This window comes from Trichoplusia ni, chromosome 3 (assembly GCF_003590095.1).
Source record: "Trichoplusia ni isolate ovarian cell line Hi5 chromosome 3, tn1, whole genome shotgun sequence".
Taxonomy (NCBI): Eukaryota; Metazoa; Arthropoda; class Insecta; order Lepidoptera; family Noctuidae; genus Trichoplusia; species Trichoplusia ni.
The window spans coordinates 14642598-14714686 of NC_039480.1; the positions used below are offsets into that span (position 1 = coordinate 14642598).

Sequence of the window (72089 nt, forward strand, 5' to 3'; positions counted from 1 at the left end):
TTTGCCGGAGAGGCCTTGCATATTTTGATGAACAACATTCAATCCATGCAGCCTCCCCGTTGTCCCGCCTTGCTGTTTAAACAGCTAGATGTATATAAATTGTTAGTACAATTACTAACATTATCAAAACCCTTGGGTACATTAGTACCTGAATCTGGTATATTATATGCTAATAATTTAGCAATTCGTCGCTTACATGCACTTGACAAATACATACTGTATTGTGTCAGTTTAAATGACCTAGAAAATTTATTTATATCAAAGTACATAATTGAATTTTTGTTATAACAAGTAATATTATAGATTAATAAGTTTAAATTGTATATATGCATATTCTGCTCATAAGTTAATGAATTAGAGTAGGGCAGAGCACAGAAAATGAATTTACATTTCTTTTTTTCACAAAGTTGTAACATTAGATCAATACAATCAATAATATCTGCTCTACTGACAGCCAGACCATCCCCAAATAATAAAATACCTGTGGAACCTGCATTAAACTCAGACAAAGCAATTTGTCTTGAAACTTTGTAAAAGCTGGCACCGGGTAAACAAGTATTTAATACACTCTGCTGGGAACAGGAACAAATGATACTACCTAATCCTTGACCTAATTTATCTGAAAAGATATGTGTCCTTATAATATTATTATTTTTTTTTATTTTCAAGTTAACCTTTTTTAAAGCTGGTGTAGTGAACACCGGTAAAGGTTCAGCACTCTGAGATTTTACAGAGGCCGTGGGTGGAGAGCAGGAGCAGGCACAACACAGATTATTGGTCAGGGACTCATATCTTTCCGCATTGTACCTGACCAAGTCAACCAACTCACCGGCCTCAACCATGCGTTCACTCAGTTCTTTTTGTGACGCTTCATATTTATGGAATATATCTTGCAGGCCTCGTCACATGAAGGGAAGGTGCGAGCTAAGTCACTGCAAGTTGGGTTATCAGATACCGATGTATGGAATCAAAGTTTCCTAACCAGAATTTTTTTATACAAAGTACATAATTAAAACATTGAAAAAATCTCATGAGAGCACTGGTCAATCAAATCCATGCAAGGCCATGGATAAAGTCGTAATAAAGCATTATACCTTCTTTTTCGATGTCAACCCTATTTTGATCTTCATTTTTTTAAGTCTGTCCGTACCGTTAAAGGAATTCGAAGTTCGTTTTCAACGTTCGATGATGACTGACGCACGTATTCAGTCATTAATATTCCATTTTAGTAGTGTAACGAATTTTCGTGCATATCTCAAAAATGACATCACTTTTACATCTGTTGCGAAATACAAAAAGAAATCTTTTTAATCGGATATCATCAATTATGGTCAACGTCGCATACGGCACTGCTGTTCGTCCATAAAAACGTTACAGAATGTCGTCACAGATTTTATATGTATAATTTTACTGAAGATAACTTTTAAATGACAAAATATTTTTCTCGTTAATTTCTCTAAGTATACATTTATTATTTTTGTTGAGTGCACAACAAAACTAGGGTATTTATGGAATACGAGGATTTAAAGTACCTCAGAATTTTCGTTTGACCCAGCCAAAGTTTTAATCTCCAGGCCAGTTTGTGCCAAAACCGGCTAACGCCTAACGAAATAGCTCGTTGTTAGTGCATGAAAAAATATTCTGCCTTTTTACAGCGTTTGACTGTCAAAGAATCGGAAAACTGGTTACGTCAGGTTCATTACTTTGGTTTCAGTCTCTTTAGCTTTCGAATATTTCTAGGGATAGTTAACTATTTTTGGGCAAATAGCAATTTTATATTTTCTTTTGAGATTTTGAAAGATAAATTGGATCTGATCGCGCGAATATTATAAAAACGTCTCACAGTGAAATTACAAATGTTTCTTGTTTAATTAGGTTTAATTAAAATCTGAATTCAATAACTAAGGCTACTCTGTCCATCCGTTTACCACCAGGTAAACGGACGGACAGAGTATTTTCTTTGATAAAGACATTTAACATTTGCATGAATGATGTATTTTTGTTGTAAGCTATAATAAAACATAATGATAAAATCAAAGCTAAACAGCGGTTGGAACGGTTTTATATACCTTTCAAAACATTTTTCCTTTTATAATCGTTTTCCACTTAAAAAGCTGTGTAAACTGTCAGGTACATGCACGCAATCAAAGACAAAAATCTTTTACCATACTTCCCTTTAACCTAATAAAATAAAATCGCACTTTAATCAAATACCGATCAAGTTTGAACATCAAAAAACAATTAATAAAAAAATTCGAACACAATAGCCAAGTTACAAGGTGCGATAAAAAACCATTGTGACATGAAATTGCTTCTACTAAGAGTGACCCGTTGGCTGTCAGCTCATTCATTTGTCAATGGTGACGCGGCGAAATAAATATGTTGTGTTGCGTGTGGCTTGGAAACAAGAGGAGTTTTTGGAGCAAAACATTAGAATTGTGACTCAAAGGAAATTCTGTTTTTTTTAGCGAGGCTGTTGTGCAGTCTAGTGTCAGAGTGTTTTGGACTTCTTTCAGACCTCGGACTTGGCTTAACACACCATTGAAATATTCTCAGTTCATTTTGCTTTGATTATTTAAATTGTTTTGAATGCAAGGAAACCTCAGACGAAGATTTATTTCTGGATACCAAAAAAAAGACGTAATAGAGTGAATACAGGTTTAGGTATGATAAAGGTTAGTGTCAAGTTCATCATTTTTTTGTCTATCCTTATTTAAAGAATCATACAATGTTATAATAAATCCAAAACATTATGTTCCGGTTTTAAACCTAACATTTATTTTTTGGAAAACCTTTTGGCAAAAATATTCAGCATGTTCTTTAGCTACATTATCAAAATCAAGGTCTATTATTATAACATCGCTGTTTAACCTAATCCTCCCCGGATTAATTAACTTTAACAAAAGTGCTAATTAAAACTATCACGCTTGGAAATAGTAGTTAGCCCTCGCGAAATAGAGCCCGGTGAAATAAAACAAGATAAAGTTGTGGTAATTGTGTGGGGTGTTTGTCAAATGACGTTCCCGACGGAACAAAGGACGGACACCAATTCCGGGGAAGAGAGAATTATATATGATGATGAATGTTGCGACGGCTAACTATAGGAATCTAAAAATAAACTCACTGTACTCACTATGGAATTCATGAGAGTATATTAATTCATTATATTATTATATGTGGTATTTTGATTGAATTTTACGTCACTCGCAACGAATTTCGCTAGGTAAAGTTTAAGGGTACCACGCGAATAGTAAACAAACAGTGGCCTTTGCCCAATGCTGGGCCAAAAAGTTTCCCTGTTACGGAAAAGTATGTGCATGTTAACTTTACTAGCTCTCTGTAGGATGGTGATTTCAGATTCCAGTATTGAGAATTGAGGTCATCCTCAGGATATTTTGCTTTTTTTACTATTTGTTAATAGAATATATTTTTTTGTCATGGATTACATAGAAAGTACGCACAACTTTGAGAAATACAATACTTTAGAACTTTGCCTGCATTGAGATCGAACCAGTGCATCGGGAACACAAATATACATAGATCTGCAAGACAAGACAAGTGTTCAATTAAACATGCCATAAGATCCTGAAGTGGGGACCACGACAATTCTATTCAATATTATTAACGATAGAGAAGATTTTGGGATTAAAACCTTCTTTTAAACACAAGTATGATAATATTCAACAAAATAACAAATAGGTACGTGTATATTTGATTATACAGTAACCAGACAACCGTATCATTTAAATTATTATAGACAGCATGTTGATACACAGAAAGATAATACATTTGTACATTGATAATGATGTTATAATTTATTGGGTCGTAAAGCAATTGGAAAATGGTTGTCATTGGCGAGTAATTTATTGCTAGTTAGTATCTAGAACAAGTTTTAATGAGAAAATATATTTAGTGTTAAAGTTTAAATGTTGAAAAGAATAACCAATCATCATTGTACAGCAGGTGCGTGATCGATCCCCGCTTATGTCGATTTTTTCTCCTAAACAAAAATAAAACAAAACCAGCCTATAAATGTTTTTCTGTTCTATCCCCATTTCAGAAGTTTAGAGCACTAATCACCAAGCCTTTTTTTAAAGCGGGGAATCCTCATGGACAACCACTCCCTCGGGAAGGAAATGGGTAGTGTCAGACTCTTACTGACTAAACCTGAACCGCCGTGCTACGTCCTCCGCGTTTTTGTCCCCGACTGTGGGCTTCCACCGGCGAGTAGTGAATGTCGGTAGGTCACTTTCTCGTGTTGTGTGGAGGCCGATCACTGCAGCGACTACAGCCAGCAACTCGGCGACGTCTGCACTAGAAATCCATGGGGTAATTTCGCACTCAGTATAACGTTTCCGTAGTGTAGCGGTTATCACGTGTGCTTCACACAAACAAGGTCCCCGGTTCGATCCCGGGCGGAAACAGTTTTTATTAACATGCAATAAAACATTGTTTTTACACAAATTTCTTTGGGGATTTTGTGAAAAACATTCTGTAATTGTGGAGTTATAATTTAGCGTGTAACTTTATGCCTTTTTTGTATTTCATTATTTCTATGGGACCTGCAATTCAGATTTATTTAATCAAATAAATAATTCTACCTAATGATTTTACAAACATTTACCTACACAGATCAGCTACAGAACTTGTTCATGAGTTTTATTGATTTTATAAAATTATCTACAGGTCAAACCATTTTATAAGAAAGGAAATTAGTTAGAGCTAATAGGCGCCAACTAAAAACAGAAATTGAAAAAAAATGTTTCCGCCCGGGATCGAACCGGGGACCTTGTGCGTGTGAAGCACACGTGATAACCGCTACACTACGGAAACTTAATATTATTTGTTCAATTCACATACCAAAAGCAAAATGTGTGTCACTTACACGTACATGAACTAGATCAACTTTCACTTTAATCATTTCTTGATAGAATTATTGCTTGGTTCAATCTATATTATACTTAAGTCTAATATACTTAAACTTCACATTTCGGTGGCTGTTGTATACAATAAAATGTTTAAGAGAGTGCTTATAAATACACAGGTAAATGTTTACTCAAAGTGCGCTAAAGTAGTAACCTCTCTAGTTGTATTTAATAGGCTTTATTAAAAATGTATTATTCTTAACTGTATTTGCCTGTATACATATGTCTATTAACTCTCCTTTAAATCATTCTGAAGCTTTTTTTATAGATTTTTTCTCCAATTTTTTGACTTCTAAGTAACTCAGAAAACTATACCATTTACTTGGCGTTGCGCTTAATTATATTCCTGTATTTCTATAACTAGGTATGGTGTGAAACTAGATAAGCTATTGACATTAAGTATTGACACTAAGTGTTCCATCCAAAAATGCTTAGAATAACACGAAGAATTCCAATTTAATCCAATTTCCGTTCATTAATCGGTCATAGTAAACAGCAGAATTGGGGCCCTAACGTCCCCCATGGCAACCCGCTGAGCGCTAATGATATTTAAGTATTCAAATTATATATAAACCATTTTAGCAATATACGTATATTTTAAACCTAAAAAACTAATCAGTATTACAGTTAAAACAAAAACCAATTGGTACTACATCCAACCAATTATTTAACGTAATTATTTATACATTTTCCAGTTTGTGCTAGCAAAAACTAGTTTTGAGTAGAATGTTAATAAATTCCGTTTAACGGAAAATACTGGAGGTTCATGCATTTTGTTATATATTGAATTGAAACTGAGGCTTTCAGCTGTTTACTGGGTTTTCAGTCAATTCCAAGAGTTAGGAGGAATTTATGATGAATTGGGACTTTATTTTATAATTTTAAAATGTCAAAGTGAGTTCAATGCCATAATTTCACAAACAATAAATTTCAAAAAGCGAAGTAACTTTCCATTAATAATTTTAACAACATTATATTATAAATGATTAATTTCTAACCTTTTCACGAGTACACCAACGCTTTTCCTAAGCGTTTCTATTGTATCAAGTAAGGCATTACGACCTGAGAACGTTGGATCATTAACCTTTGGAAAATTGCGTCTTGGAAAGTTCCAGATACCTAGTAGACACTAACACGAGTTGAATTAATAAATTTCTGTTGTAAATATCCTTTTTGGGTTTTTATTGGAGGTTGGTCTACTAATATAGGAATTTTTCAATTCTAAAATTATTCTCAGATGGTTGCAAGAGTAGTTTTTTGACCGTCTGTCTATCTGTCTGTTTGACGATTCGGCCGTAAAAGCCCGTTTCCTCATATCGTGAAGTATAAAGTTTAAATAAATTCTGCATATATAAGTTGCTTTATACTCAACTAGCTGTTACTGACGTTACCCTCATAGTTATAAGGATATTATGAGTATTAGGCAGTTATAACCAAAAATTTCATTTGGTTAATAATATTCAAAACTAAAAGTTTATATAGTAACATTACAACCTCCTTTTAATCTATTAAGGCCGTTATTTTTTTTTAATATTTCATAACTCTCAATGAAGGTCCTTCATACTAAAAAAGAATCAAATAACTTCAAACGCCTTCAAAGTTTTACCCCTTAGGGATTAGGGAGTAAATTCTCAAAAATCCTCTCTTAATACCCCTTTAAGTTAAAAAAGGAACACCTGTTCAAATGTCAAGGCAATAACTGCTACATCTAATGTCGTGGGATCGATTCTCACCCAGGACAAATGTTTGTGTCATGAGCACGATAATTTCTTATGTATTTGGGTGTAGTTTATCTATACCATTTATGTATTTACTGATATAAAAGTATTTTCATTGGGTGTCTAGTATTTACAATACAAGCATTGCTAAGTCTGAGACTAGATGGCTTTGTCTGAAAGTTGTGATATGAAAACCTTGGAAATATACATAAAATCAACAACATATTTAAGACTCAATTGATAACATGAAATATTTGTACTAAAACATCTAAATATCTTAGGAAAATACAGAAATACTATCAACTGTACTCATGCACAATCTAAGATCGTTAAGAAAAGTAAACAAATTTAAAATGCGAATCTCATAATTAGGGTTTCTCATCACAAAAAAAGGAATACAAAAAACCAAATTCTTGCTTCATCATTTGGTAATCTAACCTCCTTTTAGAAGTAAAATCAGTAGCTACCGTTAATCAGAGTTCAGTGTTCTCCATTTAAATTCTATGGCCACCTGGCCTGCCATTAACCTAGTTTATCTTAACTGTGGTTCGTTCACCGTTCATTCGATCCAGCCTCCCTCAAGAGGACTCAACGTTTTTTATTTCACGCATTTTCCCAATTCCTTCATTTTCTTTTCGCATTCGTCTGTCGTAATGTTTGATTAGTTTGTATAAAGGTTCTTTTTTATTTTGGGATTGATATAAATGCTTGTTTTTTCGATTTGGATTTGTTTATTCGAAAATACCAAAATACTTGCAAGAAGATAAATCTTATGTTGGATAAACTTTTTGAGTTAAAAACCACAATATTGTATGTTTTGTAGTAAAAACATAGAATATTCATAGACTGACAAGAATCTCACTAATTTATCAAAACCTTTAATTTTAGTCATATAACATGAAGAGTAAAAATCAACTCAACTGTAATGAAATTAGAAAGCGATTTTCAAGCACGAATAATGATCTGAACGTGACTAATCAAAATAAAGATTATCATAAAGAAGAATAACCAAGCAAACATCAAATATAATTAACTACTAATACTAATTATAAAGCCATTGACCCCAGCCATCCTAACTAATCCATATAACGCCAACCATCTTATCTGGGCAACTTTGGCCCAATCAAACAAAGAGAAATCTCCCTTGTACATGTATATTAAAGGTCTACCACCACCTCCTTGTGAAAGACAGTCGTCACTCTAGAAGCAAGACGACGCTATAAAGTTCGTATATCACCGTCTCTTTCCCACAAGTAACCCTGTCTTACTTTGAGAAGTTTGGTAGGTCTCCATCATATTTAGCCAAAGATATTAATCACAAGCGTACTTCAACAATGGAACGTTCATAAAACCACTAGATGTTTCATTAATTTTGTTTTGTAAGTCCATTCTATTTGTTTAGGTTAATTATTTGAGAATTTTGGGTAGTATGCTCTATACTCAGTTGGAGGGTTCAACCGCATGATTGTGATTGATTCTTGTTTGAGATTTTAACTGTATTCTATAGAGTTTATTATTACTAAATTTGTAATATGACCAAGAAGCCTCCTACCACGTCTTAAAGAACTATTTTTGCGGTATGGAAGAGATGTGAAGCTTAAACACATTTTACTTTTTTAAATTATGATCATTATGGTCCAAACATGTTATTTCCAGAATATTCCAAACGACTAAATTCGTGTCCAAATCTCAAAAACACATTAGAAATAATAGTTAGTTTGCGACCTTGAGTTAGTTCTAGACAAACAGTTAAAGGATAAACTATAGTTGTTAGTTGTTACGACTAACAGATTTATTTTACGGCTTGTAATAAAAAGTTCAATCGTTAAAATAAAGCTTACGGTTCGAGATTATGGTCTTCAAAAATGCAGATGTTTTTAGAATTGTTTACCAGTATTAATATGTTTAACCTAGAAACTAGTAAAATGATAATTTAATTCTCACGGTCCTGTTAGTCTCGTGGCTAGAGCTATAGACTGGTATACCGCAGGTTGGGTTTTGATTCCCACCCAGGACAGACTTTTGTTGTTTCTTGGTGATATTTGGCTATAATATTGTGTATGTATTTTGTACTCATAATATAAGCTTTGCTAAGCCTCAGACTAGGTCTGATGGTGGATGCACGGAGCATTTTTCAACCGAAAAATATGTTACATAAGTTACAAAATGGGCTAATTTCGATATAGTCATCAATTATAATATTTTTGTCGGTATCTTACACAGGCTAAAATATACACGGTGATTTTTTAGTCGTCTTACAAAAGGAGCCCAGTTCATGTATCCGACGTAAAATACCCCTAGGCGTGATTATTATTTTTTTATCATCGACTAAGATTATAAGTACCAAAAAAAATTAAACAAGAGAAATCTGAAAAATAGTCTTAAACATGATAAAAACGCCGCCGCCCGCGCCCCTCACCATTGTTACAAGGCTCGGACGAACAGAGCTGTGTTTCTAAAAAACTACAAATTGCATCATAATATTGAATAAAAATTGCATTTTAAATTTATTCAAATCCCATAAATACCTATTTTTTTATCATGAACGTGTTCTAGTCATTGGATACATGAACTGGGCTGCACTAAAAATTCACGGTGTATAGCTAAAAATGATTATATATTTACTAGCAAAATTCATAAGAAAAAAAGAGATTAAAAGTTGAGACCTTTCTTTCAGCAGTCACGTTAGCGACCGCTGGACTAAAGAGATAGTTTTAATTTAATTACAAGTCTTATATGTAAGTCCCGAGCGAGGAAAACCGATCCGTAATTTGGTTTAGGGGTTGTGGTTTATGTGTGTTCCTTTGTTTATATGCTAAATGTACTGTTTGTATTTGTCGGTAAACTAATCTAAAGACGATCCGTGTATTGTTTAGCATACATTTGATGGGAAAGTGTGTATACAAATACTGTCCTGTGTGTGTGTGTGTGTGTGTGTGTGTGTGTACTTATGTTTCGAAGTATGAAAATGGATTAAAACCTAGTTCAAAAACCTCTTCCGTAAAAAGGTTGAAAATCTTGTAATCAAAACCTCTGTGATGACATGCCAGTGAACTGTCAAGTTTGAATAAAAGTTGAGTTGAGGAGTAGTTTTCAAAGATAATTGGCGGAAACCACGTTACCTTTAAATTTCTCTAAAAAAAATCTTCCTTTCGCCAATTCGCGGAAGTTGGTTATGCTCTTGGCTGTGTTTCTAGTATCTGATAAATCGGTGGACAAAAAAAGGCCACGCCTACGACTCTGGAACTTAGTATGATACAGAAAACATAACTAGAAAAAGATAATTATAATCATAATTTTTCTCAGAAATTATTTCTAGCATAACAACTCCAGCTCAGGATGAAAGACTCCTATGTGTCTAAAGCTAGTCAGATGACAAAAAATGTCGTGCACCTACTTTTGTTGTTCTTTTTATATGTAAGCGTACTTCTTCTTTTTTATAAACGACTCCCAAATTCAGTAATTAATTCCTTGTGCCGTTCCGTTAGCAGCAACAAAAATACACTATCTGTGGTTTTATACTGCTTACCTATCACACAGCACACAGCAGTGCCTTAGTAATAAGGTTTCGTTTTACAAAAATAACCACACCGCTCAAACTGCACATAAACCTGAGCTCTATTTATTCCAAGAATCCTCTTTTTAAACGGGCTACGGACTAGAAACAGAATTTTCGAAGCCTTCCCAATAACGGGCTTTGAACAAACTAAATTCAAAGGGTTCCAAATATTCTATTGAAATAGCAAACAAGAAATCCGGGACAATTAAGAAGGAACAAGCTTTTCTAGTTAGTGAAGCAACGTTCCTACAATACCAACTGATTCATGAAGACTCTTCGCGACAACCGAGGGATTAGACATTTAATTTATTACCTAAGAAGTTGGTGAAGTAGGAAACTCGGGTTCTATTGTGTTCAAATTACACTGACATGAAATCTTTAGTCTTACGAGCTTGAACCGTTGAGGGAGTTTTACAGAAACGTTTTATGTAAAAACGGTGTTTGTAGAGTTACGAACCCAAATGGTAAAAAGGAACGATACAAGACTGTTTCTCACAAACACTTATAGTTAGACTGTTGAAATTTCGACCGATGATGTACTTTTTTTTTCTTATGCAACAAAGAATACTAAAAGTAAAGGTCGAAGTTAAGGAACATCATCTTAATGCTTTAGCAGTAGAGGAATATGAATCAATGATTTATTTTTGTTTTGTCAAGAATACAGGCGAATTTTTTTTTTAAACAAAGTACCGGCTGATGTGAGAACTTTTTGAAGTCGGTTAGAAAAGGACAGCTGCCACATTACACACTATTGATACAAACAGAAACCAGACAGTACTCACCCAAAGAAGAACTAAAAGTTGAAAAATAAATCAAGCAATCTACAGTATCATTTATTTTGAAGGGAACCCTAAATTTATTCAAAGCTAAGATAAAAAAAGGTTCGTGGGCAGCTCTAGGTGTCAAGATGCGGTCGTAATTGAATACCCTACATCAAATTTACATTCATTATTTACCACTGGAGAGGTCAAGAGAGCTAAGTACCAACCCTAGAATAAAATAGTAAAATGTTAAAATTTTAGTTAAACTGGTTTTTGGAAGAACCGCCTTAATCAAGAACTGCACTTAGTAAATTTTATCCACATATCTTGGCGTCTTTTTCTTTTTCAAGTGGAATGTAGAGACAGATTCTGACAGTCGTTGCGAAATGAGCATAGAATTAACGAAGTGTTGTTCTTAAATCTGCATTAATATTATAAAGCCGAAGAGTTTGTTTTTGTGTTTATTGGAATAAATTAATCTCAGAAACTAGGAGTCCTGTTGTTGGTTATTATTGTTTATCCTGGTTTAAATTAGAGCCTAACTAATAGGATCCTGTTTTTATCTTAAAAGCACGAAATCCTGAAAACACTCAAAATAAAGTAAGAAATAGCATAGCTTAGTACTAAAAAGATTATCAGGTGATAAATAGGTAGTTTTCTTGTTCCCATTCGCAAAATAATGTGGGATACTACAAGCTTGGCACTTATCTTGCAAATCCAGGCTGCCAGCAACAAATATTTTAACGAAATTTTCAGACAATTTCAATCTGAAATCTGCCTCAGTTCAGAGATTAGTACGTTAAGTTACAACGATAACAACGTTTATGCAATTCAGTCTATTTTTATTTGCATTACTTATTTTGGTTTTGGTCTTTATTGAGACTTTAGTACTAACAAAAACAGAATTAGTCGGTAATCTTTTTGGAGGATAAGATTTACGTTTCAGCTAAGGGATTGTCTGTTTAATATGTATTTTTGAGTTATTTTAGTATAACTATGGATTAATTTGCCTTTATTTTATGACTGACCAGTGACATTGTTCGCTATAGTATTTTTTTGTCTACAGTCATAAATGTATTACTCATTATTGTATACATACAACTTCGGTAATGATTTAGAAATGACGTGTTTATTGCTAGTTGGTCTAAAAAGGCGCTTCGAAAGCGGTAACCTACAGACCTAGTAGCTCTAGATGCGCTTGACATGATATAAGGTATATTTTTTATCACGAACCTAGGTAAACTCTTTGGCATTTCTAGGAACAATTCGACACGGACTTATTTATTGTCGAATATCATCATAATCGTAACAAACCAATGTGTTCACTTATCATAATATCACAGACTCAGTTCGTCATTCATATCAAATTGTTGTGAATACCTTTCTCCAACCCGTATTCCTGTTATTGTAATGAGTCAATGAACTCAAACGCGTACATTGTTGTATAAGGCTGTAGAAGCGCTCAAGAGGAAACATTGTTCAAATAAACAAGAGCAGAGGAGCCTGCTACCATCTCTTTCAATAATATTATTGTGGCTGTGGGAGCGGGATGGCTCTACAAGGCGTAGAGCGGTGGCTTCCTCACACACCAACAAAAATATGACTTTCAGTTAGGGTAATACACCCCCTGATCTTCAAACGTTTAGTTTTCAATGAAGGTTTAAAATGGCTTAGACAACCACCGCCTTCTGTGTACCAACGATTTTAATTTTTCAGTATTGCACCGACTTAGCAAGGAAATATTGTTCAAGATTTCCAACGTCTAGACTTTGTGAAACAGATTTATTTTTCACGCTTGCCTTGAGAAATAAATAAAAATAATGAAAGTTTTCTTTCGTGATATGATTCTGTAGTTTGGTATAATTTGATGGTTTGATTATGAATTGTGAGAACATTTTAAGGTAAAATTTGGTATAAAGCCTTCGAGACTAAAAACAAAAATCATGAAAACGCGAATTACTCAAAACATCATCATCTCTTGAACGGACGGACACGAATACCAATATTACGTACGTAACTCAGTAAAAAAGTATTACTATTTGTTGAGTTTAATGGCGAGTTACTTAACCAATTGGGTTGAACCAAGGTGCAGTCTTCGTTGAGAAGTGTTATGGGTCATGCAGGGGCTTAGTAGGTTCTATCCCCAACCCTTCATTGGGGAGATGATTGCCAACGACTAACTCTTATTAAACCTATACCCAGTGCCTTTTCATGGCGTGGTAGCTGGAATCATTAAAATCAACCTTAATAGCAAGAACAGCAAATAACATTTATAAGGTAGATTCACGGGCCATACTAGTTAGCAATCTTATATTATAAATTTAAGAGCTCCAAAATAGACGAGTAAAAGGCGGCTTCTGTTAAAGGAAAAGGGAATATTGCTTTAGTGTTTCAAAATTACGTCGAATATTCTTTTCATGTATAAGAATGGGTTTAGATAAAGTACTGTATAATAAATTATGTATTATCTACTTAACTCACTTGATTTAAGATGTTCGTTTTACATTTTTTATCAATACCTTTTTATATAACTTTTTTGGTAGGCACAGAGAGGTACTTTGATTTATTTATTTAAGTAGTTAGTCAGTAGTTATTTTAGGTGTATGGTGATTTCCTTTTAGTTGTCAAATGACAAGTTAGACTGACTGATTCAAACCAAGTATCAAAATTTCAAAAAAAATCATAAGAATACGGTGTGCAAAAGCTGTGAGTCTGTCCATCCCCTGACAAGACAGCATGAGATTATACACAAGATAACATGTTTCTTCCCATCCAGATTTCATAATAAGTTACGTATATTTGCATACATATTTACTTACTTTCATATAAGTTTCCCTGTAGGCCCATATGATAAAGGAAGCCCAAAAATACTGAGATTTTTTGTACTCGCCTCGTAACATTACATTGGTAATTTAATACATTCTGAATTAAAACTTTTCGCGAACCGATACCGTTTCGAAAGTTGAAGTAGTTAAGGAGAAAATTGATATTAATAATGCATAAATGAATCCGCTTAAATAATATTATCATATGGATGACGTAGGACGTATGGAACTCATGTTTGTTTAATTTTTATTTTAAGCGATATGAACACGCCAGATGAAGCCAATGAGGTAAGTAAATTTTAAATATTTTATTTAATAATAATCGTAACGCAACGAATGCATTACAAAAGTCATTTCAAGATATCGAAAGAGCAAATAGTTTCAGAGCACAATAGGTCTTTTATCATAGGAAAATAAAAACCGTGTTTTTAACAATTAAAAGTTGTCGATATTAATTTTGTTAGTTACTACTTATCCGATACCGACAAGCATATCACTGCCATCGCCTAACCTCAAATGTAGAAAACTTTACCAAAAAAACCCTACAGCAGTTCTTTTTTGATTCTAAGAAAACAAAATCTATAAAGGGACAATTAAAAACAAAAAAATCCAGACAACAAAGCAAACACACTTTCCACATTTTTCCACGTACCTTCAATATTTTTCCTCGTTTATGAGCGGAATAATAATAAAAATATTCCTCCTGAACATTCACCGTTAATCCCTCGAATATTCCAGTCAAATTTAATCTCGGTGATTATATGAATAAGCTCCATCCTTTAACTGGGGTTAAGGTCCTTACCCTAATTTATTCTGGATGCCTTTTTTGGTAGCGGCATCAAACATATTTTCATTGGGAAATTTTAGACAAAATAATAACTTATGGGAACAATGACAAATATTGATGAACGGACATTAGTTTCGTGAAATCTTGGAACCGGTTTGACGGTGCCTGTTTGCGACTGACAAGGGTGAGGACGACACATCAGAGGGTATGGGATACTACCAGCCACTTATATTAAAGAACATTTAACTTTTTACTTGGTTTAGTAATTTACTAGCTGTTGCCCGCGACTTTGTCTGCGTGTTTTTCAAGATGTGAACAACTATGAAGTTTTGTAATATAGGTGTCATCATCATCATCTCTCCACCGTGCTTGAGGACGTCCTACACTACGTTTGCCGAGACGCGGGCAAGAGCTGGATGTGAGCAGCCGAAGATAGATATCGATGGCGTGCAATTGGGGAAGCCAATGTCCATCATTAGACGGATATGGATTGGTGACGATGAGGATGATGATGAAATAGTAAAAATAAATTAGAATAATTAAAAAAAACCTGTAAATCCATCTTAGTTAAATTCCAGAAAGTAAACCAATTGCGACGAAACCTATTCAATAAATAAAGAAAATGAATGTTTAACCCAATCCGACATCAGAGTTAAACAAAAAGGTCAAAACCCCTTATTAATCCGTCGAACGGTCTCAGGTAATACCGATCGTATGACTAACGACACAACATAACACAAACAAGCTAACACTGCATTAGCAACAGAGTATAGGATATAAAGGATAATTACCCAAAATCAATCGTACAGATTGTCAATTTGGGGGCACTAAACCGTTGGGTGGAAACTATGGTTTCGGAAAAGCAATAAACTATGGAGAAAGGGAAGTATTAATCATTTTGGGGTTGCGCACCACTGATGCTTTGATAGGTGTACGTTGGGAATAAATAATATTTCCATATATATATTTTGTGAAAGGAATTGCTCAAGCGTGACTGTATAGACGTTCGGATAACGTTGTTTTGTTAATGCTTTATTGTTGATATCAGTTTTAGTACCTTCAGATATTCTATCAGTGAATCGGATACTAGTTTCTGTTTTTCTTTCCACTGTTTTTTGTGTTCTATTCTCAAGCAATCGATTTTTTAAAGGGATGAAAAATTATATTTTTCTCGTTATTTAAAAACGTATGTGCTTTGTGATCGGTTTTGAGATATGAAATATGTACTTTGAAAATATTAAGAGTTGTTATTATTAAATTATATTAAAAGCCGTTCAAGCCAAGAGCCAGATTTGCAACAGAAACCATTGTGTACAAATCGGACAAAAAAAAATACTAACTTGAAAACACGATTGGTCACTCATCGAAATTCTGACCGTAACAAGCCTAGTTTTACCTTAATCCATCATCAACGAAAATTTAACATGACTGGCAGTTCTGTGTCTTGCTCCTTCTCTGCCTGATGACAGACGGTCGGACAGAGGGATAGACAACGATGATTTATAATTGGGTTCCGTTTATACTCCTTAGGTGCGGAACCCATAAAATTACCTTATCTACCTTTTGAAACAGACCTGCAACATTAATTGGAAGATCTAAAATAATCTATTTAATTTTTAATGTATCCTGCCCATCACTTAGAACAATGCTTAAACCTATTACAAAAACAATTGTTCGCACTAAACGCCGGAAATAAACTATTAAATAATTGTTCGTTCGATACATGAACTGTATTATAATTATTACTAGATCATACTAATTGGTTGTTTTTAATCAATCTTAAATACTTTAAGTGAGTAATTTATCAAAGGCCTACTTTATTTGTGCCTTACATAGTAAAGCCAATTAACACTTTATTTATTGGTAATACAACGCATTTGGATATTTTTTAATACTTTTGAAAGCGTGGAAACACCTCCTGTTTACCGGTAGGAAGAGTGACAAATGAGCAAATCATTTTCGGAGTCACTATTGTATTTTTCTCTGTCTATAAGGTACTTGTTTCTCTTGATGAAAATATACGTAAAATTTCGTGAATAATTGTTTGTTAAGTATTAGTACGGTTTCTCCGAAATTCAACTGAAGGGTAAAAGGTTATTACAAATATCAACTAATTTATAAGCGAACCCAATTGCCGGTACCTGTGTTCTGCGTAGCTACTAACATTTCATATGTTGTTGTGTAAACATGAAAATTAATATTCAAACTCATTTAAAATTACTCTCGACGGCTTTTGTTTGGCTTGATTTCATCAGTTTGTAACACTGGATGTTAATTGGTAGTTTTATGTAGGCTCAAGTACAGAAGGAGGTTTGATTATAATTAATCTATTTTATTTATTAATTACTGACTACATGGATCGCCGACTAGAGTCGCTACGCTAAGCCCGGTGGGCGCAATTTGATTTGATTTATGTGATCAACGAATGTTTGTGCATGTGACTTCAATGGATGCGAAACTCCCACTGTATAAGGATTAAATTCCTTAGTGCAGGGAACCCTTTTTTAATAACAAAAGCGTCTTAGCTGTTGTGTCACCTCCTACTAATTTGTGTATTCTGCCTAGGGCATGTTAACAAGAAGGCTTAGATAATTTCGCATCTTGAAAGACAAATAAAACTTCAATTGTGGAGCTCAAAAACGATTTTCCTTGGAGTAGTTCTTTCGATACTTAATTGATCAACTAACACCATCGCACCATGGCCAACTAGGGCCATCACCTTAACGTTTTGAAAGTGCCTGGAAAACGGCGAGATATTGACAAATTAGGCTGGATACTTCCCAAAATATCACTATTTTTTTTATTATTTAAAATTTTGTGAAATCATACAGGTCGAATCGTCTTCCAAGAAGGCCGTGCCAGGATAAAGTGAACACATACCGTGATTTGCTTTGGCGCGAGATAGAGTTTCGTAGAAGGCCTGAAGCTGGAATTTTCCCAATAGCGGGACCATGTAAGCACACAAAGAAAAAATGCTGTTTTAATAAATTCAAACCGATAACGCGAGAATCCAAGCAGCGCTACACTGCGGGCTAGATAAAAATATGGATTCTCCAAATAAAAATCGTGGGACATAGGGCCTATCAAATAACTAACTACGATCAAAGGCCCTAAGTAACTAACAGCACTTTAAAACAGTACTAAAAAAACAACAAAACAAAAGAGCACGGCATATTGTCAACTCGTTTCCGTATTCACGAACGCCTCCCAGCTGTCGTCGCCATTTTAAAATGGGTTCGGCTTGTAACAAATTAGTGTACCTTCTTTAACAGAATGAGCCTGTGAGCCTCTTATTGCCATTTGTGGCTGGTAAATGTACCCCAGATCGTTTTCCGTGGGAGGTGAGTGAGAAAGACGCGTATCACCTCATTTGTGGGATGTAAGTACTGGAGGCCTACCACTGCCGAAATTTTGCAGCTGTAGAAGCGTGACAGCCGGCTATAACGCTTAGAGCGCTATCTCTTTCTCTCAACAGCGTTAATGTGACTTTGGGCTTCGTCGGTTGGCGCCTATGATAGTAACCGTTACCTTGTAAGATCGGTACCGATTTCTGTTGGCCAAAGTGTAATTGGGAGGTTGTTAAACCTTTAAGTGACTAAGAATGGGGTGCTTTATTTTTGTGGCTTTTGTCGTATGCCTCGTTCTATTTTAGTAATTGGAGTAGTTGTTACGTTCTTTTTATTTTTTAAGTATCTTTGTAAGGAGCTTGCGAAGTGTGTCCTTTGATTTCTTAGAAAGTTATTGCCTAAATTCTGCAAGCCTTGCAGAATAATCGCTTGAGTGTTAAAGGACTAGTTTATTGATTCTATGTTCCTTAAAAATATTTTTGCTTGCTTGATGCTGAATGATGAATGCTGCCAGCGGCTTCGTGATATACAAATCCAAAATGATCCTACTCGGAGGTATAATCGGGCTTAAAACTATTCTTTGTATTAGTCCAAGTTAAAAACTATATCTGTACCAAATTTTATTCAAATCCGTTTAGTGGTTTTTGCGTGAAAGAATAACAAACCTCCATTGATACAAATTACAAACATTAGCATTTATAATACCTATTAGTCTTGTTATTATAAAATTATTTAGTAGCCAAGTGGTCTCGCTCTTTGCCACCCCTTAGTCTAACCCTAACTCGAAAATCTTTTTTTTTTCTATTCAGCATATCCGACATCTACACATGAAATAATTAAATGATTCATAAACAAGCATTACATTTGCCTACCAAATGTACGGTATAGTTCCCACTCCCAAATTATTCGATGAATATTTACAGGTTTTTTGCAGTCCGAGCTTTACTAGGAAACACAGTCAACAACAGAGTCACAAACAGATTTCCAAAAAAATAAAAAATATAAAATTCCAGAAAGTATTTCTTTTCGATTGTAAATAAACAAAAGCCTCATCATAAACAGGGAATGGTTGTACAATTTATTTAAAAGCGAATTTGCACAAAAATATTGAGTTCATAAACTTGTTTTTGTTGATGGTACACACGTTTACATAAACATTGTATTATTTATCTTCCTCTGTAGTAACATGCGTACTTTTTATGCTGTTTTGGGGGAAATAGGGGGAATCTCAGTTCGTCGTTCGTCATATTCCCACAGTTATGTCATTATAATAACAAGTGATAGAAGAAAGTCGCAGCAAATCTTCAAATTCCGCATTTGACTATATTTTTTCTTGAGCATTTTAGAAGATATTATTGTCTATCTGTATGTATCTTCATATATAATTTTATTCTAATTCTAGTTTTTATGTACTTTGATAACATTCACTTATATTTCAAATAACAAAATACTATAACGTTCGAAAGTTAAGAAAATTCAACCACGCTAGCAGAATTCACGGAAGCGAATTTTAATATTCATGAAGGCGGTTATCGAGTCATAATAATCGACTTAAAACATTGTTATACGTTTTACATTAATTGAATAAACTAATAAACCCTTAATTAACATTATACAAGTATTATGCAGCCAATTACCGCCTAACGGTCAGAAAACCCATAAAAATAATCATCAACTCCAAAACGGATGAAATTTAGTCATAAATATTTTTCAGATGCAAAAACATTTTGTTTTAAATGGCTTTGCATACTCAGAAGTGGGATATTTAAAAGTGTTGACATAGCTAATAAAAAGGGTTCAGTATACGTAGCGATGGACATCACCACAGGCTCGGCAGTTTTCATCTTTGTTTGCTTAATTTTGCCGTTCATAATGTTAGATTAGATAACGATATTTTGTGGATGCAAACAGATTTTAGGTAAATCTGTAACGGATATGTTATTGGACTTTTCTTGGATTCTTGGAGATTTGTTTTCAGATTGACATTTCTTCAATAAGATAACAAAAAGATTTTTACTACGATTTTGGTACCCACATACTTACATTGCGGCAAGCCGAAGACAGAGCGCTATGGCGCACATTGGGGGAGGCCTATGTCCAGCAGAGGACTACTACAGGATGATGATGATGATGATGATACTTACATTGATTCCGCAAATAGTAATCAGTTGACTCTTCAACAATAAGGTTGGTAAACACAAAGATAAAAAAAACTCCTTTAGTTTTGAGACAATTTATACAAAAAATGAACTTTTTCATGTTTACACAGGTGTGATTAAACCGTTGTTAATTAGCAGTTTAAAACACATCCATCTGTGAAAATATTGAGTGACGGGAGCATAAAGTGATGATACATACAGAAAATTAAAAAAAAATGTTGCCTGTTTTAACAAGCAATTTGGCTAAAGGAAGATTAGCCATAAAAAACATACAAATTGCACCGAAACAACTTTTTCTATTATATATCAGTCAGTCATGAAATGATTACGTCATGAAAACATTAAAAATACGTGTGGGTTGACCGCCTTTACATGAATAGGTACATACGTTCTAGATTTTAAAAAGTCATAAGTGCATAAGTTAATTATTAAGCTGGTACTGCAATTCCATAGCTCTGGTAACTTCCCTATGAAGATTTTTTTTTAATAAATGCGGACTGCATCACGAAGTAAATTGCTTAGGCGCGTGTGTTTTGGAATTCCGATACAACGAAGGTACCTACTACAAACACCCAGACCCTATACTATGTAGAAATGTGAATTTTACATTGACCCGACCGGGGATCACACCCGGGACCTCAGACGACACCTTGAAACCGGTGTGTTCGCCACTCGACAACGGAGGTCGAGTGGCGTATGATAAAATATCTTAATTGATCAAACGGCATCTTCAAAACGCATATAAATATATACACGCATATGAAGCCATAACACAGCAATATTATTCATGAAACACAATTATTTCGACTTGTAACATGCATCGAATAAAACATTTCAAAAGGTTAACCCATACCCACTTTCCTTTATAATCTCATTGATTAATTTATGCACGTAATGTAATACGTAGACCCTTATCCAAATTTATCAGAAAACTCAAAACGGTTTAACAAGGTGAGGGCAATGTCAACTGACACTGACTTAACATGGCTGTCACATTGAGACATTTAAAACTGCAAAATAAACAACCTTCCAGTCTGATTTGAACCCTGTGTCCGCTCTTATATAACTGGATTTCCATTTTTTTCAGATTTTCGCAATATACTAGTGCATAACATTTCAGGGGTTTGTTAGGTGATGACAGAAGAGTACGGGCTGGGCTCATGCCCATCAACTTTAAAAATAAAGAAGAAGACCCTACTGATGTTATAGTGTGTTTGTTAAATATAAAATTATTTCAAAAATAACGATTCATTTAATAATGGTTTACGCACGCGTATTTTTCGGGATAGCCTGGCTAGTTTTGGACAGAGTTAAAGTCCCTTAATCATGACCTTACGCAGCGGTGGTGTTGCGAGATGATTATTGAATAAATAATTTTGAATCCGTTCACAACAGTCATTATACAAATAAATACTAAATATATTTTTGATATTGATAAAATCCTCACAGAAAATATAATAGTCGGACACCCTCGTCGTGTTGTTCCATTATAACGTCAATATGTTTACATTCATCAAGTATATTATTGTTCAGAAATGAATAGGAAATCTTATATTTGCAAAGTGACTGCTACATTTTTATTTATTATCATAATGCCTGTATAAAAAGTAATTGTTTTTGGTGTCATGTGTATCATTATACTTAATCGAGTGACTCGTTTTGCGTGTACCAGAGTATGGAATGGTAAGTCAGTTTTATTCCAAGGTCTTTGAAGCAATTGCTTATGAGTGAATATTTTTTTGAAGTTACGACTTTGTCTGAGATAGAAAAAACTTAGAATTTTGAATTTGATTTAGGATTTTGTCGTTTGTAATAAAGTGCAGTTTTCATTGCCGCTTCGTGATCAACATTACCTACTAGGGATTAGGGATACGTGGTTGTGAAAGAGAGACGCTACCCAGCCTGGTAGTTTCGATTCCACAACTCAAATTGTATCATTTGTCACGAAGCGGTTGGCCCAATGCTTTAAAATATCATAGTTCAGATTCAGTTTTTCAGAGTTTGGTGTTTCATTTTTAGTTACAACTCATCATGCCTAGCACCAACGACGGGAACTGCTCCACAGACATTCGCAGCGGCTTTGCAATTTTTTGCGGCAACACAATGCTTAATACCAGACAATCTGATAGCTGACCCAGAAGTAAACGGTACGATTTTTTCCTTAGCTTACCTGGATACTGAATAATTGAATTTAAAATCGCCATCCTTTAGTAAGCTTGCTTAGTAATTAATGCTCAAATCTTTCCCACATGGAAGTTGCTAGTGGCAAGTACAAGTATTATTTTTGTATTATTTATTTTTTGTTTTGATTCGGATAGGTAGTTTTTATTCAAAGTAGACTCTAAATATATAAACAATACCTACTCATTAACACCACTACTAATTTCTTTGTCAGATTTTAACACATACGATATCATAATAGTCGGAGCAGGCACAGCTGGTAGTGTGCTAGCCAATCGGCTGAGTGCAATAGAAGAATGGAATATATTACTTATAGAAGCAGGTGATGATGAACCAGTGGAGGCCAAGGTTAGTTAAAGTTTGAAAAGCATAATATATATAACTTAAATTAGGTAAACTTAATGAAACATTATGTTTTAGATACCAGGAATGGATAAAGGCATGTTTAGGTCTAAATACGATTGGAATTACATAACATCTAATAACGGTATTAGTAATGCAGCCAATATAAACGGATCAATTAACTGGCCACGAGGAAAAATGATTGGCGGTTCTAGTAATATCAATGCTATGATATACATACAAGGCAGCGATCAAGATTTCCAGACTTGGTATGACGCAGGCAATGAAGAATGGAGTGTAAAAGAAATACGCCGATGCTTCAAGAAAGCTGAAAGTTTCCAAGATCAAAAGTTACTCAAAAATCGAAGAATAGCCAGACATTACGGCAGTGATGGACCACTTGTAGTAAACACCTGTAACAGCACTTTGAGGAATATTACGGATAGGGTATTAGCCGCATGGGATGATATCGGTATAAGAAACGTCGATGATCTGAATGTTGCAAACTTGATGGGCTCAGGTATCACAAGAGTAACTACTGCAAATGGCGTACGACAAAGTCACAGCCGTGCTTATTTATATCCAATACTGGAAAGAAAGAATTTAAAAATTATGAAAAATTGTTTAGTGACTAAAATCTTAATAGATGATAATGGAGACATCAAAGAAGCTCGTGGTGTAGAAGTGCAGCATGGTTCAGATAGTATAAAGATTTATGCCTCAAAAGAGGTTATTATAAGCGCGGGAGCTATCAATTCACCGCAAATATTGATGCTGTCAGGTATCGGGCCCAAAGAACATCTTATATCTAAAAATATTTCAGTTATTGTTGATTCGCCAATGGTCGGCAAAAATCTACAAGATCATTGTATTATACCCGTTACAATTTTCAGTGATGGTCCTAGCGAACCAAGTAAAGCAGATAAGCAATTCGATACAATGAAATATCTTTATAATCGTACTGGGTCTTTAGCGCAAATCTCTATTGGTGATATTTTGGCATTTTATTCAGCCCGCAGAAATGCAAAATCACCAGACTATCAAAGTCATTTTTCATTTATGTGGAAAAATAGTAGCACCATTACAGAAGCACTGACCAGACGGTTTCGGTACAAAGATGAAGTAGCAAATCCATTGATTCGACTTAATAAGGAACACGCACTTTATATGCTTTTGTTTAATGTGTTGCATCCACATTCCAAAGGAAACATTTCGTTAAGTACAAATGATCCAAATGACCATCCATTGATATATCCGAATTACTTTTCTGATCCCAGAGATTTAGAATCAGCTGCGACTGGACTGAGAATACTAACACAGGTTTTAAAAACTCGTCCATTCCGTGAAGTTGGCGCATTTTTGGGTCGGATGGAGTGGCCAGCATGTGATGGATTTGAATTAAACAGTCGAGAATATTGGAAATGTGTCTGTTTAAATATGGTACTGACAGTGTATCATCCAGTGGGGACTTGTATGATGGGTAAGGACCCACAAACTTCTGTTGTGAGCAGTCGGTTAAAGGTCCATGGCGTTGACAGCCTCCGTGTTATTGATGCCAGTATAATACCAAACATTACTAGTGGAAATACAAATGCACCTGTAACTGCCGTTGGGGAAAGAGGGGCAGAATTAGTTTTGGAAGACTACAATCAAGTCTCAAGCTGATACATATGTAAAAACAATATTTTTCTTTATAATTAAAATTCTCAATTATACCTCTCAATTTTTTGATTTCATGTTCAAAAATTATTATCATGAAAATATCCTGCGCCTTTAAGATTTCAGGAAGCATTAAACTAATTGACCTTTATAACGTATTTGTTTATTTACCTAAACTATCTTTGTTATAGTTTAATCCATGTAACCTTAATCTTTTTATGATCTACCTGACATTGGACAAGGTTAGCAATTCAGGTGTGGGGACGATGATTCTGTTCATTGACTTTATTCTGAAGCCAAGAAAAACTTGTTAGGTTAACCGATTAAAAAAAAAATGATAAGATAAACTATAATTTTATAATTTTTCGATATTGTTCAAAAATCAATAACCGGTTCGTTCCAGATGGATGGCTTTCAGTTTCTAATCATTTATTGATGTTTTCATTTATTGATGGCTTTCAGTTTCTAATCATGATACGTTGCAAGAAACACCAATATTGCGATAATATAAGAATTGATTTTACTGTTCGTAAAATCAAAAATAGAATAGCAAAAATTAAGACAGTATCTTGTAACTGTCATTGTTGTTGTCACTGACATAAATACACTTGATTATTTTATAAGTTGTGACGTCAATCGAGACGCCATGACAGTCTTATCCATCTTCGAGGTCTATTTTAAGTAGTATGTCTTTAAATAGAAAATACTAAATTTTAGCCTAAACTAGATATTAAGTACACTTTTAAACGTCTTTCCCACGTTTTTAAACCCTCACTTTTCTTGTTTGTTTTTTACCGTTTCGGTTGGATTTTTCCATCTCTATTATAAGGCACTTCCCGATAAGGATTAAGCTGAAAATTTCAGGGTAGCTTCAAACCCAATGACAATGCAATTTACAACTATTTAATAAAAACGGCTGGACCAGTTTGATAAAATTTGAATGTAGTGAGATTTAGAAACGTGGCTTTTAGTTTTTTTTTTATCTATTATTATTTTTTTATCGACTGGTCTTCTGTGTTTATATTTTAGAACTACAAAGATATTTTCAACTCATAGCTCTTGGTAAGTAGGTATTAAAATGATTTAATGAATGACAGCTGAAAGAATGATAGCGCGTGCTAATAAATAGATACGCCTACAAACCTACTAACAACCGATAAGTTTTTTATAAAGATTGGTTTTAATTTTCAATTAACAATAAGCTTAGTTGTCAATCACCAGCCACGAATTTTTTTTTATTTTCGAGGTTGGCTTAATAATTATTTAATTTGCTTTTGATATTTTTATCGAACATACTGTTTAGTTTAAAATACATAGGATAGGCTTATAATTATTTCTGCTTCAAGGTTTGACACATTCAGGATTTTCGCTCTCAGAAATGGGTGGAAATATCTCTATAGGGCTAACGCAATTAGGTAGATACAGGAATTGACGATATTTTTTTTAATTTCTATGAATATATTATAATTTTAAAATCTAATATTTAATTTTGTAATCAACCCTTTATTTACATTTCATTGACATCGAAATACATGTTTATGTAAACGTCCAAACGAATAAAAATCTAAAAACGTATTAAACTCCCACTGCTGGCCTAAAAAAAACCTTAAGTACAGGTAAGAGTGTAAGATTTTTCCAATGCTAAAAGAGTATTCATATATTTACTTTATAGGTAAATATAAATTTAAAAAATACGTGTATAGATTAAATACTCATTACATTGCATCAATTCCGTTAGTTGGTTAAAATTTTAACCGCCAGACGATTAGGTGACTAATGACGTTAGACAACTATCCATAAAACATCTGAAATAAGGAAACCATAAAACGATAAAACGACTAACTGTTTAATTAGTTACTTCCTCAAAGCCCAATATTAGACTGCCTTTTGATAAATTTGATGGTTCTCGAAGGTTATAAACTTGACACAATAACTTGATAAGAAATAATGCCTCGTAGTTAAAAACAATGAATAGTGTGCTTCTTATTTAAGAACTGTCTGCAACGTAGGCATTTCGTGTGTTATGGTTGAACAGACAGCTCGAAATCATTATTAAGGATAATAAGAGCAGTTTGACGTTGCCTCAGGCGCCGTTTGAAGTATGCAGTGGTAAGCGTTATTATTTTGTCCAGTCTTCTTTTGACGAGTCAATAGTACCCAATTATTTCCTTTAAGTGGCAACTACTAACATTAACACGATCATTTGAAAAATGTGGGGGTCTTAGTGGACGTCACTTGAATGTGTGTAAAGCCAACTGCGGTACAAGTACAACAATAGTGGATAACCAGTGTAGGCGTTTATTGAATGTATGTGCAGAGACCCTTACGACATTACGATTTATATATACGTGTATTATAGCAAGAGTAAAGGAACACTTTTACTTTTCCAGCTACAACTCAACATGCCTTACGCCATCGACGGGTGCAGCCCCTCAAATATTTGCGTCAGCATTGCAATTCTTTGCTGCAACGCAATGTCTTGTATCAGAAAAACGAGTTCCCGACGCTGATGTTCGTAGTGAGTTATTTTTTCATGTTTTATGTCATTAGCATTTTTCAACTCCATATTAATCAGTCAGAACTGTAACGTTTTTAACCGTAAAAATGCCCTGAAATCGGCCTACTTCACATGCCATTATTATTATTTTTTCTAAACTATCGATTTAATTTCAAATAAGAACATTTTTGAAAATAATTTTTGACTTAGTGCTTACTTGTTAACAAATAAGGCCAAATTACAATTAAAATTCTGTTGCGGAACCGTGGTCATTTCAATGTATTTTTTTTGTGAGACCGCGGCGTTTTTTTAGTTTTCAAAACGTCATATCTCGATTACGGTAGTGGCACATATACACAAAATAATGAAATAACCACGTATCTTCTATGGTTTTCAGATTTGGAAAAGTTTGACTTTATAGTAGTAGGTGCAGGCACAGCTGGCAGCATACTAGCTAATCGTCTCAGTGCAGTAAACAATTGGAGTGTTCTACTTATTGAAGCGGGTGATGACGAACCAGTAGAAGCCAAGGTATAAACATTTAATAATCCAATTTTGTTCGAAAAAATATTCTGGTTAAAATATAGTTGTCTGTTTCAGATACCAGCGTTGAATTCTGCACTCATGAAAAATAAATATTACGATTGGTTCTATCAAACAGCTCCAAACGGGAGAAACAATTTAGCCAATAAAAACGAATCAGTGTTTTGGCCACGGGGTAAACTACTCGGTGGAAGCAGCAATCTTAATGCCATGATATATATTCAGGGCAATGACGCAGATTTTAAAAATTGGTATGACGCTGGTAATAAAGAATGGAGTGTAGAAGAAGTACGCCGATGCTTCAGAAAAGCTGAAAGTTTCCAAGATATGAAAGCGTTAGAAAACCCTGAAATATCGAATCATTACGGACATGATGGACCACTTGTTATAAATACTTTTAATGGTACTTTTGGCTATAGTGAAATGGTCCTGTGTGCTTGGGATGAGCTTGGTATTAAAAATGTCGAGGACCTTAACGTTGCCAACGTGATGGGATCAGGAATAATGAGGGCAACAGCTGCTGGTGGAATACGCCAGAGTCATAATCGAGCTTATTTGTACCCTGCGGTTCACAGAAAAAACTTGAAAATCATGAAAAACAGCTTTGTTACTAAGATTTTGATTAAAAATCTCTCCAAGACAGCTTATGGAGTCGAAGTACGCAAAAAATCTAGGAAATATAAGTTACTTGCCACAAAAGAAGTAATTATTAGTGCTGGTGCTATAAACTCTCCGCAGCTTTTAATGCTATCTGGAATCGGTTCCCGAGAGCATCTACGTGCAAAGGGTATTTCGGTTTTAGTTGATTCGCCAATGGTTGGACAAAATCTTCAAGATCACATTCTCTTGCCATTTCCAATATACGGCAACGAGCCCGGAGAAAGGGGTGTCGCTGATGAACAATTTGACGCAATCCGATATCTTTATAACCGTACAGGATACTTAGCTGAAAATAGAATTGCAAATATTTTGGCATTTTACTCCGAAAATAAAAATGCCACATACCCAGATTTCCAAAGCCATCTCCATATCTTATGGAAGAATAGTTCTGCTCTCCGAAATTTGCTAGGAAACATCTATAGCTACAAAGATCAGGTCGTAAACCCAATTGTTAAAATGAATCAGAAACATGCAATCTATTTTCATGCATTTAACTTGCTACACCCTTTTTCAAGAGGAAATATTTCGTTAGTTTCAAATGATCCTTACGATTATCCATTAATACACAACAATTACTTTTCTGATCCTAGAGATTTGGAATCAGCTGTAACTGGTATTAAAATGCTCACTAGAGTTGTTGACACTTCATATTTTCGATCTATAAAAGCCTTTTTAGGTAGAATGGAGTGGCCAGCGTGTGATGTATATGAATTAGATAGCCGAGATTATTGGAAGTGTATTTGTATAAATATGGCGGTGACTATATATCACCCAGTGGGGACTTGTATGATGGGACCAGACCCCCAGACATCTGTTGTGAGCAGTCGGTTAAAGGTGCACGGAGTCAACAACCTTCGAGTAATTGATGCCAGTATAATGCCAACCATTACCAGTGGCAATACAAATGCACCTGTCACGGCAATTGGAGAAAGAGGTGCAGAATTAGTCATAGAAGACCACATGATTGTAACTTCTATGAATACATGAACTTGTTACGTTAGCTAATCGAAGTCTAACATTAATTAAGTTCAAATGACGCTTCTATTAACATAATTAGAAGAAAAACTATTGTTTTTAAAACATGACGCAAATACAACTCTAAAATTTATGCAAATTGTTTTCTTTGGTCCTATTAACATTTAGACTAGAGTGATTGAACCGACTCACTGACGCATACATTGAAAAATATAGCGTAGAGCTCACTATATTACCAAGTTACAGATCACTTTATCGATCAATCATTTAGTTGGTGCGCGGTAATGCATAGCAATTCAACACGCACAAGTATAGTAATGAACCTGCTATTAGTCAAAGATAGATTAAACAAGTATCGGCGCCGCTTGAGTAACTCGACGGTAGGGAAGCCTCTTATTGAAATTTTGCATTTTAAAATTATGAATCCAACCTTTTGCTGTCTGACACAACACAAGCAAATAAATCAGTTCAATCAATGATGCAATTCTGTGTATTTTCAGGTTTGATCAATTACGATGTCAATGACATCTAGATGACATGTCAAGTCAGAGTTAGCACAGATTAAAAAATACAATAAACGTAGTAAAGAGTTCAAAATAATAATAATTTAATTAGTTGAAACTCTTAATACTCCAATTCTAATGGATTTATAATATTAAATAATAAATGAATAAATAAATGCGGACAACATCACATACATTGCTCTGAACCCAAAGTAAGTTGCTGAAGCACTTGTGTTATGGAATTCAGATACAACGAAGGTACCACAAACACCCAGACCCGAGACAATGTAGAAATGTGAATTTTTACATTGACCCGGCCGGGGATCGAACCCGGGACCTCAGAGCTAGCGACCCCTTGAAACCGGTGCGTACGCCACTCGACCACGGAGGTCGTCTTAATATTATTTTAATTAATCATATAATGAAAGCATTTTCGTAAATAGTACAAACTCTGTAACGTTAATCGAAAATAAATGAATCGATATTTCAATTACTTCGTAACCCAATCTTAAATATTGGATGTTTCATTTTCTAGATTGTAAACTGAGTTAATATTTCACACTTTGAAATAGAAAAATATGACCTTTTTTTAAGCCACATCTTAACTTATTACATTTGGGCCCAGAAGTCCCTGTCTCCTTTTTTGAAATGCACTTTTAAACTGTAATTAGCGGTTCTTTATTAGATACGCAGAAACTGTACATAGGAAATTCTTGGAATTTCTAAATTATGTAACTCATCGATAGTGATTATGAAAACGTTTGAGTTTTATACGTTCAGAGGTAGTGCAGAGCAAAGATTGAGAAATGTCAAAATTCTTGAAACACTCAAAATTCTTCCTTATGCTGCAGCGAGTTTTATCGCAGTGTTTTATACACCGTGATTTTTTAGTCGTCTTACAAAAGTAGCCCAGTTCATGTATCCAATGACTAGAACACGTTCATGATACAAAAATAGGTATTTATGAGATTTGAATAAATTTAAAATTCAATTTTTATTCAATATTATGATGCAATTCGTAGTTTTTTAGAAACACAGCTCTGTTGCGAGCGCGGTCCGAGCTTTGTAACAATGGAGGATTTTTAAAGGTATATATCAGACTTCTCTTGTTTAATTTTTCTTCGTACTTATTATTCTAGTTGATGATGAAAAAAAAAATAATCGCACCTTGGGGTATTTTACGTCAGATACATGAACTGGGCTGCTTTTGTAAGACGACTAAAAAATCACCGTGTATAATCAATGTTACAATTGATTTCTGTGATGGGATTCGTGTAGTTATAGCACAAGGAGTTAGCTAAAATATGATTATTGGTGTTGATATAAATTCATTGAGAATGTCTTAAATAAGTGCGTCAGATTCTTTTTATTCGGGGCCAACAAATAGTAGATGACACATTGAGTTATATTCCGTCTCCCCTATGGAAGCACCCTAATCCTTTAGACAAAATTTGATATTAAATACAGCCTTTCTTCGATTTTAGATGTATCCATGGATGATCGGGCTTGGACCCAAGCCACAGTTCCCATTTGGATGGGTGGGCTCGGTATCCGCAAAATTTCAAGTATTAGTTTACCAGCGTATCTCTCTTCGGTCCACGGCACTAATAAATTAATCAGGAAAATTCTAGCTCTCATACTGGTTGATTTTGAAGTGCAGTGCTTCTCCGAGGCTGTGGATGCCTGGAGACTCGCCTGCCCAAGTGCGAATTTACCTGGTTACCCATTATCTCAGAAGCTGTGGGTCGAGCCGCTTTGCAGAGTAGTTCAGGACCACCTGATGTATACTTCTGCCACTCCTGCGGAGCACGCGCGCCTCCTGGCTATGAGTGAGGAGGAGTCCGGTCTTTTGCTTTAGGCACCACATTTGTCGAATATTGGTACGTAGATACCTTGTTCGACGACACAACTTTCCGTCGCGCTGCTGCCCTAAGACAGGAAGTTAAAACAGTTTTTGTATTTAAAACGAATAACAGTTTAATTAGCTACTTCCTCAAAACCCAATAGTAGACTGCCTTTTGATAAATTTGATGGTTCTCGAAGGTTATAAACTTGACACAGTAACTTGATAAGAAATAGTGCCTCACAATTAAAAACAATGAATAGCGTGCTTCTTATTTAAGAACTGTCTGCAACTTTGGCATTTCGTGTGTTATGGTTGAACAGACAGCTCGACAGCTAAAGTTTGTCGTTGTCTCAGGCGCCGTTTGAAGTATGCAGTGGTAAGCGTTATTATTTGGTCCAGTCTTCTTTTGACGAGTCAATAGTAATTATTTCCTTTAAGTAGCACCTAGTAACATTAACACGATAATTTGAAATTCTTAGTGGACATTCACGTCCACTAAGTGTGCAAAACCTTCTGTGATACAAGAAGATTACACTCCTTACTTCGGGAGTTGTTAGGAATATATAAATCTGACTATGTAAATATTGTTTTAAGTGTTCGTTTGCAATAGTGGTTTTCCAGCGTAGGCGTTTATTGAATGTATGTATTTGCAGCGCAGACCCTTATGATAATAAGATTTTACGTGTATAACTGGCGAAAAGCAAGAGTCAAGTAACACTATATTCCCGGGCCATTATGAATTTACTTTTCCAGCCACAACTCGACATGTCTAACGCCATCGACGGGAGCAGCCCCACAAATATTTGCGTCAGCATTGCAATTCTTTGCTGCAACGCAATGTCTTGTATCAGAAAAACTAGTTCCCGACGCTGATGTTCGCAGTGAGTAAATTCTTCATGTTTTACGTCATTAGCATCTTTTAACTCCATTTTAAATTACAATCATAACTCTGACGTTTAAAAGTGCCTGAAAATCGGCCCACTTCACATAAAAACTTTTGATTTAGATTCCAAATGAGAACATTTTTAAATAAATAAGTTTTTGACTTACTTTTTTAACAAATAAGACCAAATTACAACTAAAACTGCTGCGGAACTGTGATCATTTAAAAATATTTTCTTTTTGTAAAAACCCTTTGTCTTTCAGAATGTCGTATCTTAAGTAACGTCGTAGCACATAAGCACAATATAATTCAATAACTGCGTATTTGTTCTATGGTTTTCAGATCTGGAAAAGTTTGACTTCATAGTAGTAGGCGCAGGCACAGCTGGCAGCATACTAGCTAATCGTCTCAGTGCAGTAAACAATTGGAGTGTTCTACTTATTGAAGCGGGTGATGACGAACCAGTAGAAGCCAAGGTATAAACATTTAATAATCCAATTTTGTTCGAAAAAATATTCTGGTTAAAATATAGTTGTCTGTTTCAGATACCAGCGTTGAATTCTGCACTCATGAGAAATAAATATTACGATTGGTTCTATCAAACAGCTCCAAATGGGAGAAACAATTTAGCCAATAAAAACGAATCAGTGTTTTGGCCACGGGGTAAACTACTCGGTGGAAGCAGCAATCTTAATGCCATGATATATATTCAGGGTAATGACGCAGATTTTAAAAATTGGTATGACGCTGGTAATAAAGAATGGAGTGTAGAAGAAGTACGCCGATGCTTCAGAAAAGCTGAAAGTTTCCAAGATATGAAAGCGTTAGAAAACCCTGAAATATCGAATCATTACGGACATGATGGACCACTTGTCATAAACACTTTTAATAGTACTTTTGGCTATAGTGAAATGGTCCTGTGTGCTTGGGATGAGATTGGTATTAAAAATGTTGAGGACCTTAATGTTGCCAACGTGATGGGATCAGGAATAATGAGAGCAACAGCTGCTGGTGGAATACGCCAGAGTCATAATCGAGCTTATTTGTACCCTGCGGTTCACAGGAAAAACTTGAAAATCATGAAAAACAGCTTTGTTACTAAGATTTTGATTAAAAACCTCTCCAAGACAGCTTATGGAGTCGAAGTACGCAAAAAATCTAGGAAATATAAGTTACTTGCCACAAAAGAAGTAATTATTAGTGCTGGTGCTATAAATTCTCCGCAGCTTTTGATGTTATCTGGAATCGGTCCCCGAGAGCATCTACGTGCAAAGGGTATTTCGGTTTTAGTTGATTCGCCAATGGTTGGACAAAATCTTCAAGATCACATTCTCTTGCCATTTCCAATATACGGCAACGAGCCCGGAGAAAGGGTTGTCGCTGATGAACAATTTGACGTAATCCGATATCTTTATAACCGTACAGGATACTTAGCAGAAAATACAGTTGCAAATATTTTGGCGTTTTACTCCGAAAATAAGAATGCCACATACCCAGATTTCCAAAGCGATCTACAAATCTTATGGAAGAACAGTTCTACTCTCCGAAATTTGCTAGGAAATATCTATAGCTATAAAGATCAGGTCGTAAACCCAATCATTAAAATGAATCAGAAACATGCAATCTATTTTCATGCATTTAACTTGCTACACCCTTTTTCAAGAGGAAATATTTCGTTAGTTTCAAATGATCCTTACGATTATCCATTAATACACAACAATTACTTTTCTGATCCTAGAGATTTGGAATTAGCTGTAACTGGTATTAAAATGCTCACTAGAGTTGTTGACACTTCATATTTTCGATCTATAAAAGCCTTTTTAGGTAGAATGGAGTGGCCAGCGTGTGATGTGTATGAATTGGATAGCCGAGATTATTGGAAGTGTATTTGTATAAATATGGCAGTGACGATATATCACCCCGTGGGGACTTGTATGATGGGACCAGACCCCCAGACATCTGTGGTTAGCAGTCGGTTAAAGGTGCATGGAGTCAACAACCTTCGTGTAATTGATGCCAGTATAATGCCAACCATTACCAGTGGCAATATAAATGCACCTGTCACGGCAATTGGAGAAAGAGGTGCAGAATTAGTCATAGAAGACCACATGATTGAAATTTCTACGAATAATTGAACTCGTTACATTATATAATCGAAGTCTAACATTAATTAAGTTCAAATGACGCTTCTATTGACATGTCTAGAAGAAAAAATAATTGTTTTTAAAACATGACAAATATAAAACTCCAAAATGTATGCAAATTGGTTTATTTGGCTGTATTTACATTAAGAAAAGAGTGATTGAACCGACTCAGTGACGCGTACAGTGATAAATAAATCGTTTAGCACACACTTATTAGCAATGTTGCATATTAGTTTATATCATCCTATATAATGATGAATTAGTTATTAGTCCAAGATATTTTTATCAAGACTCGAGCTGATTTGTAATTATCACTATCAAAATTGTTAATCCAGCCATCCATCTGTTTTGTATTCTTCTTTCTATCGTGGTTAAAGTGAAGCGGTTTTTGATTACGAGTGATTATGGATTAACTAATTAAAAAAATGTCGTCGATGATAGTGCTAAGTGTTAGTTTTTTCGAGTAAAACCATTATAATTTTGGAACGTTTAAACATTAATTAATTTATTTCATTTATTTAATTATCACACTAATCTACCATTACAGGTTACTTAACCTAATGCGGTAGCTACGACTAAACAAAGGTCTAAGTATTTATGTGAACTAGGGTTTCAAAGATTGAATTATTATGCACATAGTTGCTGGTCTAAATTCCAGCAACTGTTTTAATATGTAATTTTCTGATAATTCTGATATGCATAGGCAATAAGTTAGCCTGATACACATGCCCATCATTGCTCCTCCTGGAATTGATTGTTGCTTCATCCACTTTTCGCCTAGTAATGAAGTAACGGCTTGTAAACTAAAACGATTTATGAATAAAGTTTAATTTGTTATTAAAATATCGTATCATAAAAGTGTAAAAATGTAAAAAAGTTGAAGGTGGTTTTGTAAATTAAATTATTAGGGTAGCTACAAAAGCCGAGTACAGAGGGACTTACATACTCGATCGATGGAATAACAACTTTTTGTCTTTGACAATTTAACTGCTACTTCCAGTGTCTGTCACGAAACTTTAATCTAAAAACTAAATTTATATCACACAGCATTACTTTGAAAGCAGATGAAAGGTGTTTGCCACTAACCTACATCGATCTTCACTTGTTTGCGGCGCTTAAATGACTGAAGTGCACTACCGGCTGTCTTTGTTCGAAGACAATGTCGTTTTGTGTAGCGCCTTCGAGAAAAAGCCCCTCCTTAAAGCTATGTGAATACTTTAAATACGTACACAGAATCTGTCTTCTGAAGTTTTAACTTATTGGTTGTTTTGCTCGATTTGTTAGTCTATGTTTGCATGCTGAGAAAGAATTTTAAAGGAGAAAAATCGAACATAATTTATGTACGTACAACATTGTGTTATACATGAAGTATATTCTACTTTACATTATTCACACAAAATATGTAGTAATATCGAGATGCGACCGAATGAGATCGAATTAGGTTAGAAATGAAGTGAAAAAGACTAAAGTTAAAAACTCTAAACAAACCGAATTCTTTGAACAAAAACTAAAAATATACAGTGTAATTTATTCGAAGGGATATTAACACGTAAAGTGATCGGACGCCATCATAAAAATGCATGTAACATTTTCGGTACAGCATTTTCGCTTGCCAAAAGATTATTAAACATTAAATCATCCACCATACATCGCTTTATTGATCTAAAAGCTTGGTTGGGAACTTTTAACGCTCTTAAAGAGAATTAAATTTATACTGTGGCGAGTTTGATCGCAGGGTTTAATATAATCAATGTTCCAATTAATTTCTGTGATGGGATTCGTGTAGTTATAGCACTAGGAGTTTGCTAAAATATGATTATTGGTGTTGATATAAATTTATTGAGAATGACTAAAATAAGTGCGCTACATAGTTTTTTTCATGGTTAAAAAATTAAGATGACACAGGGAGTAGTGTAAACATCGCCCTTGTCCCAATTTAAAAATATATGTAGTTTTTGGTCACCTTCCGAGAAACAGTCTTGTGTCCATTGTCCACTCCTTCTTAATTGTCAAGTCATGGTATGTACTTTTCCACGGCCAATAAACCGAAGTCTAATTTGTTAAATCTCGTAATTGTATTATTTCCCACAAGTTGTAAAATAAAAACTACAAATGCTGTTGAATGACTAATAAAATTTTACATTTATTTCCATACACCTTTTTTTTGGCAACTATTAAGTGTGAGGGCCGGCCTCCAGTTTCACTAGACAGACAAAAAAAAACGAAAGAAAACGTTGCTTAAAATCTTAAACGCAAACGTACAACTTTGGGACTTACTAAAACAAAACACGAATAATACTTTACGCTTCGCATTTGTTCTGTGAAAGCGGCTATTTACAAAACAGCATATTTCCCCCTAACCACAATAGAAATCCTCACAGATACCATTTATTCGAGACCTTTCTCCACAAAACTATCTCTTGACCCTTTATTGACATTGAAAATGGGAAGCTTTTTTCATGATTGCGGTCGGCAAGTAAACTATGAACAGAAATAGTCGCTATTGTCTTTTGTAGCTTTGCTCTGAGCTAGTGGAGTCGGGTATATCAATATATCACATGCATAAACATCTCGATACAGATGCTGAATAAGACTCTTACATGTACCGAGGACTATTTAGTTGGTAAGGGTTGATCGGGAAAAGGTTCGTCGATGGTTTTGTATAGCTTATACATAACGAACTGAAGACCACAAACCTTGTGTATTCAGTAACTGGAAGTCTAGTAGTATTGGCAATTTTTTTTATTGTCCTTTCGGTACTTAAACTAGTAGATAAATTGCAATACTTATTTTTCTTTTATCATTATAAGTATATCGTATTTCAAGGCAGTTTAACTTATTTTTTTATATGGATAACTGCAAAAGTAATTGTGCATTATTTCTTTAATATCTATTCGGAGAACTGAATGGATTTTCACTTTAAACCCAGTCGTCGGCCTATAAAAATACTAATTATGATACGTTACTGTGTTTCTGGACTGTTTTATGGAACTTATCATCTACTCAACATCGTTTTTGAATGAAATCTCTTTGTAAATTCAAAACATTCAATGATTCTTAATAAATATCGATCTACAAAATTTAATCAGTCAGCTTTCATTTAAAATTCTCTTTGTTACAAAAGTAACACTTTCACTTGTTTTTCCAGCAATTTTCTGCTTATACTTAATTATACCCAAGGTACGGCGACAGATCTCTGTTTCAGACGGCTTGTGGGCGGAGATGACGTAATTCTAAGGGCCTTTGTTTGTACCGGGATAATCCTAGAGTTGGCAAAGAATATCGGTTTACACAATAAACCTTCATCCGAAATAGCCCTTACAATTCAACTCCGCACTATTCCGAGTATAGTTTGCATCTTCGTTTTTCCCATCTCCCCGCTCGCATAGTCCACGAGGGAAATCCTTGAAATGCTACCCAGTTTCCAACGGCGTGTGTTGCAAAAACGAAGAAATTTCGCCTTTCCCGATTCTGCCAGGGATTCTTACATTTTGAGGAAAAAACAAATCGTAACGCACTATTTGCGCTGGTTAAATGACATCCCTAATACTTGTTTATTTTTATAGACTATTATAAAGGAAACGCGGTTGTTTGCGTTCAAACGTTATCGGGTCAGCCATGACGGTCTTTGCAGTTGCCAAAACAGGGTCAGTGTGTAGAATGCTTCTCTGGGAAATATAAACTGTATTTTGAAATTGTTGACTCTATTTTGTTTTTAGAACGAATAATATCTTGATAAAGAAGATTTATTTCTTTGCTTGATGAAATGAAATCAGAGAAGTAATATTTTAGGTTTATTTCGTCAAAATATATTTTTTTATAAAAAAAAACAGTTTTGTTCCGGCCGGTCTTTTCAAAAGGTATTTTTAGGTTTGTATTTAAGATCTATAAACATTTTTAAACGTATCACTGAAACAAATTTCGATATTAACTCGATGTGGCATACTCGTCCAATGTGATTTGTCTGTTTGCTTACAAAATCGCATCGTTTTCCTTATAAAACTATTTTCAACAATCCCGGCAGAATATTCACATGACAAAATTTGAAAAGGAACTTACATTGGTGAAATCATTGAATAGTTTAGAACATGAAAGGGTGAGATGAGCAAAATGGATTGGACTGACGTACATCTAAAACCGAATGGCGGCAGGACGAGAAAAATATTTATGGAACCTTTGATTGTTTGAGCAAAAAATTATATCTTTTGCACTATTTTTTGTTATTAGTATGTCTACTCTAATATAACAGGAATTCGTTTGTTTTCCACTAACGAAGACGAAACAAAACGAAGAAAAAGGAAACAAATTCCCCCATAAACTTCATGCTTACCCGGCGTTGCTTAACCTTGATTTTATAATTGTTATTATAGCGCCAACAGAAATATATCGATGATAATTTCCAATGATCATAAGTTTAGGTTAGATGTTAGGGTTTCTGAAATACTGCATGGTGACAGATGAACGGGCTGACCGTCAATTCGTAATAGGGTTCCGTTAACCCTTCGTGTACGTAACCCTAAAACATACACGTGACGTAAACCCTAAAATATAGTAAAGCAAATATTATTATATTATTATATCAGCAAGCTTTTACCCAATACGGAATACGCTATTTTTAGACATACCCACGCGGACAGAGCTAAAATAGACTACGCAAATAAATCAAACGAAAAGTTTGACAAAATGTAGGGCAGTGTTGCCACATTTTCTTTAACCTTCAGCCAAACCCATATGACAGTATACATTGGCGTCACTAAAAGCTCAGCTCGAGTATTCTAATGGATTCATGATTCACTATAATAGCTCTCTATGATACGTTGAACCGGTGTGGGGTACTACCAACAATGGAAGCATGTTTGTTTTCTAACCCATCTTTGAATCCAGGTAAGTAGTTCTATTTTGGTATCTCTAGAAATTATTGTAAAGGGACTTGTGATTACAATGATTACAGAGGTATTAGAATTATGTATCTGTCCTCTAAAATTGTATCAAGTGGTATAACCAGGCTTAGATGGCGTAGCTTGAATTTTTCTTGAGGGATTGAGTATTCTGGGCCTAGAAAAAGAAAAATGGAAAGAGGGGAAGAAGGGGAGAGGCTTTTGCGCAACCGTGGGACAATCTCATGGCTTATAATAATATGGATACTAGATAACACTCCAGACATTATTATCATTAAAAAATTCTTAAAGATTCTAAAAAAATATTTGTTATGCATATGATAAGCACTGTGTGCGACATGTCGCGGGTTCGATCTCGAACAATCATTTGTGTGATCTTAAAATATTTGTACTGAGTCTGAGTTTCCTTTTTCATGCGTTTTGAACCTAATATTTAAACCCCTTGATACTTACTTGGTTTTGGAACAGATGATAGGAACGTCATATCTGGCTGAAAAATAACGAATAGAAAAGCCAAAAAAGGATGTTATATCAAAACAATACAACTAGAACATAAATAAATTGGCTTAAACAAGTGTCTTTACCTAAGACATCTGACAAAGCTACTTTAAAAAGTCCAGAACTTATATCATTTCGTAGATACACACGTACATACATATCCAGTTGTGTCGTTTTGTGGAACTTGCGATGCGTTTGAGAAATGGCGTCAATTTGTTAATGTCAAAGGAAAGTCCCGCTGCCTAACTTTTTTTACAATATCGTTGTATAAGTTTAGTATGTGAAACACGGATAGAGCCATTGGAGAATATAAATGAGTCTTTGTCAGAAGAAACGTTTGTTCTATTTGATCGGGGGGGGGGGGGGACTATGCACAAACAAATTCTGTAAGTTGCGTCGTGATAATAGGTCACCAAATGGACTTGATACCTAGTTTAGAAGAATACTGGCTCTCTTTGTTCCCGATATCTTCCGTTCTCCTAATTCTCTTGCTCGTCGCAACCTTTTTAAATTTACTCCATCAGATTTCCATTCCATTGACCAGCTCCTTTTCTAAACTACCAAACTGTCTCTAAGGACTAAATTCCCGCTTGATCCAAGCCTGGCCGTATTCTGCCCACAATTTTTGCTATTATGGATCGCCATTCTCAATGTCGGTATATCACGGGAGATTGAAACTCACTAAACACAATGACTTATAGTTATTTTTTTCTCTTTATGTAATAAATAACAATAACTCTGGCATTGGTGTGATAAATTCTACGTATTCAAATGTGGCCTTTAGTTCGTGTGTTGAATGAAAATAGGGACCTCCTTTGACCCAAATCTTGAGGTTTTTGTTGGTCGTTGTTAGGTACATTATAATCGATTTTTGACATTATTTCCTTATTTTGATGTGATATTGAATGTATGGTTACTTTTCCGTTTCGCTTTTATTATAAACCCAACAGTTGATGTGAAATTATTGATAAGTGATGAAAATGAAATTGATTGATAATATGAGTTTCCTCTAACTTATAATGGATAGCTTTTGAAAATTTTCTCTTTTCCCTAAATCTAGATTCTTTTCGTGAAATTTTTTCCAGTTTGAATCAGATTTGCTTTGTCCTACTATTACATAAGCTAGAACTCTACAATTTACTACTTTATAAAAATAAAATTCAAAATATAGCGTGTTCTACATGCATACGTAGGAATCTTCCGAACTGCATCTTTATTCAGGAAAGCACATCTCATGACCTCAAATTCGACAGATACTTCGGTTACGGGTGAATTACTTAGATCCTTAACATACACAGGAACTGACATAATATTCTAGTAGAAAATGTTAATTTGATGTATGTAGAATATAGTTTAAAGGGTGCCTGCCACTAGAGTTCTTAAAAAGTCCTAAGATGTAGGAAGTGGTTTTCAAATGGTTTTCAATTTCTAAGTAAAAAAAAAACAAACAGAATTTTTCTAGTTCGAATCTCGCATATCAACTTCCGCATCAATTTCTGCTGTAGAAAATAGAAATATAGGTGTTGAGAACAATATGTTTTAGTCACCAGGACTAAAAATATTTTTCTCGACATCGATAAGCTCTATAGGAGGTTTATTACACCAAGCGTCTAGCCAAGGGCCTAAAGTGGTCTGTGTATGTTACTCTTAAAAGTTTAACAAGTTGCATATATAATTAAACCTGTAGGAGTGTAGTAGATTAGGAGAAGATGATATAGTTAATGACAAAATGTGCTATTTATTTTAACTTTACTGTAAATTTGTATACAAATACATAACAATCTCTTGTTGCAAGACACATTTGCAAAAAATTCACAGAACGATCCCAATAAGACAAATAGTTCTAATTCAGTTCTGCCCTACCGTTCATTCACTATTCCATCGGTCTGGCCGCAGTCCAAGTATGTTGAGTTCAACCATCAATTTAACCAGATGCGACCGAATATATTATTACATTACTTCCATCGATACGAAGGCATATCATGTGACTTCGCTTCCCACAAATAGTTTGCGACAGCGATCCGTAAATCTATTTTCGACGTGCTTTTTTCTAACGTATTGGAAAATGGAATGCAGTAGTACTTTTTAGGGTTTTGTAAGGTTAAATTGGAACTCTATTTCTTAGGCTCCACTGTCTGGTTGTCTGTCCGTTTGCCGTCGGTATATCACCCAGCTCTATCGCATGAAGTGTGATATCTATACAGCTTAAATTTTCAAAGAATTTGTATCTGACTTACCGCTAAAAAAGTCATAAAAATAAATATTAAGAGCGACGTTTTTTTTTGCAAAACTTATTTTTCTTTAGTCTATTTCACTGAACTCCAGTGTCTCCACTGGTCTTAAAGTTGAATATAACATATTTAATACACCCTGTATGTTGTTACATCGGCTAGTATTACAAGACACCAGTAATCTGCGCAATTCATAGGCACAAGCATGTGTGCAAACACAAGTGCTTCTGTTGCCTTACTCCATAACCCGATACTCCCGATAGGATGGCAATCCGACACGACTGGAGAGAGATCGGGCACAGAACCTACATTTACAAGAAATTCGAAGCTTCGATATATGATTTCGATTGATTTTTGAACCTAAAAACTTGGCATGGCAGTTTAGGTCCGGTTTTACCATTGATCTATCGGCACTTCAAACTGCAAAATCATCATATCATATTATCATATCTCTGAATAAGTACAGTTTCATCAAAATAATCAATAACGCAGAGAGCATTACCAACAAAAACTAAACGCATAATTTAAAACAACCAAGAGAATGCGAAACAAAACTTCAGCTTTCTTGCTACTGTGAATGCCAGGGGGCTAAGCTACCATTCGAAGTAAGACTTAATGTCGTTTTAGGTAAAGCGAGTATTAGCATGCAATTTGCTTTACATTGACGTCAATGTTCAGTCACTTCAGATGCTGTTGCCTTATCATCACGCAATGTATTACAATTTGCACAATATTAATCGCATTGTCTAAACTTCAACTTCATTGTTTCACTTCGACAGCTGCAATAAGCCGAAAAAATGTTTGATTTATAGTTCGCATGCACGTGCTGTTGGTATATTGTGAATGAATCGGTTACTACAGTCAGGAACGCAATCCATACGTTACAGGGAAACGAAAACAAGTAAGTAATGGGTGGATTTATCATTTTGTGTCAATGTTTGCAATACTTTTTGCTGTCGACTAGCTACTGGACGGGACGTTAGCCGCATTAGTTGGATTTTCATTTATATACGTAAAAATTTCATCTAATTACCAAAGATTTCGAGTGTGGAAAAAAAACATAAAGAATAGAATTCACTTCTAAATATTAGGTAAAGTACTATACCTACATAGCAAAAAATAAACAGAGACGTTATTTCATAAAAATAATAAAAAAATAGCAAAATAAGAAGCTAATCCGATAATATTTGTCTTTTGTAACTAAATATAGTTCTAAAATAATATGTTTACTCAGTCTGTACGTCTAGACGTATTTTTTAGGTTAGACAATTTTATTGACAGTCAAATCAACATTTTCTTCAAATAAACTCGTCACAATACAATGCCTATATTTTTATATAACTTATTTATTACCTGGCTCATTGGCCTTCTATTCAGTTGCAAATCTTTCTTGCCTACAGCAATATACATACAATATATCAATGATGGGAACCACTGAAATATATGAAAACGAAATTATTTTGAAATGAGTCACGTAACTTAAACGTTTCCCCTTCAATACAATTTAGAAGACGATCAATTCGATCAACGAATGATTAAGAAATGAAGGATGTGTAAGGAGCTGAGTAATACAGTAAGTCTTCTCATTTTAAGAGTTTCGCACCCAAAGGGTAAAAACGGAATTCTATGACAACTGGTCTGTTGTCAGCCAGTCTTCCGACACCATGCTGTATTCCATGAATCGTGATAGGTAGACAGTTGAAATCTTCACAGGTGATGTATCTCTGTTGCCGTTATATCAACAATAAAAAAGTGTGCGTGTAATCGTCACACGCGATTGAAGTTAAAGTTATTTGCTATTTTAATATTAGATAATTAATTTTAAATATTATTATTCAATTATTATACCATTTTTTTTCTAAAATCTTTGAATGATTTGGTTTCCGTTGCATTGTAGTCCCAGTTACCTAGGTAATAGTCGCGACTAAAGAAGTTTTACTTCAACTTAAAATATCGCGGTTAAACAACGGCTGTTACGGTCATACTATATAATAATATAATAATTATAAGACAATACTTAACAATTAACACCTTAACAAAACTTAAATAGCTGCCAAAATGAACATTTTCCTCAAAAACCGGAGCAGCACGTAAAATATTTTTATAGCAAACACTTTTAATACATTCAGAATACACGGTTCCAATGCAAATGTCCAGTGCATACGGTCTGTTGAAACAAAATATGCGTTTGACTGCATAAAGAGACGCCTACTGGACAGAAGTTTATTTTCGTCGTGTTCACAGCTGGGCGCTGTTCGTGTAAGCAGGTACTGGAAATGAAGTTTAGTTTTAGATATCATTCTGTTTCAGTTGGATACGTTGCTTCAGATTTTTCTCATTTTTACATTACAGTACACAGTATGTGTTGATAACGCTTTCCGATCAATTAGGGGTTGTAGTGTAGATACATGATAAGAACTTGTGATTGTATTGAAAAAAAAAGCAAAATAATTTCCTGTGATATTTTTTTTTCTTTTTAAATATATCGTATAGCTTGCCTATGGTATACTGAAAACTAATGAATAATAACATCTTGGTAATAGGTTGGAATTACGTTTTGTTAGTGTATGGGAATTTTCCTAAAAAATCTGGGTAGTATTTTTGCCGTTAATGATGTGCTAAAGAAATTATTTTGATGTATTGTGTATGTTCTTACAATATATTTTTATTACGTCTGGCAAATCACTTATTTGTCCTTCAAGGATCGGGTTTTCATACATACTGTGTATAAAACTTTATTAAAAGTTAAATTAATATCCATCAAAACATGCCTATTAAAAGCAATCTGAAGATTAGTCATTCTATCCGTTGTGTCTATGATTAAATTCAGTTTGTTTTCTATGACTCAGATCAAAATACCGGTACAAACAAAAAGGAGTAAACCGTTATGAATATGACACAACTTTCAACTCCAAGAATTTGCAAGCGACTTGCATTTGCTAAATATACGTATCTTACTAACCGATTTAGAATGTGTACGCTTTTTATTTTATTAATCGTATGGTCGGTCAAGAAACTGGTCAACCAGATTTGACAAAATTACATGTAAGAATAAAAAATGGCTACAAGGACGACATTCGTAGCTGACGGAGTATTTTATGCTTCAAATAACCACATTGTTGTCAATAACGCACAAATAATTTTCAACCTTAAGGTAATCTGCCACTTTCTTGGCCGACTGTACATTCTAAAGTCAATTATTTGAGGAGGAATGTTTCCTTGGAATCAAAATGGCGCCTTAAATACTGAAACGAAAGGAATGTGCTTAATAGCATGTTAATAGTCTTCGATTTTCAGTTGCAAATCTTACAAACGAGATACAGTGAGGTTTAGTGAACCTCGCAAAAAAAATGTACCCATAAATGTATAAATAATAATTTATTCTTACGTAATAATGACCGTAAATAACGTTAAACTCAGAAAGAATAATAAGGAGATAATTGAAAAATAAAAATTTTAAACGTAATCTTTCAAATTTTTAATTAGCTATTTCTTTGTTCAAGCAAGAAAATTTATAACACCTTTGCTCAAATTGATGCTACAACTTAGCCATAACAGTCAAGTATAATCACTGCATAATTATTTCAAAGATGAAATTCAAAAGCGTTTTTCTAAGATACTGTATTCAAAATTATTAAAAAGTGATTATCAAGAATGAATAAATGGAACCTTATTAAATTTCCCTGCAAAATTAAGTAGGTATTTGTGTTAATTATGTTTTCAAACTTCGAGGAAGATTTTGTAATTATGAACAAAATGGGCTTCCGAAAACTTTTAGAATATTTTTCAACAGTCTGACTTGACAAAAAAATGTTTTTGCTATTGTCGACGGACCTATTATTTTGATGGACGGGGTTTTAGGGGATACTTGTCATTCTGTATTGGAGATGAAACTTTTTTGGATTCTTTTCGAATAAATGAAACGCCGCGTCTTGTGTTTCAAAGGGAAAGTTTGTAAAGAAATTCGGTTTTGCGAAAAATATTTTTCATACCCATTAATATTGTTAATTAAGCTGCTAGTGTTTAAATCACTTCTCCTAAACATGTTACAGAAAGAATAAATACAACCTACACTTACGAAACGTAGCCTTTGCTCAACTGTGGGACATTTCTATCCAGGTGTTATTATTCATATTATCCGAACGTCACAAATAACATTAGCGTGTTTACCAAAAAATCAAGCTCAAAAGGGTACACAAACCGTCGCAAAATCTGCCTTCAGAGAATTTTGCGAAAAGCACTAAGAACTTACTGAAGTGTTTTCACTGCCAACTGAAGTAGGTGCTAGTTCGTTAGCATGCAAGCTTTACTCAACTGTTTACCTCAATTGGCTATATGGAACATTTGTCTGTATGTTAGCCAATCAGACGTTGGTTTCCACGGTGTACCTGTCCTGATTGGCTACTACACCTTCAGCTTGACTTGCATGGTATTTACCAGTTAAAGGAGTTTACAGGGACCTGGGGGTTTAGCGACTTTTCCTCAAAACAAAACAGAAAATAAATTGTATACTTCAAACGTACTTTACTGAAATTTCATTTTGAAGTGTGGTTTCGATAACTTGATTACATCGATCGATAACATGAAGATTGTAACCCACTTGTAGAGTATTTTTTTGGGTACCCAAATAAAAATTTATTTGTCACTCAACAAATTGATGACTATTCCAATCGTCGGTTTCGACTTAAATTTTTTGTTCTAAATGTCTATCGAAATTCATCAACTGGGAAAAATGAACCTATTTAGCTACCAGTTGTTCAAGAAAGATGCCAGTTTACACCGTGTATTGCGTTGTTTCGCCTTCACAACCATAATAACCTTAAGACGTGTGGGTAGATATTCTCTACTCTCTCAGATTCTCTGGTGACAGATGAATGACCATACAGCTCAGAAAAAGTTTCATTTTACCCTTTGAGTAAGCAACCTTAAAAGAGTTATAGACGTGTAGCGAATTGAAAAAGGGGAGACGTTTAGACTTTTATAGAACAAGAGTACAATGAAAATATAACGACTCTTTGAAGCTGGCAACATTCTACTGTTTTTTTAAGAGTCAAACTGGGCGCTATGGTGTGTGAGGCATAGTTTGTAAAGGTATACGAATATCAATGTGAATGAGTCAAACAAAAGTTTCTACTGTAAATGCAATTTTAGTAACTGTTCGTAGTTCTCTTGTTCTATAAAAAAATAGCAAGATGGTTTTCAATAGCAAAAGAAGATTGTATTTCGTTAATAATTTCATATGTGATCTACGAAGTTTTCAACATCCCATCCATATTCATGTTTGTTTCATAACTGAAAAATCATTTCTCCAGTAACGAATAGGTTTAAAATAAGCCTATGTGGTAATCAAAAGAGCTAGATAAATTCATACTTAATTTCATTAAAATCGGTTCTGCCGGTTGAGAGTAAAGTGGCAACAAACATACACACACATTTACAATACACTATTAGTGCGATCTACAATGGAAATGCTTGACAATAACCGTGCAGAATTACTTTTTTCTAAAAATAACCTTCTGAAAGTGACTTTTTTGACTCACAATCAACTCACTGCAGTCAAGTTAAAAGTTCAAATTCAAGTAAATAGAGTGTAAGTCCAAGTGCAAATATTCGTTTAAGAAAAGGCAGCTGTGCTCGGAGGGTTCGTGTCAATAAACTTTAAGTTAGCCTGATATTAGACTAAGAATTTAGGAGAGCTTTAAAACGGGACTATGACGCAGGTTTATTTTTCTCGAAGTAATAGTGAAATGAGAATATTAAAACAAACTGGGTTGTATTTTTAGAAGCAATTTAAAGGGGTATAAACTATCGTGTTGAGGACACTTGACATATACTGTTTTCAAAGCTTTTTTCTTTCATAAATCAATTTGATTTCGTTATTTATTCAAAATTACAATGATAGCATACCTGAGGAGCACATATGAGAAGGTCGTGGCAAAGTTCTCCACAAGTAGATCGGTCATAGGTTGATCTACGCTTGATACGGTCGGTCTTTGGATGGGTGATCTATGTCACAACAAGTTCTTCCGAATTTTGGAAGGCACGTCAAATATAAAAGACTAGGATGATGACAATGATATAACACCAATTACAGTAATTTAAGAGATTAGTAAATAAAATATTATACAGATATTAGGGGAGGTATTGGTTCAGCAATGGGAGATTGTGGGCCAAAAACAAAATATTTCTAATTAATTAATTATTATCATAAATAAGCTTTTATTTGGCTACCACTAGCCTCCGAAACCTCATATCCAACTTCCCACGTTACGAAGACCGTATTTTTTAACTTGAAGTATAAAAGTATCAGTAGTACATCCATTAGGCGTTAACAGCTTGTACTTTGAACTAATTAACTTAAATGGCAAGTACTAACTTCCTTCGTTTGTGCTCGTTAAGCTATTTGTGTTCTGCTTACATTCTAGACAACAATACTTTTTCTAATTTGTATACAAAATTGTAGAATACCTAAAGAGTTTAAGTGAAAAAGTTTTGCTCACTTACTTACCTGTGCCCATCTCAATAGGCCGTATTCTTTATGTTGTACTTGTCTTGTTGTGAGTGTCAAAGGCTTATATTGCTAGCTTTTGACACAGTTAATGTGGTTTTCTACAGGCAAAAAAAACGGTTGCACATATCCTGAGAAAACCTGCTACAACGTCAAAAATTTTACCTCTTTATAATATGTATGAGACCAAATTCAAAAGCTGAGCCTATTTAAAACACTTTCCCGGCTATTATTTTACGTATGACTGGGGTACAGAGCTTCAAATATGCAGGAAACAATGGGCTAGACTGCTCGGATAGCCGAGTGGTTGAGGTCATCACGCCAAACCCACTTTGCGCGACGTGTCGCGGCTTCGATCCCCACGTAGGACAAATGCTTGTTCTGAGTCTGGGTGCTTTGTGCATGTGAATTGTATGTTTGTAAAACTTCCGCGACACAAGGATTAAATTCTTTAGTGCGGGAGTCGTTTTCTTAAAAGAGAAAGAAAGAGAAAGAAATGGGCGTTTCATTACTTTCACAATCTTCAAGAGCTATAAAAAGTTATTTCTAAGATGATCTACACAAAATTTACTATTATACAGCGCTTTCTGCGTATTCAATTAATATAGAAAAGTCACCATGATTCGAGATTTTTATTGTTTCTATTTTTATTTAAACCCGTTTTTGAAAGCTGTTTCAATTTATTTTCTTCGTGTTAAAACGTTCATCTCCCTTTGAAATCCCAGAGGACCACCCAAATTGACGCCAAAAATAAGTTCTGGCCGAAAATAACTCAACCAAGCCAAAAATGTCCTGCAAATTCGGAACTAAAAAAAACATTGTGGGTGCTAATTATGAAACACGGACTGTTTTCGAGAAGTCCATTTTAATAACTTCTGATATATTGTCACCAAATTCCCTGTTGAGAACAAAAATAAAGTATGAGCTCGTTGTTCGTATAGGTACGTGGCAAAACACGGCCGTATTTCACTTGGAAGACGGCAAGTGTATCGGGGGAACAATTGTATTCTGCTTGTGCCTTTTTTTCTGTATCGTGCTTGGATACGAATAAACCACGGCGTCAGAACCCGAGGGAGTTGTAAGACGCGACTAAGAGATTTAATAAGGTTGATGGAATGCTATATCGGAGCGTTGATTCGTTCTTTATGATATTTCGACGTAACCCCACAATAGATAGTGCTGTCGTGTAGTTTTTATATGCGAAAATAAGTTTTTTTTTATATGTATATACTTGACGTTCTGTATATCCCTCTTTATCGTAATCAATCCATTCTGCACTTTTTATAAATATCTTTCTTAATTTCTCCTATCCGTGATCTAAGCAAATCGAAAAAAATAACAGTTCTCGTGTGTTTTGTTCTAGTGTACATAAGTTTTGTCACTTATTTTTAAGCTACTGTCTGTACAGACAGTAATCTGCCAAGTTCACAGAATTAATTAGTTTTGATTGAGGCGGAGAGGCAAATAAAATAATACGTAGATTATAAATTTCGTGGCCGTCATCAGTTAAATCACCATTTCTTTTTAAAAAATCGTACCTCATTGTTACCTTTTAAGAAAACTTCAATCAGTGTAATGCTTATCCATATCAAAATGCCTCCATCTTCAAGATTTTGTTCTGCTAGAGTAATATTGTGCTTGAAATACCGTTATCGTCAAGGGACGAGTTATGATTTGGTCCATATATTTTTCTCTTTTAATCTTTTTCTTCTACTAAGTTTTATATTTAAGATTTTAAATTCGATTAGTCGTGGCTCGATTCAAAACGTCAACTGTCTGAAATGCTACCAAAAAGTGGGACTTTCGGTAAGTAATTAATAGATTTTAAGATTTTTCTGAAATCAGTACGTGTATCAATTATTTAGACCACCGAGTCTTAAAAGTAATAAAATAACTACATTACCATTTCAATTACTAAAATAAGTTTATATTTTTATTGTTTAACTTAAGTGCGTTTTCAAGAAAACAATAAATTTTGTGGTTACAAACGACGGCAAATGGCTTTTGGAGCTTGTCGCCCGCTTGCGCTGGAGACGTTAAGATTCTTATACAAATTGGGTAGGACTGCGATGGAGCGATGCAAATTATCATTTATGTTTGTCTGAACCACAGTTAATTTCTTTCTTTCTTTGTAACTAAAGCAAGAAAATAAATAATGCAGTAGGGGTGAGTGAATACAGATTTATGAAAGACATTGTACCTAGAGTACAATGTCTTTTAATAAAAACGAAAGTTCTAAAATCTGTAAGATTTAATTTGAGATTGCAATTAAGGCCCTTTTAATACAAGCATAATTAGTTGAATATTTGTCACATTCCCGAAGTTGCGATGATTAAACAATGACTAATGAAAGCAAATCAGTTGTTAGATTTGCGTCAGTCAAAATACGTACAGCATAATTCAATTGTGTCAATTGAATGTGCAATTAACAACACTATTACCTACACCGCAGTGGTGATAATAGCATGGCTAATTTGGAGTGAACTGCACGTGTTGCTAACCGTATGACATCGTCAGGGGAAATATGCTTGTTGATTGGTACAAAGAGTGAGACTTCATGATTAGTGTGCTGTTTTAGCTGACCTGTTCTTGTAGTATCAAGTCTTGGAGCAGGAAGTTCCCGATAAGAGAAAGAGATAGCGCACTACACGGTGAATATCAGTGTCTCGCTTACACGGAAAAAGTCCAGCTTTGATAGTTTACAGTACTGGTACACAAACAGCATGAAATTCGGACACTCTGTTTATTTTAGGAAGTGTTTCCGTCGACCTTTTTAAACCCTGGGAGGATGGAGCTATTTCATATTTAACTTTTTTCGTAGTATCGTTGGAAATACTTTTATTTTTCAGCATGCTCCCGTTACGGGGGAAATGAAGTTGTGTTAAAATTGCTAAATAACAATAGGTACATTCAGTTTAGTCAGCATTTCTCTTGATAATGTTGGCTTATACAAAAATAGCATGAAACAAAAGCTCGATGGCACAGTTTCTGGTTTATTTTATTTCGTTTTACAAGGCGTGTTGGTTTCGCTTGTAATTACTTAAAAATTTTGTTGTTAGCGGCCGCTACCATGGTGTTCATTGAGATTAGTTTACATCTCTAATTTAGTTTGTTCGACTTTGTGTGAAGCAAGAAGTAATATATTCTATTAGGGGTACTACAGGGGGGAGAGATATGTCCTATGTCTAGGAGTAGTCAAGTAACGACTGAGTTGGTAATGATTGGTTTATAGTTTAAAGCTGTTGTTTTTTTTTAACAAAGCAAAAGTTTGCTATATTCCTATACGAGTATATATCAGAGAAGGAAACAAACCATCCAGATATTTATAATGACATAAATATTAATAATCATATTTATCTATCTTTGACACTTTACTTTAGAATCCCAAGCCTGCTTCTGACATTAATAACATTTTACACGACTCCCGAAATTGAGGTAGCAAATTGACAATTTCAGTTTGCATAAAGAGTATATAATGCTGTTTGCTACTCGCGCATGCGCAAAACTTCTTGTAGGAGCGACAATACTTTACTAAATCTACTACAGTGTGTCTACACTCAAAATTCGAAATTCAACATATTTTATTTTTCTTATTCCTTGTTATTATCACTTTTGATATATTTCGTTACCGGTCCCAAGACAGACAATCGTATCTCTGGGTCACAACGAGTTTATTAATTGGATTCCATTCAATGGTTTTCATCGTAGATCCTGGTTTCTTCTAGTCTCAGAAGACTCCTACAAATCTAGAAGAAGTTGGTATAGTTGGACAGGCTGCTTTTTAAAACTGGAGCCCAAATACGGAACAAACTCATGTGTGAATATGACAAAAAAAGATATCCATAACTATTAAATATATACTATACTACTATACATTCCGCAACCAGACACTGAAAATACAAGGTTCCAACAAGATTTCTTCGTATGACTCGCTACCCTAACTTACAGTTCTAATTATTCAAAAGTTACTCAAACCGAAATTCGAATAATACCTCAAGTTAGTTAACTAAGGTTAAGTAAATGTTCGCATGCTACATTTTTAATTAAATTATAATTTCCGAAGAAATACTTTTTTAATAAGAAGAAACTCAATTTGGTGGAGTGTCAGTAACAATATGCCGTGTCGTAACTTTATTAAACTTTCTGAGTTTTATTCATTATGGTAGATTGTTAATTTTGTAGAGATCATTTCGACTTATGTAACCTTACCTTGCTAATAGTTGAAAAATTGTGAACTACTCTTGTGTTAAATGAGTTTTGATGAATTTGAGTTAAATTTGCGTTGAATGTAGGGATAGAGAGTTGGACAGTGCTGTTATACCTAACAATTGAAGTACCATCAATTTCGGATCTGACACTTGGAATCCAGGTTTCTACACGACATTTTCCAACATAAGTAGTATCTTTGGATGCTGAGGACATCAATAATATGATAACGACTAGACAGAAATGGATCAGTTGTGAAAAAAATACTTGTACTCTCTTTTCCACATCTACCAATATGAAAGTTAAAGAGGTTAATCACCTCCAGGTCATCAGACCCCAAATAACAGGATACCAACACTGATGTTTCTAGAACACATTAAATTAGTCAAAAATAAACAGTATAAAAAAAACTCGAAAAGAATTTAATCAAAAATCAAGAATGGTTTCATAGTAGCGGCACGTGTCGGTTTTCTCTTAATTATAAGGAAAGGAAGGGTCCGTGTCGCTGTAAATCACGTTTCGTGACGAAAACTCGGCATTCAACTAATATATTAAACCTTGTATAATGGATAACACAAACATTACAGAATTAATTTACTTAAGCTTTATGATACTAAGAAAACAAGAAAATTGGATTTAAGGAACATGAATCACCGTACCTGCGACCAAAGCTGTTATGTAAAGTGTCTTTGTGTATTTTTTTAGTATAACTTATACAACTTATATAATAAACACGAATGTTTGTATTTATGGACCTATGGATGTTTTTTCCTCTGTCACGCAAATATGACTGAACATATTTAGTGAAACTTGGTACACAGATAGTGTATAACCAGAATTAATGCACATGATAGTTTTTTATCACAGTCGGACCCGCGGGAATCAGCTGGTGAGGTATATTTCTTATTTTTGAAGACCTGTTTTCTATTTAGTAAGAAGTTTCGAAGCGTAAGACTTCAGAATGTTGGTTATAACAACATACAAATATTGATTTATTGATAGCTTGTTAAACTAGAAGAAAACGAGTGAAAAACATTTTCTAATACTATGTAGGTACTTACAGAATGTTGTAACTGCTTCCACACCATCGGCTGAGTAATGAAGCATACTGTATCTCCAGACAGCGGCAACCTAACGCATCGCGCGTCAGCTAACATGTCTGATGCATTGCACTAACATTAAGACCAGATAGAACTAAAAATATACAGGGAAAACCAAGAAAATTTCAGTTCCAATTTTGTTTGCCCTTCTATGTCTTCCCATTTTGATAAATTGCTGAAAACCATCTCCGTAAATCTACTGCGCCCCCAATATCTCTGCAGACCCCGTTAGAGATTTATAGCGAAAGGTGTGAATAGTGGGTCCATCTTCCTAAAAATTAAAAAATACGACCTACCTACGGGTCCCTATGAAACCCCCAGAACACGTACCTAAATGCCGAATATCGCTAAAATCCGAGACAGTCGATAGATTTATGCTTTACCGGTAGTTGTCCATGACAAATGGGTCCGCGCCCATCCCCGTATCCCACCAATTACGCACATTTAGAATTTATTAGTACTGATAAAGAAATGGAAATGGTCACGAATTTGAATAAGCTTAATGAGGTCAGGAAACACACTATGGCTGAAGTAATTCTAAAAAAAGTTCAATTCAGTCTGTTTCCAGGTGAGACGGAAAAAAATGAACATCCATTTTCACCGTAAAAGAATAAAACTAACAAGTACCTTTACAATGGACTTGACAAAACATTTTTCGCGAACAAAGTCACGTAATAACACAAAAGCTATGAGGCATGAACTATTGACATGAGAAAATGAACAACTCGAAGCTGCCTTCGGCACGATGCCAAATTTTAATGACGACCGACGCCTCCCGCGGTCTGAAATTATTTGCAAATAAATGTTAGCCTTGACTCTTTCACAAACTTAATTCACTCTTCCTAAACTGGCACTGACAACCCTACGCTCAAAGTAATCCCTATCTCTAAAGAATAAGGTTCATAATAACACAACATTTGTTTTCTTTAGGGTTGACAGATATGAGGATGGTCTTTCACGTTGGCTTCAATCTAAAAATCGATCAAATATAACGTTCAGATGATTGTAGAGTACACCATTAAGAAAATGTAATAACAATTTTCATTATAAACGTGCGAAACGAGCTTCGTTTGTCCTCTGGGACATTTTGGTGTCGGTAAATGTCTTGTATTTCAACACGGTGAGATACAAAAGCGAGTTTTGTAATATGTTTTCATACAATTGATTATAATAATAGGCCTTATTGTTGGTTTTAATGAGTTTGGGTCTGCAATCGTGGTGTATGCAAATACCTACTTTATTTTAATGTAATTGGTTCTATTAAAACATATTTGCGGTTATTACCGAGTAACCTTGATGTTAAATTCAGTTTTTTTTGTGGCTATTGCAGGTTACGATTCCAAAACATGTATTTTTTTGTTCTGAAAAAGTTTATTTGCAAAATACCATTTTTTATACCAAGTATTACTAATATACAGTTACCTTCGCAACAACTTCAATATTTATTAGTAGTTTACTTTTGTACCTTACTGAAACTATCACACCCCTCGATCGTGCAACCGAAAATCCCATTCTCCATTTCACTTTCCATTGCGCGCTCAATGTGGTATTTTAAAACGTAGTCTGAAACGTAAAGCGCAATGTAGTGCAAGTTATATGAGAACATCGATTGAATTGTGTTACTGAGTCCACTGAACGGATTTGGTGACTTGCGAAATAGGAACCTACAATTTATTCGTTTACACTTAGGAACGTGCAGCGATTTTCCAATAGGACTGCCTGTGTTTTTTATATTAAAATTGATCACCAAAAGAATTGTTAGAAATCTTAAATATTGCCGTTGATGTTTTGTTTTCTGAATGTTAGTCCTATTAACTGTTTCCCATTTCAACAGTCTACAGTCTATTTCACCAACCTAGTGTCACAGTCTTCCAGATACTCTTAACCTCATACCTGGCTCTACATACCCTTGAATAGTTTTCTAGTATGCTGGTTTCTGATATGATAGCCTCGGTGGTAAAACTGACTACCAATCTGAGTATTAAAGTTCTTGAGTTCAAATGTTGTCTGCATTTTAGAAATACATATCAAAGCTTCCGTATTTTGGGAAGAACGTGTCGGTTTGCCGTCGCCTCGCACTTTGGAAGTAAGAGATAGGGGAGTGCACTTGTACATGCTTGTACATTATTATAGATGTTCACGCAGCTGGCTGGTGTTTCGCGACACGTTAGACGCCTAAACTAAAATTGGTCAGGAAACAAATAAAAAACTAATTAACACAACCGTTTATAGAAATAACGGAATACACTCTTTGTCTTTAATTCTGTAGACACTGATTTAAGTAAAATTGAATTATGTAACGATTTAAAACTGGTCCAACCAATTTTAATAAAAGTTGACAGAGTACATCGTAAGTGGGTGAAGTTAGAGGGATCGAAAGATATGAGAGCTATTTGACTAATATAATATTAACGTAACTCTCATAAAATAATATTACGATTAACATTTTATTACGAAATTGGCAGCACTTTTGTAATTCTTATTTTGTCGTATTAGGTTTTTCATTATTTTATGATTACTTAAAAAGTTACTAATTTTAATGTTAAATGTTTTATATTTCTGTTAAAAATCCTCTGAAATCTTTATAATTCTACTGAATATTTTCAAATAAAACCTCATTCATATTGACGTCTTGTGAGAAAACATTTTTATTTGCTTTCCTCAAACATATACCTGGAAACGTAACACACACAAGGTTTGATTCAAATATTCTCTTAATACTAAACTTGGTCAACGTTGGCTACAAGGAATAATGGACGTTATACTCCGGATCATAGGGGTTAAATCCGCGTAAACTAAAACTGTTTTCAACTTGATATTTTGGGAACCCGCAAACGATACCTATTAACATTCTAAAACCAACGGAGTAACTTTTAATAGGCAACACAAGTCGGAATTAAACCTTAGGCAATCAAAATTCTCATTAACAGTAAGGTAATGCCTGTGTTTTACGCATTTGTACTTCTTTTTTTAGAGTTCCATAACCAAAGTTAAAAACGAGACCCTATTTTTGAAGTACCACGGTCCTTCCGTCTGTTGGTCGCAAGGCTGTATATCACAAACCATAACACCTAGAGAGTTAGAATGTTTACCGTCGATGTACATATTTCTTTTATGCTGTAATAACAGGTACCAAGAATAAAAGTCACTTGTTACAGTCATGAATTTGATGATTTGTTATAAAGTTAAAAGACCTATACTATAGAGTGCTTACCGTTTTCGAACGAACGAATCGCTCAATTATGTAAAATTTAAATATTTCTGTTTTCTTGTCATATTCAATTCTAATGCGATCTAATATTGTAGAGGCCATTTTTTTTACGTCGTAAATAAAATATTGAATTTGGAAATTACTTAATAGCTAACTCCAATGTTTTATATTTTTGTTTAGAATATTATTTGACTTTTTGGTTCCATGACTCCTTTTCATATCGATAATAAAAAAAATGATAAATTTACGTGAATAAAAACATTTATAGTGGTTTCTTAGGTCTTTTTTAATATTTTATATTAATGTTATTAAACGCGAATGTTAGACATTGAAATGAAACTACTTTTACGGATTTTATCTGCCCGTGACCATGATACCTGCAAAGGTTTCGAAACGTCGGGAACTAAAATCTAAAATTAAACCTCGATAAAATCCATAAAAGTAGTTTCATTTCAATAAAAACATTTAATTCATGAAAATAGATGGTGAAAGTATATAATTAAAAAGTATATAAATAAATAACATTCATATAAACAACTTTAGTAGAACACGAGAACAAGAACAAAAAACAAAGTTACATAGCAAAAAACGAAACAACAAACTTTACAGTACTTTACTTCATTTAACTTACAAACTGCACATTTTACGAGTTCATCTGCACTACAAACACACAGTTCTGACAGTAAAATACTTATATATCAGACACAAATATATTCAATGCGTTTATTCAACTGCGTTTGATGGCCGCTATAATTTATTGAACAACCGTAAAAACAGATGACGAACTGACAACATTGAATAAATAAACTGTCAATTAATAAGTATACTACTTATCTCACTAATATTATAAACGCGAAAGTTTGTGAGTGTGTATGTTTGTTACTTCTTCACGTCAAAACGGCTTAGCCGATTTTAATGAAATTTGGTATGGAGTTAGCTGACACCCTGAGCATTAACACATGGGCTATGGTTGATTACGAGAAAATATTTTATTTCCTAACCATGCGGACGAAGTCGCGGGTAACAGCTAGAATATTAAAAATGTTTGTATGTATTTATGTTTGTTCCTCTTTCACGCAAAAACCACTGAATGGATTTAGACGAAACTTGATACACAGATAGTACATATCTAGGAGTATTACGTAGGATAGTCTTTATCACGATTTTCTGTTCCAGTGGGATCATTTTCGATTTTATAAAATAGAATAGTTAAATAAAGCCTGATTGACAGTTCAAACAAACTTATGCAATTACACATAAAATTTATCACTTACATGAATTAAGAGAGAAAATTAAATTACTCTTTTAATATTTAAAGACTAATTATGACTAATCAAAAACATTCTGGAGAAATCTAATTAAGTTAATTATTAGCCGTCCAAGTGATATCATGATGGAATTTATAACTCGTACCTCGAAATTGCGGGTATAAGACAAATATTATTCAATGATTATGTTTTTATTTGACAAGGAACGGGAAAAATAAGGAAAAACGCAGTAACACAAATAAGAATTACTTATTATGAGTGACAGCTTATGAAAATGGTAAAAAAACATTGTGAGTTATCATCGAGAACTCAATTCCATTTTTTTTTTATCTAGGAGCGCTTTACACTTTGTCGTTGTGACGTTATAGTTCGTGGGTTCGATTCCCACCTAAGACAAATGTTTGATTAGCGCGATCATTTCTGCGTCTGGGAGTAATTGGTGAAAATTATTCCACGGGAACTTAAAATCCATGTAAACCTATGTATGTACCAAGTTTCGTCTAAATCCGTTGAGCGGTTTTTGCGTGAAAGAGGAACTAACATCCTTACATGCAAACTTTCGCGTTTATAATATTTGTATGATTTGAGGATTTACATTCGTTCCCTAATTTCAAATCAGGTATGCCTCCATCTGCCTTTCTGGTAGTCTGGCGGTAGCTCCAGGACTTTATAAAACAAAATGCATTTTATTCAAAGCCAAATTTATTTTAATGAGATTCATTCCATGTTGACGGAACAAGGACAAACAATTTGAGTTTCGAAATTGGGACGACCATTTCGGACCACCAATAAGATATTTACTAAATCGTCCGACCCAACCCTACTTATCCTCAGATTTACCTACCGTGAAGGTAATCAAATTGAAACGACTGAACCCTTTGCCAACAAACGTTTTTTCTAATTTTATATTGGACCCTTCAAGCAAGAAAAAACTCCATTAAGTTTATTTTGGTTGAAGCCAAATAGGTTTTAGGTCACTGGGCTCGAGATTTGAGGAGTATTTTACTAACAGATATTTTTTTCTGGTTATCTGGTTATTGTCAAGGTTCTATTTGTGAACATAGAGAGGTAAACTTGTGCATGTAATGCTGAATTTCTATTAAAAATTCGATAACTTTATTTTTCCTACCTCGATAATTGGTTCTTATTAATATTGTCGCTAAATTCAATAGTATGGATATGTATCAATTAACAAAGAGAAAAAAAAAGTGGATGTAAATTTTTCTCAAATTTTCTCATTGCGTGAGGCGGATTCATAATTATGTACCGGTCAGTTCGGCAATCCTATAAATTCGTGAGTAAGCATTATTAGATACACATATATTTTATAAAGACATTAAATTAAGACGTAATTAAAAACCCAACTGGTAGAAATAATAACTACGTCACACTACATAATATACATACATAATTATATTAGTTTTAATATCCACGAGCTGTCTTTTGTAATTTGCTATGATTATACTGTCACTAAATAACTCACCTAGTGCCTAAGAAGCTGAAAAGTAGAACATAAAAGTGTCTGATCGCGCTACAAATGCGATGGTAATAAAATCCTTCCCTACACTGAATAATGCTGTCTAAAATGTTCAATCGTTCAGACTTCACATTTGAAATCGATCAAGTCTTGGTATCAAGCGTTTCAGCCTGGCTATCTTCATGTTACTATGTATGTGTAAGCGGCCATTTTTATTTTTCACGAGCACATTTACTTCATTAAATCGCCGTTGTTCGAGGTTATATTTTTTTTTATTTTATGGCGTCATTCGCTCGTAAAAAAGAAATGAAGGCTTTTCGACCTTTCGTTGCATTCCTATTCCGATTTTCGATTTCGAGTCGTCATTAGGAACGAGTCGCAATTTATTGTTGATTTCACATTTTTGGAAACATTTCGTTTGTAAATCTGGAACAATTTTTGCATTCATTAGTTCCCTTTATGTTTCAGTATTATTCACTTTACCAGATGATTTGATTTTACATAAATATATATTTGGACTTGCGACGCTAAGTAAAAAACACAAACAGGCTACTAAAAATATAATTTGCAAAAAAAAAGGTCTCATCTGACTCTAACAACTTGACCTCAATGTTTATTTATCAGAAGATAGACAGAAATCATGGTACATGAGACACAGCCTGGTGGCACTTTTCCTTGAGTAGAGACCCTGAAAAGTGTCCGAAAAAGAAGAGACAAAAAATAAACGTTTCAACTTCAGCGGATAAAGCTACAAACTTTAGGGCTTACCACTTCTAAAGTAAAATATTGTCATTATAAAAGTGAGATATCGCAATAAACGTTTCTTTCCAAACAACAGTTTGATATCACAGCTAATAATTACGTGCGAACTAAAATAGAAACGAGTCCATTAAACAATACGTGAACTAAATAACGAATAGTGAAATAAAATGGTCGCTTTGTTCTTTAGAAATCAAGATGAAAATGTTCTAAGAAAGTAAAATTAATCTTTTGAATAAAAATGTTTATGTTTTAATATCAAATGTCCGGCACCGCATTTGTTTCTGAGAAACATAAACGGGAGCATTCGTTTTAAATTAAAGTAATTTAATTGTAGTTAGATTTAAAAAAATGGTAATGGTAAATTAAAAGTGACCATCTGTGTCATAGCGAGTTCCTCCGTGTTTCGGAAGGCATGTTAAATTGTGGGTCCCGGCTGTAATTCCTACATCTTTGATAGTCGTTATAGGTAGTCAGAAGCTTGAAAAGTTTGACAACCAGTCTAACCTAGGGGTATCGTATTGCCCAGGTAACTGGGTTAAGGAGGTCAGATAGGCAGTCGCTCCTTGTAAAACACTGGTACTTAGCTGAAACCGGTTGGACTGGTAGCCGACCCCAACATAGTTGGGAAAAGGCTAGGCCAATGAATGGTACCTTTGATGATTATTTTTGACACAAATTTATCTGAAGGTTTTTGTTTTACATTAAGTTAGAATAAATTAACTACCTTTTTTAATTTATACAAAACAAAAAAATAGAAAAATTACACGAGTAGAGTACAAAATAAAATCTGGTTTAGCTGCTCAAAACATTACCAAACCCATTCCAATCTAAATTTCTAACATGTACGAGTCCTTGAATGACGTCACTAAAGATCTGCTAATATTAAACTCGATGCTGATGCTCGATCTAACTAAATGAAGATGAATCGTTCAATAACACGTGTCGGACTTGACATTCCAAAAAGCAAAGACCAATGTTTACAACGTCAAGTTTAAAATGGCGCTCGAGGTTTGAATGTATCATTACGAATGTTCGAAACAAAAGACGACGCATAAAATAATGGGTTTATTTTTTAGTGAGTAAGTCCTTTACAGAGGGTTTCGGTTAATACTTAGATACGTTTAGGTAAGGGTAAGGAAACATGAGCGGGTGTTTTGAAAAATCAATCGGTGGAAATTGAATGTGCTTAAATTTTGAATAAAATTGTACTATAAACTAGCTCACTCAGCAAACGTTATTTTGTTATAGAAATGAGTGCTAAGGATAAAAAATGAGGCATGAAAAATAGATTCTGTCCGATTCTTAGACTTACTCAATATGTACACTAAATTTCATGAGAATCAGTTAGGCCTTTTCGAAAGATTGCAATCACGGTCACCATGTCACGAGAATTTTATATATTAGAAAATTAAACAATTAAGGACTAAGGTGCGGTCCCAAACTAGTCGAGCAATCCCGATAAATACGCGTGAGTTGCATCATATAATTTTGAATCATTCTGACTATAGTTACTAATAATCCAATGGCTAAAGAACATAGTTTGAATGTGACTTTACAGTCACACAACGCATAATTGTGGCTAACCTGTCGCGTACATGGTTGCCATGGTAACCGAACTTTCTCGATTAAAACAGAATGATTTGGTCCATTAGGTGTTCCAACGAAACCCTTGTCATAAATATTATGTTAGGACTTGATGAATTATGAGGGTTTGTGGACTGCATAAATTTTGTAACGGATAATGGTATTACACCCCGTACACTCATTTCTTACTTTTAGGATAAAATTTTGAAGAGGAATAATTAATTGTGTTTACAGTCATTCGTCATCTATATTTAGACGACGTTTTGGCGGAAATAAATAATGTTGTTTCTTGACTTTTATTTTTATTTAAATGTGTGTATAATTTTTGTATTTATTAAAATTTATGAATATTGCTTTGAATATAAAAAAATGAAAACCAAAACGACTAAGGAAAATATTGGTACACCAATACAAGTAATATTGCTAGGTCGTTTCTCATAAAAAAAAGGTTTGTTTATAACAGACATATGTTTTTGTTTTCTTCTGTATCATGTTTGTGTACCTATTATAAAACAAACAAAAAGTTCCTACTTGCTGTTTCATTGTCAAGCTTCGTTTTAGCTGTTAGAAAGCTTATTTATTATAGTCAATCGGCTAAAGACGCGGCTGGCCATAATTCTATATTTAACTTAAGACTCATAATGACCAAAACAAAAATAGTATTGTAATAATTTACACAGCAATGACTCAATTCTTGTTGGTTCAGAAAAAGATAAAGAAAGAGATAAGTCACTGTTGTGAACACGAAATATGTACTGCTGTTCATTTTCAGGGTTAGATACCCAAAAGAAAGAAACAGCACCGCTCTCTGTCTGTCCGTCTGTCTGACACAAGGCTGTATCTCATAATCCGCGTTGGCTAGACAATCGAAATTTACACACATGATTTACCTATTTCTGTTGCCGTTACAATGACACTAAGACTACTAAAAATAATAAGGTTTAGCAACTTTTGTTTTGATCATAAATTTGTTGCATGTGCGAATGAGAGGTGTCTTGAATTGTAACGAACATTTTAGTAACTAAACTAACTTATATGCTTTTGTTAAAATTCTGTGCATGTTTCTAGATTATGTGTGCAAACACATAATTTGTATCTGTAAATTTTATCTTTGTAATATATTAGATTAAATATTCTGATTAATAAATAAACAATTAAGATTAATGGTAAAATTTAATTCTTAAAAGCAATTTGTGTAGCAACGCGTTTTGTAGTAGTTTGTTTAAATTTAATTTTCTTTATAAATGATCTTGGATCAAAACATTTATTTTACTCATTATTTATCTTAGTGCTAAAGTATTTATACGTGAGAGCTCTCCAAGTATTTGAATTACACAATAATTTATGTGTTTAAATGCTTAAATCAACACTGTATTTTAACTTTGATGGTTAAACACTTATTAAAATGAAAAGGGTAAATAATTATCAGTTGTAATTATTTAAATAATTATGGGTCACTGACGCATACTTATCGACATCATCCCAATAGTTTCAGATCAAATCACGAGTTGACGCATCGGCAGCGTCACCAGTTGAGTAAATCGTCTTTTATAAAGAATAGTGACTTCCTACTTCACGAAAATTATTATAATAATAAAATTACCACTTGCTAAAAACGGCGATGAAAAATATCTTAAAGAAGCTAGCACACCTGAGAGTGTTGCAAGGTAATGCGGGCGGCTTAAACTGCCATCAGGTTGTACACCAAAAATACAAAAAAAAGCTGTTGTGATGCTACAGAGCGTTGGTTACAATTTTATTATTATTTTATTTTCAATATTTTGAAGTATTATTTTTTCGACGCTATCAGATAACTGCTAAAGGACAATGAAATGGAAATCCGTTACGGCAATGTGACGTCACGTTTCTGTACTATTTGGTTACTGAATATTTTTGATTCTGTCAATAGATAGTTTATAATACAACAATAATTAAAAAAAATAACATAACATGGGAAAAATTGCCATCTCCTATGCAAATAAGTTTTACTTTAATCGCGAGTGATACACTTCTTTTTCAGTATTGCTTTGATCAATTTCAAATAGACAAATATCCCACTTATATTCTCGTAGTGTCCATCCTTTGGCAGGGCGACATCGGAAACAGTTAGTGTATCCGTGCTCCCTTGAATCTGAACAGTAACTTATTACTTCGACTTATGTATTGGTTTCGGTTTCACATGCTGTTTTAATACTTTAAGTGTCAGATGTGTACTATTTTACGATTTTTTTTCAGTTTCGTCCCCAAGTACAAGCCACCTAAAATTAAAGAAACCATCTCATAAACTGTAAAAGATACCAAAGAAATGGTTTTCTTTAATAAAAAATGAAACAAATTATCTTGAATGATATTTAATAAAATATCAAGGATCACTTCGACCCTAACTCAAATGAAAGGAAAACAAATAGACACAGTTTTTATTATTTTTTTGTTCGTTTAAGTGCTTTTAGCATTTTATTAATTAATAAGAACTCTTTATTAATTTTTTTTCTCTTTAATCCCTTTTCAGTATTTGACCTAGGTACTTGTTTTAATTAAAAGAGTACTAATTTAACATAATTGTAGATTTTTATACAGTTTCACCTGATACGTCTAACAAATTCTTGCAAGTGAAATCTGACCTATAATGTTTTCCGATTTCAATATGCATAACATAATACTAATATGTAATAGATGAAATTCGAACCCACGACCTCGGGTATTGGGGCCACTGATGTCATAGACATGACATGCAGGGGTAGTCGAGTTGAGGGTCACCACGTGAAACTCACTGAGGGTGACGTGTCTTGGTACATGTGACTTGAATGTTTGTAAAACCTCCTGCTACACAAGAATTAAGTATCTTAGGGCGAGAGTAGCTTGTTCAATAAAAAAACCTAGTGACGTGGGAGCTGTCTGTAGGAGCTCCACAATAAAATGAATTTCATGAATCATGAAACTGCATCGAATGTATTTTTATAATAACTATCGTGAGAGTGATTCATTATTGAATGATGTAACGGTTTACTCACGCGTATTTATCGGGGTAGCCCGACTAGTTCGACTCGCGATCCCGGCCCGTCTGCTCATGAATAAGGACTCCGGTTGGGTCCGAAACTAGTCGGGCTACCCCGATAAATACGCGTGAGTAAACCGTTACATCATTCAATAATGCATCGAATGTAGTTCGTTTTCCTAACAAGTAATAACGAGTGGTTAAAAATGTTTTGTTTTTGATCTTGTTCGCAATTACTCTTGAGCCTCGTGAGTGAGTTCCTAATATCTAGATTTCTTAGTACATGGAGGCTAGTGATAGGCTAAGCTGTTCTAAACATTTTCAAAGCCTCAAATATTATTTATTGCTGAAAGTATATTTGTTTCAAAGCGACTTTTTATTTCAATTGCCAGTCACCATTTAAATCTGCTTTTAAACTCTTGCAGTCCAACACTACATTAACACGATAAAAATATTATCCATTAAAATAAATCGTTTTGATAATGGAGAACGCTTAATTTTAATCTGACGTGAAGAGGAAAGGACTGTGCAATTTTAGTTTAAATGGAAATAATACACCGTGTAATGTAAAATCGTTTATACTATCCGATCCGATCCGACATTTAGTGGAAACTGGCAAACGCAGTAACGCCCGCAGCTTAATAAACTGATTATCTAAAAAACTAGTCACGGTCGGTTCTGTAGCAATAGGCTCAAGAAAATGAGACGAAACCAGCAACGAAAGAAGAAAATTTTATGACCGTTTTAAGCGTTAAAGCTCAAAGTTTGTTTGATTATTTATTGTGATGCGTGTTCCACTAAATTACAAATGTTATAAAATTTTAACTATGCAGCTATAGCAGTTTATAAGGTGCAACCTGGTGACAGACGGACGTAAGGAAAGACATATACATAGACGAATGAACAACGATGACTAAGTAACAGAGTTGTGTTGCTTGTGTTATAGCTAAGGTAACGTAGTCCTTAGTAGCTACAAACATTTTATTTTCAAAGTTAAATTTTTTAATAAATTCTAGCCCATGATAATTTTAGTTCTAACCACTTTATTACTCATAAACATTCACTAATAAACTTTAATTTACTTGCGTATCTTAATTAATTGGGCACTTGCTAACCATCTAGTAATGAAGAACTTAAAATTGCTAATTTAGTTTATCATGATTCTAAATTGTTTAATTAAATTTGTCGATTTGCGGTCGTTTAAGATACTTTGAGGTTTTTTATATTAAAACTTTTTAATGTTTTCATTGAGAGTTTTTGTTTTACAAAAGTATCTTGTTAGAATTTTTGGCCTCAATTTATTTTTAAATCATACTTGAATTAAGAAAAAAAATAGATTTAAAAAATCTAAACACTCACATTATTAAATGTCACGCCATTAAAATTTTATCAAAATCGGTCCAGCCGTTTGTATTGTCATCAAGTTTGAAGTTACCCTGAAAATTCCGGCCTGCCAGCTTATCGAGAAGTACCTCAAAATTGAGTTGCAAGAATCCAACCGGAACGACAAGCAAACAAACAAAAAAGACAGTAAGTGTATAAAAACGTGGGAAAAAAACGTGTCAATATAAAAACGTGGGAAAAAATATCTTTATTTTGTCGGTTAAAGTCGTGAGTACTAAAAGTCATAATTTTACGTGAATTATTTTTAATACCAAAACCGCATCTCCTCTTCCGCCGGTGCCCATTCTGTTCCCGGAACTGTGGCGACCCCAACAACTGGCAACACGCAGCTCTATCCACAATCACTTACAATATACCGGGATACCTTTATTGTGACGCAAATACGAGCAAGCGAGACGGCGCTAAACTTCGAGTTATTGCGTCTCGCTTCCACGACATTAAAGCTTCGAGTACTCAGAAATTTGAAGATTTTTGAAACTTCAGACTACTTCTGAGAATTTACCTTAAATTGTATTGGTTTATCAGGAATTATGAACAAATAGGGTATGTTTTGATAGTAACTGTCGTGAGAATGATTCATTATTAAATGACGTAACGACGTATCGTCAGTTCGACTCGCGATCCCGCCGCGTCTGCTCATGATTAAGGACTCCGGTTGGGTCCGAAACTAGTCGGGCTACCCCGATAAATACGCGTGAGTAAACCGTTACATCATTTAATAAAAAATAGGGTATGGTGTAAGGTATAAGGTATAATGGGTATGGATACTAGTGACACCTAAGAATTTCTTTCAGATTCAGTACAAAGTTCAGTCGTTCTACCAAAAAACGTTTTATTATAGGTACTTTTAATATCTTTATAACTGTATTTATATTATCTTTATTAATGTAAATTTCTATCCATCCGAATCCGCTGTCCATCGCGCTCACAAATATCGAGGAAAATTACGATTGTACACTCATTAGTTTGATGGGTGATAATTTTTGTTACAAAATTGTTTCCTTAACTTACATATTTTTACGGAATCGTTAGAGTTACGAATCCGACTTACACTTTACCGGTTTATTTGAACAAGTCTAACGAAAGTCCTCATTCAAACTTTCAACTTAAGTACTCTTAAGGTACCCTTATTACGTGCGAAAAATCTTATCCATCGAAAAGTTTTTCTTACAGAAATAGACCTACAAATAAATACAGTACGATATAACAGTCTATTTCAAATGCAGCTCACCATTAGCAATCAGGCGCTCGGCTGATTTGATAATCCTCTCTCGGCGGTGGCGAGTCAAAGTTTTAACCAGACTGACTGAACCGACATAATTGATGACGTGCTATCAGGAGACGGTTTTACAGTTTCATGCAAAGTTACTGGTAAAGAGGAGACTTTTTATGTTGTTATCTCGACTTTATGGCTGAATTATAAGTGCTTTAGTTAAAGATTTTGGTCGTTTGAGTCTAATGGCGTTTTAGGTCGATATGGTACTTTATAAACATACGTAACTACCGAATTGAGAACCCCTTCCTTTTTAAATCGGTTAAGAAGTCGAGGAAAGAAGAGGAGCTCGTGGTTAGGCTGCAACAGCACAAGTGTATCGATCACAGGTTAAGCTACTCTTGATAAAGTCGGTCTGTGTACGGGTGAACATCTATATCATAAAGAATTCTTCCTTATTTCGGTGGGCACGTTAAATTGTGGGTCCCGGCTATCACTATTGGCATCTTTGATGGTCTTTACAGGTAATTAGAAGCTAAGAAGTCTGAAAACCGTTCTGAGTAAGGGATATCGTGTAGTGTAGGTAACTGAATTGAGGAGGTCTAATATTCAATCGATTCTTGTAAAACACTGATGCTTAACTACATCCGCTAAGACTGAAAGCTGGAGGCTACGATGATGATGACGGTAGTTTTAAAAATTGTACGAAGAACATTAAATAAGGTGCCGAACAATTTGAAACCCAATACACCATCTGATTTTATATGACAGAATTCACATGACAAAAATCATTGTGCCAAACGAATTTTCCTAACAAAAATTCAAAATGGCTAACCCATAAATACTAAAAACGTTCAAAATCAGAGCAATACATGTACCGATTTCATCCAACGATTCAGGCAAGTTTCATATCAGTAATCCTGGTCTATCAATAAGTTCAGCGGACGAACGCATCTGTAAGGCCGGGACACAACGTGAGTAACGAACGAATTAATTGGATTCCCCAACAAAAAACTTTTCAATGAATATTTATTCGAAATAAAACGGTTTTTTTGTATTATCCCTGTGTTTTTGTTTGAGAGTTTTTGTATTGATGAAAAGGACTGAAGTACAGGAAAATATTATGCATTGTTTTCTGTGCAATATAGTATGAAAAGGGGCAAAGGGTTCTAGGATTTTTTGTTTCGTATAGTAGGCATAATTTTAGACAACTGTAATTATTATTTATTTAAATTTTCATATACAATTTTAGTACACAAGACGGAGTATCTGACAGTCAAGCTTTGGAGAGACTAAGATGGTCCCTCATCTACGGACTGACCGTATCAAGAGATACTTAACCTGTAATCGATCCACTTCTGCATATGCAGCTAGGACATATGCTCTTCTCTTTTGCGCTGCCTCCTCATAAGTTATCTTTGGTTTTTAGATATAGCTTATTCACCTGGAAACCTTGATATACAACAATTTTTCCAGATAAAATATTAGGCATGAACAAATTAATGAAATTTAATTCAAGAAAAATCCTTGTTCACAATCAAAAGATATCTAACGCTTTTCCTTAATACCCTGAGCTAATTCTCGGTCAGACCGGTCATTGCCCTTTACCCGAGACATTTTCTTTAACTCAAACAACTCCATCTTGTAACCGACAGATAAGCGTCGCTGGGGCGTTTTTGCGACCTTTCCTTATCTCAAATGTGTCACTGAGGAAACTGGTTAGGGGAGACATTTTTTCGAGATTATTTAATGCAATATTTCCTTCCTTTCGAGTCTTTGCTCTCAAGAGTTTTTAACATGTCTTCTCTTAGATAAATTTTAACTCTACGATTGACAACGTTAATTAAACCAAACCCCTGAAATGTATGTATATAGTGTTTTAACACATTATTTTCCACAAAATCACACATTTCGCAATCTATAATCACTTATCTACAGTAATCAATTAAAGAAAGAGGATGACTATTTTGGCAAGATTGCTTTCGAGTTTAGGTCGAGCACTTATTTCTTACCTTTTACAAAATGCAAACCAAGATACACCGTACAAGTGACCATGTAACCGCAGCCGTATAATCTGTGCAATAGTGAGCAACAAAACCAGCCAGTACGGCCGTGGATATACTAAATTGAAAACTGCCTTCCATTCCTATCGGAGACATGAAATATTTATATTTAATACACTTTACTTTTATTTGGCTCATCCTTTCATATCATTGGAAAATATCGATGGTACTTTAAAGCTTAACCTCAAATCGGTCAGCTGTCGCAATATTTGATCAGCAGTATTTGATCAGGTGTTGTAATGTCATCTTCAAATGACGAAAATGGATGAATGTACCCGTAAGAAGAGTCGGTTAAGTGCGAGTTGGGTTCGTGACAACGGTTTCGTACAGATAAGCTAAATAACATTATATTTCAATGGATATTATAGTCACTCATCAAGTTACTATTTCAAAAGATAGACAATGGTTAGTCGTATTTTTTTTACTTAGCTAGCTGTCTTTTACCACGACTTTGATTTTAATTTATTTTATTATTCAACATTTCATCTACGAAAATTTCAACCGTCTACCTAGGTTCAAGGTACAATGTGTTGTATATCTATGTAGATAATTATGTGTATCTCTGTAAAATAATACTGGTCAGCTATATAATCTACTAAATTATGTATTGAAAACTGAGATTAATGATTGGATCGTTCACCTTTGACCAATAATTTTAATCTAAAGACAGAAATAGAATGTTATGTTCCTATGTAATATCGTACACCATTTTTCGTGTTTTCTATTATCCTCATGGCACAGGTTCATTCGGTAAATGAGGTACTATAGAAGAAATAATGTTTCAGGGTTTTGTATTTCACAGAAAAAATGTTTTGCTATGTATAGGAAAACAATTTCGTGAAAATGGTTTATCCTATGAATTTGGAGGTAATGTCTGTACATCGGAACATGGACGTAATTGTATTTTGTTGTTAGAAATAAGTATCTATTTTAAGGGGTCCGTTCCCTGTTTAAGGTTCCTAGTATTAAGCTTGCACTATTTTTCCATCCATCTATCACCAAGACCTATCTCATAAATCGTGATAGCTGTTGAGATTTTTGCGAAACAATAATCAAGGTTCAGCAACTGCTAATATGGTCTTGATACGGTTATATGTATTTGAAGAATTAATTTACAATTTAGAATTTCTTAAGCATTTTTGTAAAGAAATATGACTATATGTGACTATTTTAATAACTTTAACACCTACTTAAATGTAGATTAAAACGAACACACACAAATCTCTTCAGAGCAGAAATTGATTTTGGATCTATCTTTATCAAATATTCAGATTACGTTATTACCTACATAATAACCACACATGTTGAAGTTAACATTAACTTGTTCCTATTAGGCTAATCAAACATTTGATAACGCATAGTTAGTAACTATACAAGTTTACCTTACCGTCAAAGTTTAAGCTTAACTATTACATGAGTACGCACCGATATCGATATTAATATTACCATTAGAAATATCTCATCATCATCGGCCTAGCCTTTTCCCAACTATGTTGGGGTCGGCTACCAGTCCAACCGGTTTCAGCTAAGTACCAGTGTTTTACAAGGAGCGACTGCCTATCTGACCTCCTCAACCCAGTTACCTGGACAACACGCGGCCCTTGGTTAGACTGCCTGTAACGACTGTCAAAGATGTAGGAATAACAGCCGGGACCCACAATTTAACGTGCCTTCCGAAACACGGAGGAACTCGCTATGACAAAGATGGTCACCCATCTACGGACCAACCGCGTCAAGCATAGCTTAACCTGTGATCGAATCACTTATGCGGTTATAGCTAAGCCACGAGCTCCTACAAAACTATAAAGAGATCTATGTATTTAGTATGTTTGGATCAGCATGACTCAATTATATTATAGCCACCACGATATATTATGTCCTTTTAATTTCTCCTTTATTTTTTCATATTCCCTGGAGCCACGAGCTCCACCATTAGAAATATCTGACTGTGAAGACTTTCTTACTCAACTATAGTTCGTCAATATAATGAAATTATTTTTTGTCTAGAAGTTCACAAAAATCGATATAGTCTTATTATAATAGGGATGAATGATCCTTTTTTCAGTGTCCGCCTTCTAGCTTAATGCATGATCATTGAAGTTTTTTTTAGGTACAGCAAACATAAATTGATTATATAGACTTTAGTGTATGGAACTCATGTGTTACGTCACGATTGTGTATATTTTTACGAAATCGTTACGTCAGGAGCCCTCTGTAATGAATTTTAAAACAGTTCAGTTTAATTTTGCTGTCTTGAAAAACGCAACAATGGGTGTCAAAAAGTTTATAATTATCTAACTGGGGATCATCCCTATTCTATTGGGGACGGAAAGATTATTTTTTCGTACAATAATCAA

The 72089-nt window shown here is 34.3% G+C and overlaps 3 protein-coding genes and 2 non-coding genes across 7 annotated transcripts; 4 read left to right on the forward strand and 1 right to left on the reverse strand.

Annotated features, from left to right (window-relative positions):
* The first annotated feature begins 4351 nt into the window (after positions 1-4351).
* Trnav-cac lies at positions 4352-4424 on the forward strand. The gene has a single exon. It is a non-coding gene; the product is annotated as a tRNA-Val (tRNA).
* Positions 4425-4760: 336 nt separating this feature from the next.
* On the reverse strand, positions 4761-4833 carry Trnav-cac. Its single transcript has one exon. It is a non-coding gene; the product is annotated as a tRNA-Val (tRNA).
* Positions 4834-21688: 16855 nt separating this feature from the next.
* LOC113492062 (glucose dehydrogenase [FAD, quinone]-like) lies at positions 21689-24335 on the forward strand. The gene is made up of 4 exons (XM_026869347.1): positions 21689-21764; positions 22101-22228; positions 22477-22610; positions 22683-24335. Exons 1-4 carry the CDS (start codon positions 21757-21759, stop codon positions 24267-24269), a joined length of 1857 nt encoding a protein of 618 aa, XP_026725148.1. The 5' UTR covers positions 21689-21756; the 3' UTR covers positions 24270-24335.
* A 797-nt stretch (positions 24336-25132) lies between these two features.
* On the forward strand, positions 25133-29071 carry LOC113492063 (alcohol dehydrogenase [acceptor]-like). 2 transcript variants are annotated; one of them, XM_026869348.1, is made up of 4 exons: positions 25133-26372; positions 26654-26781; positions 27158-27291; positions 27361-29071. In XM_026869348.1, exons 1-4 carry the CDS (start codon positions 26365-26367, stop codon positions 28948-28950), a joined length of 1860 nt encoding a protein of 619 aa, XP_026725149.1. In that variant the 5' UTR covers positions 25133-26364; the 3' UTR covers positions 28951-29071. The 2 variants fall into 2 exon arrangements, with proteins under 2 accessions (XP_026725149.1, XP_026725150.1); XM_026869349.1 differs by lacking the exons at positions 25133-26372; positions 26654-26781 and having other exon boundaries at positions 27212-27291; positions 27348-29071.
* Positions 29072-32399: 3328 nt separating this feature from the next.
* Positions 32400-34530, forward strand: LOC113492408 (glucose dehydrogenase [FAD, quinone]-like). 2 transcript variants are annotated; one of them, XM_026869887.1, is made up of 2 exons: positions 32400-32646; positions 32703-34530. In XM_026869887.1, exon 2 carries the CDS (start codon positions 32740-32742, stop codon positions 34303-34305), a length of 1566 nt encoding a protein of 521 aa, XP_026725688.1. In that variant the 5' UTR covers positions 32400-32646; positions 32703-32739; the 3' UTR covers positions 34306-34530. The 2 variants fall into 2 exon arrangements, with proteins under 2 accessions (XP_026725688.1, XP_026725687.1); XM_026869886.1 differs by having other exon boundaries at positions 32716-34530.
* The last annotated feature ends 37559 nt before the right edge of the window (positions 34531-72089 follow it).

Bases quoted from the DNA above. Each gene is read 5' to 3' on its own strand.
- LOC113492062 (XM_026869347.1), top strand. The intron at 22,229-22,476 runs GTACGATTTTTT...TTTCTTTGTCAG, and splicing joins AGCTGACCCAGAAGTAAACG to ATTTTAACACATACGATATC. The intron at 22,611-22,682 runs GTTAGTTAAAGT...ATTATGTTTTAG, and splicing joins ATGAACCAGTGGAGGCCAAG to ATACCAGGAATGGATAAAGG.
- LOC113492063 (XM_026869348.1), top strand. The intron at 26,782-27,157 runs GTGAGTTATTTT...TATGGTTTTCAG, and splicing joins TCCCGACGCTGATGTTCGTA to ATTTGGAAAAGTTTGACTTT. The intron at 27,292-27,360 runs GTATAAACATTT...TGTCTGTTTCAG, and splicing joins ACGAACCAGTAGAAGCCAAG to ATACCAGCGTTGAATTCTGC.
- LOC113492408 (XM_026869887.1), top strand. From the start codon at position 32,740: ATGAGAAATAAATATTACGATTGGTTCTATCAAACAGCTCCAAATGGG.